General features: G+C 24.3%; 4 protein-coding genes across 9 annotated transcripts in view; 1 reads left to right on the top strand and 3 right to left on the bottom strand.

The window, feature by feature from the left end:
• Positions 1-586: 586 nt before the first annotated feature.
• Positions 587-6,895, bottom strand: LOC112598012 (stromal membrane-associated protein 1). The gene is made up of 9 exons (XM_025344311.1): positions 6,550-6,895; positions 6,263-6,396; positions 6,022-6,189; positions 4,663-4,867; positions 4,306-4,596; positions 4,141-4,244; positions 3,936-4,067; positions 902-964; positions 587-829 (listed from the first exon to the last, which is right to left on the bottom strand). The coding sequence occupies exons 1-9, from the start codon at positions 6,665-6,667 to the stop codon at positions 659-661; spliced, it is 1,386 nt and encodes a 461-aa protein (XP_025200096.1). The 5' UTR covers positions 6,668-6,895; the 3' UTR covers positions 587-658.
• A 513-nt stretch (positions 6,896-7,408) lies between these two features.
• LOC112597960 (GDP-fucose protein O-fucosyltransferase 1) lies at positions 7,409-8,655 on the top strand. Its single transcript, XM_025344227.1, has one exon. The coding sequence runs from the start codon at positions 7,429-7,431 to the stop codon at positions 8,566-8,568; it is 1,140 nt and encodes a 379-aa protein (XP_025200012.1). The 5' UTR covers positions 7,409-7,428; the 3' UTR covers positions 8,569-8,655.
• A 1,528-nt stretch (positions 8,656-10,183) lies between these two features.
• LOC112597937 (protein unc-13 homolog 4B) lies at positions 10,184-41,946 on the bottom strand. Of its 3 annotated transcripts, none has more exons than XM_025344190.1 (18): positions 41,690-41,946; positions 19,385-19,583; positions 14,932-15,093; positions 14,659-14,837; positions 14,382-14,586; positions 14,121-14,300; positions 13,840-14,064; positions 13,654-13,775; positions 13,445-13,591; positions 13,240-13,377; positions 12,958-13,168; positions 12,498-12,884; positions 11,642-11,857; positions 11,346-11,555; positions 10,969-11,275; positions 10,765-10,888; positions 10,492-10,691; positions 10,184-10,421 (listed from the first exon to the last, which is right to left on the bottom strand). In XM_025344190.1, exons 1-18 carry the CDS (start codon positions 41,851-41,853, stop codon positions 10,309-10,311), a joined length of 3,489 nt encoding a protein of 1,162 aa, XP_025199975.1. In that variant the 5' UTR covers positions 41,854-41,946; the 3' UTR covers positions 10,184-10,308. The 3 variants fall into 3 exon arrangements, with proteins under 3 accessions (XP_025199975.1, XP_025199976.1, XP_025199977.1); XM_025344191.1 differs by lacking the exon at positions 41,690-41,946 and adding an exon at positions 28,310-28,578; XM_025344192.1 differs by lacking the exons at positions 19,385-19,583; positions 41,690-41,946 and adding an exon at positions 15,176-15,204.
• A 15,469-nt stretch (positions 41,947-57,415) lies between these two features.
• The window catches only part of LOC112597995 (ribonuclease H2 subunit A), a 4,155-nt gene continuing 622 nt past the window's right edge, over positions 57,416-60,948 (bottom strand). For all 4 annotated transcript variants that reach the window (XM_025344284.1, XM_025344286.1, XM_025344283.1 and 1 more), the window contains 6 exons: positions 60,758-60,929; positions 59,213-59,411; positions 58,832-58,958; positions 57,931-58,120; positions 57,709-57,832; positions 57,416-57,557 (listed from right to left, as the gene is read on the bottom strand). In XM_025344284.1, coding sequence (XP_025200069.1) covers positions 57,425-57,557; positions 57,709-57,832; positions 57,931-58,120; positions 58,832-58,958; positions 59,213-59,411; positions 60,758-60,923 — 939 coding nt within the window. In that variant the 5' untranslated portion in view covers positions 60,924-60,929 and the 3' untranslated portion in view covers positions 57,416-57,424. The remainder of the gene's footprint in view (positions 57,558-57,708; positions 57,833-57,930; positions 58,121-58,831; positions 58,959-59,212; positions 59,412-60,757; positions 60,930-60,948) is intronic.

Genomic DNA, 60,948 nt, shown 5'->3' with positions numbered 1-60,948 from the left:
TTACCAATTTGAATTTCAATAAATCCACTAAATAATAAATACACTTAAAAAAAAAAAAATTATTTTACCAGAGCTATTTTATTTATGTTATTAATTTTTTTATTTGAATATTTTTTGCTTTGATTAATTTTTAAATAATAAAATATTAACTAACATAGTAATTATATAGGTATTTTAATTTATTAAAAATGTGTACATAAATTATAAATATTTTGCATGTTTTTTTATTATCACACAGCATATTAAAAAGAGGTTCATGAATCATAATAGTTTAATAATTTTATGAGTGTACAATTATAGTGCAATTCATTGAAATACAATTTCATTATTATATGTAAACCAATAAATTATCATTAGAGTAATCGTAATATTTTTCGTTTCGAATATAGCAGTAGATCATTTCAGATATTTAAGCATGGTTTACTAAACGTTTATTATTTACATACCAAGTTCCATTTATTGGACGGTTCTGTGAGTATATACTATATAGGTAAAGCAGAGCGTTATAAAGACGCGTAATATATAAATAAATCATCTCGTAGTTTACAAATTACAATTATAAATTAATTTTTTCAATAAAAAGATATCTCAATTTAACTTGTATTAAATTTAAAATGATAATGTAACAAAATTATTATGAACAATCAATCAACTGTAACTACTGCCATAAATTAGGTGAAAGCGTTTGGCCAGTCTGTGATGGTTTGGCTAGGTCTGTAAAGCCATTAGAAAGGTCTGTAAATTCATTAGAAAAGTCTGTAAAACCATTAACAGTTGACGTAACTGTTTTTGGATGTCCCAAATTCAGCATTGTCATTTGTTGCGGCAACTAGAAAAATAGAATTTTGAAGAAAAGAAAAATTAAATAATTAAGACATTATTTAAAAGTAAATTTACTTACATGAACTACATCATTTGAAGAATCAAATGCTGAAAATTGATTATTTTTCACTACAGGTTCCTCCTAAAAGTATATTTACAAGTAAAAATTATATGGGTATTAACTATTAATTACAAATTAATAAACATAGTTAATGGTTATAGCATATAAACTAATAAGTATGCACAATTCAAAATAAATAGTTAAACTGCTTTACAGAATATATTTGTTTAAATAATTTATTGTAACTTCATAATTGGTTAAACAAATTATTATGGTCAGGGGCAGAATAGGAAAAAAATTTGGACTAGGAAAATAAATTTCCTCCAGGCTATTCAATATTTTCATCTATTGAATAAAATAAAAATTTTTTTTTTCTATCTATACTCTTCAGGCCAACGGGCCATTTAGCTTCCAGGCCACCAAGATTTTTCTCGGTATCCCAGTGGGACACTCTACCCCTGATTATGGTTATAATAATTTAATAGGACTCAAATTCATAAGGAGGTACATGGAGTTTATGATATAAATTCAAATGAGCTAAGACACACCACTTCCCTATGCATAAAAAGTAATAGCAATTGTATCTACTATCAGCTGGAAAATTATTAAGTTACAGTTAGAACTCAGAAGCAAATGTAAACAAATTTGAAAATTGATTGTTGACTATTAGGTTTTAAGTTCATAGCGGTTAAGCAAAAAATAATTTAAATAGATAATTTGTCAAGTCTAGACAAAAATTAAAAATATTATTTATAAAAAGACCAACTTCTTAATGACTAAAAAAAAAAAAAACTCGTTAAATGAATAATTCTGTAGTTTTAGTCTCACCATTAAACATATATTCACTGAATGCTACCAATACCAAACAGACTGACTAAACCTCAATATCTTTAAAAACCTTTGATACACACATTGAATCAACCCTAGACCTAATGAATAACTAATTTATTTAATGTATATATAAACAGTAGAAGCCGCTTATAGGAACACAGATAATTGATACAATCACAATATTAAAACATCACATTGGTAATTTGAAACAGTTAGGCAAAGGTCAGTTGGCATATATACCAGTTATTTGGTGATAACCAATGTACTTTAATCTTATCTTTGCTGTTGTGACATTTATTTTTACTGTACTTTATCGTAAGTACAGTATCTATACAAGAATATTCTTTCTTACATGTATTTGTTTTTTGTTAGAGACACCCCCACCAAGTAAAAAAATTGTAGAACCTATAAGTGTCCCCAGGAGAGCAGTCCAACACTGTGCAGATAAAAAAGGCTTTAAGCAGCATTACTCATATGAAAGTATAGACGCAAAAATCAAAATTAAAAAATTAATAAATATAAATTTAAAAATGTATAAGAATTATATACATACATAGTAAATAATATATTGTATATTTTTTTAAACACATATGTATTAAATATTTATTTTTCATTTTTTTTCATAGTAAACATCAAACAATTAGTTAATTGACATGTTTCACCTTAGTTCTAAAATGTTCCTAATAAATGGCTTTTACTGTATATAAATTAAATTTAATAATTTAATATATACCTACTAAATGATTTATTTAAACCTCTACACTAGTGGTTTTCAACCTTTTTGGGTCCACGACTCCTTTAAATTTAAAAATAAAACATATGTCTCCCATACGAACATTAAAAAAAAAACAAATTACATTATTTAATGATGAAATATTTATTTTTTTTGAGATTTATTTTTTTACAACTAAAAAATTAATAAAATAATAATAATTTTAATATTTAATGTATTACAATTTTATTTTTAGTTTCTACAGCGACTTCCTTCGACGCTCCTAGGAGTCGCGACGCACAAGTTGAAAACTACTGCTCTACAATCATTATATTAACATTTAACTTGTTTGAAAATAATTTTTTTTTATTATTATTATTGTAATCATTTTTAAATTTTTACTTTTTTAAATGACACTATACTTTTTAATTTCATATTTTGAAACAGAATATTATTTGAAGTATTATATTCTATAAAAATCTAATCTTGAAATAATTTATAAGCTATAACTTATAGTATTTAAAATTTAAACAAATGAAGTAGTAGACCAACATTTTGAAGAGTACCTCTGGACCATTACTCTGTTTACCTAAACTTTAAATACATATAAACTAATTAACTCATTTCAAAATCAATTTGTATATATTGAAATACTCTAAAGACTAATTTGCTGCAAAATATGAAATCAAAAATGTAAATATTAATAACAAAAATTAAATATTTAAAAAATAATAATGATAATAAATTATTCTTCAAAAATATTGTTGTGATATGAAATAAAATGATAAAAAAGTTATTTCAAAATAATGAATGTACACTAAATTTAGTTAATTAGTATTAAATTTAAAAAATATAATGATAAATGTTACCAAAGTTTTTTTTATAAATCAATAATATACATTAATAATAACTTAGATTTAATTTAAAATTATAAAATATTTAAGTACAAATTTATAAATATTTACTCAAAATAAAGGAAAATAAAAAATTATAAAGCCCAATTAAAATTTGTTTTTTTTTTTTTATCTTTTAATAAATATATGTAAATAAATGAATTTATTATCCCAAGTTACTAAGAATTTAAAAAAATAGTATTATTTATATATTTAATATGTTAGCTGTGAATCAAGTATAGAAATAAAACAAAATAATTTAGAAAATAAATGTGGAATTTATAGGTACTATAAATTATTTTGTATTCAAAATGAAAAGAATTACATTTATTTTAATTGTAAAATAAATATTTAAATATTAGTTATTTTAATAGGATGTCAATAATAATTTTAATGTATTTTGTTATTATTTATTGTATATACAATAAAATAAAATTATACATTTTTCATTTCAAATAATTTAATAACTAAGAAAATAAGTAACACATTACTTAAAAACAATGTGCATTGAAAAAAATAAAACTAAATTCTAACTTATTTTTACTTTAAACGATTTAAATCTTAAGAATTCAATAACTACAAAATTACTAAATAATAAATATTAATAATTACTTACATGATTAAATTGAGTTGATCCATTTTTTGCAGCCATATTATAAAATGGATTTGATGTAAAATTAGAATTTGTTGATGACTGGAATTTGTTAAAATCAATAGAACTATTGGATAACAAATTGATAGAATTCCCCTAAATTAATAAACAAAGAGTTTGATTGTTAGTCATAATTAAAATAAAGTAAATTATTTATACTTAATCGTACATGATTATTGATGGATTGCATCTGTTGCATAGTTTGGAAACCATTATTATTGAAAGCGTTAAAAAATGGCTGCTGTGGCTGAGGAACAAAACCGTTATTTTGACCTAAAACACAAATAAAAATGTTTTTAATATTAATACAATATTATATGTAAAATGTATATACTTGTATATTGGCTTGTGGTCTTATTATTTGGAGATGATGTTTTTTCATATAGTGCCAAGATAGAATCAGTAGTAAGTTTATTTTTTGTAGCTGCTGTTGGTTGATTGAAAAAATTTTCCTCTTCAGTGGATCGACCTAACATAGGGTCAATAGTTTGTTGAATTTGAGGAGAAGTTGTAGTAGAAGAAACAGATGCACTTAAAAAACTGCTAAATGGATCAGTTGAATCTGAGCTGGAAGATGTGAAGGACGTATCTATCAATGTAGGGTTTGAATCTTTTGTAGGAGTATCTGTATAGAAATAATTTATTTATTTAAACAATTTTAAATAATTTTAGACTAAATTTTATTATTTACCTAAACCAAGAAGATCAGTGGAATGATTTGAATCAGTTAAAATTGGTTTCTTGTTTGATGATAACTTTGGGCTTAAGGAAATAGGTTTAGGTAATGGATTTGGTACAATTGAAGGCACACTACGCATAATTGACCCAGGTTTTGGTTCTCGCTTTTTTTTCTTCTGTTTTTCAGCTTCTTCTTCTAAATCTTTATCCCAATTGACCTAAAAATATAACATAAAAATTCAAGTAAAAAAATTAATTTCAATTCTTAAAATAATTTTTATTGAAATAAAAATATATTATGTATCTATATAATACTTTTTCATGTATAAGATTGTATTTTATATGGTTTATATATTCAAATTAAAAATAATTATGGTTTATGATAATACATATACAGATATTCGACATTATTTTAATCATTAGATTATAATAATTTCTTAAAAATCAATCTTAAGTATTGACAAAATTTTGCTGAATATTAATAAAATTGTTTAAAATACAATATATCAGTCACAAACGTTAGGTTATAAAAATTATAATATTAATTATTGGACCAATTATTAGTTTTTGTTGATTTTATTTAAATATAAGTACCATTAAATTATTATTTAAAAATATATATTTTAATTTTAAATGTATGCAGAAATTATTAAATGTCAAGTATAAAATTTGACACAAAAACTTTTACTCTAAGACTTACTCGGTACTCCTAACTCCTAGCCCCAATATCACCTTATACGGAAGCCCAATTATCTATTCTCTAGTAGTCAAGTATCTTAATCACACCTTAAATCTAATACACTTGGGCCTCTCACATTCAATCTAAAAGGTTGACTTTAAATAATGAACTACAAATGTTGAAAATTCTGTTAAGTAATAATACTCTTATTGAAATTTGAATGTTAAACTTCTCGTGTATAAATCCCTTCTTAAACTCGTCTATATCTATGTAATACAATTATGGAGAAATGCAAAAAAGTCAAACTTAAACAAAATTTAAACTTTTCAAAAAATTTCCCTAAGAAAACTATCAAATGCACTTCTTTATGTATCAAATCATATTTTCCACAAAGAAATAAATCTAAAGATACTAAATAAAGAAGCCAAGCTCTACTATCAAAAGTTTCAAGACAGGTTAACTACTCACACTAAAAATCTAGGGTCAGCAACTTTGTATCAATATAGAATGTATAAAACATATTTAAATAAAAAAAAAAAATTATAAAATTTTTCTGATATTCATCACTATAAATTAATTGAATTATAAGGACATAAAAATAAATGATTTTAATAATGAACTACTTATTAATTTTATTTCAATAGTTTAATGCAGCAAAAATAATAATATTAATGAAATTATTGACATTTTTACTTTAGGTAATGGTGGTTGAACCCATTCTTTGGCAATGTATTTTTTGTGTTCATACTTTGAACGAATGAATGCCTCTAATGCAGAATCAGTTTGTGGGCGTCTAAAATTATCTGGTAGATTTGCTTCGTATACAGCTCTGGCTCGACTATTTCCCATTTGTTGCAAATTCTGTGATTATAAAATTTTTTATTTTATAAAAACAATATAATTAATTCACTTAAGATAAATAATGTGTACATACCACCACTTGTTCGGGAGTCCAAGAATCCAAATTCACAGATTTTACTTTGCTAATGTGTACCCCAAGATTACGATGAATACCTGCACATCTTATGCACAGAAATATTCCTAAATTCCAAGAAGCCCATCTAGGTCCTAAATTAGATAATATTTCATAAATAGTAATATTAATTTAATTATTTTATTTTGTGTACATTTATGAGAAAGTCATTTGCACAAAATATAAAATATACACAAATTACAACACTTAATTATAGATGTAAAAGTGTATGCTTATTTAGTATTTACCTTTGGAATCGCAGTCCACACAATACTTATTATCATCATCTTTTAACATTTGATTCAGCAACGATAAACATCTATCTTGTATTTGTTTCTGTTTGTCTTTTTCAGCTTTTGAAGACATTTTTACACTACGCGATTGCACAAAACCGTTTTTAATTAAAAAATGTATCAATTTAAAATAAATGATATTACTGTATGTATTATGTTAATAATTTGGCAGTTTTTGATTTTATTATTTTAATAAGTTTAATTGCCAAATTGTTGGCATATTAATAATTTTACCACTACTCACTAGGCACTAACTAGATAGTCAGTGGACAGTTCGACAACACAACGAATCAACTTTTTTTACACGTTTATCATGCTATTTAGTATTTAGTACCTTTTTCATCCGTCGGCCATCACCGTGCCATTGAACTATACAGTATGACCAGCAAAATCACCTAAAACATTTTACAGTCTTTGTTCTATATTCTGTTCTGTTCCTACCACTATATTAAATTTTAAATCTTTAAATGCTATCTCTGTTTTATCGTTATCAAAAAACTAAATTTGTTTTCAAAATATCCATACCGAGATCTTTATAACGGGCAAAAAGTAAAAACTAAATAGTAAATACCTTTGTCATTTATATTTTATAAATTTAGGTACACAGTTAATAATAATTTATATATATTTATAATTTATAGTTATTACTTATTAATTTGTAATAAATTTTAAATCATTATACAGTTATTTATTACTACATTTTAATATTTGTTTTGTACATTTTCAATGTAAGCTTAGAAAATTTATACTTGTATTCTTTATTAATGTAATGTAGTATATTTATTTAATCTAGTTGTCTATTTTAGTTATCTTTATTCATAATTTTAATCAAACATGGGTACTTGTCTATTGTTTCTATTTTTTGGTATGTATTTTTTAAATTTTGCATTTACTCAAGATCCTTCTGGTTACATAGCCTACTGCCCATGCATGGGTCGTTTTGGAAATCAAGCTGACCACTTCCTGGGTGCCATTGGTTTTGCTAAAGCTTTAAATCGCACACTCTTATTGCCTCATTGGATTGAATACCGCTATGGCCAACAGAAGTCTGTACAAATTTCATTTGATACTTACTTCAAAGTAGATCCACTTTTAGAATATCACAGAGTTCAGTTAATGAATGACTTTATGACTAAATATTCAAATGATATTTGGCCTCCAGCAAGTCGAACATCATTTTGTTATATGCAAAGAGGTGAATTAGAAGGATGTAATGCCAAAACAGGGAATCCTTTTGAATCATTTTGGGATACATATGGCATTGATTTTTCATCATCTGAATTTTATGCCCCTCTAAACTATGATGTATACCATCATGATATGATATCTAAATGGCACGAAAAGTATCCATCATCTGAATGGCCAGTATTGGCATTTGTTGGTGCTCCAGCAAGTTTTCCAATACAAAAAGAAAATGTCGAGATTCATAAGTACTTAAAATGGAATGATAGAATTAGTAACTTAGTTAATTCTTTTATAAATAATAGAATTAAGCCTGGAAAATTTATTGGTATTCATTTGCGCAATGGTATTGATTGGGTCAGGGCTTGTGAACATATCTCTAAGAACTCTTTATTGTTCTCAGCTCCACAATGCTTAGGTTATAGAAATGAATATGGAAAAGCCACAGAAGAACTATGCTATCCAACATTTGAAACAGTTGTAAAACAGCTTAAAAGACTTATTCGAAAATATGGCAATGACATAAGCACAGTTTTTGTAGCATCTGATAATAATCATCTAATCCCTGAACTATCACATGCATTATCAAGTTTTAATTTGAAAACTGTAAAATACGATAAAGATAATCCGCATGTAGATCTTGCAATATTAGGCAAAGCAGATTATTTTATTGGCAATTGTATATCTTCATTCAGTGCTTTTGTTAAACGTGAAAGAGATTCAAATAGTCTACCTAGTGAATTTTGGGCATTTCCTGTTTATCAAAAAAATAATCAAAAGGATGAATTGTGACTTGTGAGCAAAAGGGATTTTATTTACAAAATAATTTAAGATTAAAATACATTTATAAAATATAAATTTATGTATTCTGTCTGTACTATAAGTATCTTAATTTTATATTCTAATATTTTTTTTAATGAAGTATGAAATAATAAGAGATTTTATTGTTTACACTATTTTAAATAGTTGAAATATGGAGTTAATACTTACTACTTATAATATTTAAAATGTTTAAAATTTGTAACTTGGTTTTTTTATTATAACTTACAAGTTAGTTATTAAGTACATCAGTCATAAACTAAAGTAATATGGGTACTATTCTCTAAGTATAACTTCTTACGTCTACTCACATTTGTATTGTTAATAGAATTTCTAAATAGCTTATTATAATAAAAATTAATTTAATTACTTTATTTTTTAATATATTATTATTGAAAATAATTTATGTATATATATTTTTTGAACTCTGATTAAATATTTTTATTTTATATATCTACCTGATTACTTATTTATTATTTTTTCGTATCTACCCACTACAATTAAAAATATTTGTATTGTAAATATATTTTATTTACTAACATTGTATTATTTATGTAAACAAGAAGAGAATGACAAGTTCAAGAAGTCTAAATTTAATTTAATTAAAATCAAAACACATTTATAAATTCCATGCCATTATTTAGTATTAATCAATAGGTTCTTCTGCCCCTGCAAAACAATACTATTTAATTTAACAATTTGAATTTTCGTCCTACTTTGACAGTTGTATTCATTTTCAATTTAAACAAAAATAACTGAATAGGTATTATCATTCAGAGATTTGCACTGGCTTTTAATTATAAAATACATTTATTAGAAAGTGCTCAAATTTATTAAATTGTATCATCTAATTTTCTTTAATTTTGCATTTAAAGAATGCCATACCCACATTTGTTGTATCTGTCTTATTAAAAGACCATACTAAAATATTGGTACATTCCAAGTAAATTCAACAATTCCAATTTTGTGTGCCTAAGGTTAAATAATAGAATTAAATGACTTATTATCAAATTTAAAGATTTAAACATTATCTGTATTCCCTTGATGGTTTTTATAATATTTTAGTAAAATATTAATATTTAAAAATGTTTATAATTCACTTAAAAACTAATGAACATAAAAATACAGATAATTTTTTAGCTTTAAATTTAATAATAGGTTATTTCACTCTAATATTTAAGCTAAACACACAAAACTGGAATTGCTAAACATATATTTTGACAATGTAAGATGGAGACAATACATGCGGATACAATATCCTTTTAAAATAAAACAATTTTAATATTAAAAATGTATATTTGTTCAATTTATTAATATAAAATTTGTATACTTATATATTTACTTAATATTACCCCAATTATTTGTTATAATTTAATACAATATCTATATCAAACACAAAAAAATAATTAAAAAAATATATAAAATTATTTATAGAAATAAAAATGAATTAAAATATATTAACATATTAAATATTTTATACTTAGTCTTAAAAATTATTATTTTTTTATATTTATTTATATTGAAACACAGCCATGCACTGTATTTAAATTTAAAATATGTAAAAAAAATGTCATCCCTAATTCAGTCTTACATTATAATTATTTTGATAAATTTTAAATACTAATATGTTTATACAGCAAATCAATATGAGTTTTTAAGTTTTCGTATCAATGTAGACGTATTATGCTTAATTCGCCCTGTAATAGAGTGTAGTCATTTTTTCGGCGTTGAATTTGCTGCTGCAATTTTTATTTTTTCTCGCTTAAGAAAATCTTTTGCCAATTTGTCTGTTGATCTAGTATCAAGAGCTTTGAGAATTTTTGAATCTATGTTTAAATAATAAATATTTATATCCATTCAGTAATAAAATATAAGAATTAATTTATTAATAATTACCTAGAGATTTTGGAGACGTTAGCTTTAATTTAATTTGTGGTATGCTTCCTAAGTCATTTTCTAACTGTGTAAATGGAATATCTTTAAAATGTATAAATGCTTCAGATACAAACTCATTTGTCATTCCCATAAAATCTTGATCTTTTACTATAAACATAACTAAACCATTTTCTTCAGTACGTTGTTCAGGAGTTAGAGAACTGTAAGCAAATTAACGATTAAATTGTTACTTAGTTAAATTAAAAATTCTTTTGTAAGCTATACAATACAAACATTTTAAAACATTCATCAAATAAAGGGTACAAAGTTTTTTTCTGTACTGCTGTTGTTGGTTTAGTGGTATGTTGAAATTTGTCTTTGGGCAGCAAACGTACTTTAATAAATGGATCGCTAAAACCTTTAAAACAATATTTTGTGAAACTTCTGATTTACATGTCAATAAATACATGTTTATCTAAAATATTTATACTTAAATACCATTAGAGTCCATTGCTTTTATTCCATTTGCATTTAGTACATCTACTTTGAGAACATTGTTAATAAATATCAATTTAACAGTTAATATTCCTTCATTAGCCTCTTGGATTTCCTTTTGTTTTTGAAGTCTTTCTAAATAATATTCATGTATAAGGTTTACAGTATCTAACGTATGTAAGTGCAATAATGCTTCAAGCTTTTGAATTGTTTCACTCTTATATTCAGTATTATTATCTTTTCTCAAAAATCCAAACAACATATGAAAACTGTCTCTTAGATTCCTAAAATATGTAGGTGGTTTTTTTTTTTATCAAAATGTGTAAACAAAAAAATAATTAATATCATTTGAATAAATAAATACTATATAAATTTCTTACTTCTAAATTATTTTGTATAAGATTATACATTATTGTTGCTATTTGATCAACTATAATATCAAGTATACGTTGAAAATTTTCTTCGTTAAGTTCCTTACTTAAAGTGCAAAGATTTTCATCCAAATATAGCATTAAATTGTCCAAATGATTATTGTTTGTATTAACAACTTCTGCACCTTCAATCAAAAATTTACTTATTTCAGGAGACATCTAAAAAAAAAAAAAAAAACAATAACTAAAACAGAACTATTAAAAAAGTTAATTTTCTCTTTCTTAAATGTTCAGTTTACTCATACTTTGTTCACTACTGTCTGTAAAAGATCTATAATTTTGTTGTTTACTGTATCAATTGCATTATCAACGACTAAATCCAGTGTTTTTTTACAATGATCTGCTGAAATTTCACTCTTATAGTTTGCTAAACTGTCCATCAACTGTGTTATACCCAAATCATTTACAAATGGCCGGATATATTGTTTTACATAGTCTATATTGTTTACAGCTAAGCACCACTAAAAATTATAAAATGTTTAAAAAAGATAATATTTATTATTAATTTAAGGTAAAGGATAAGGCACGATAAAAATTAAACCATCGTACGATTCTAAAAAATGGGCAAATTAATAAAAAAAAATAACCATGTTAATGATAATTCATAAGTTAATTATTTACTAATATTATGTTTAACTCAAAAAATTTTAATCGAATATAGGGGAAAATGTTAACTTAATTGCGTTAAATACCTATACATTTTTTTAAATAATGATTAAACATTTTATTAAAAATACATCCTACTACCAATTCTTCCTTTTTGTTCACAAGCTGTTATGATTTATGCAGTTATAATTTTATGTCAACAAAATTATTGAATCAAAGAATATATATTTATTTACTTAAATTTATAATAATTGTAAAAAAGTGATAAAAAAAAAAAAAATATGAAGAGTTTAAATTAAACTAAGTATAGTAATAAAAATAAATATAATTTTTATTTTATTAGAAAAGTCCAAATTATCATAATGGATATTTTAAACTAATAAATTATTAGATTTATTAGAAAATAAGCTATTTAGTTAAGTTAAATAAACTTTTTTTATTAGTCAAATTTTTTTTTTTTTAATTTGCCCATATATTTTTAAATTTATTTATTACTTCTTTAGTGACTTCGAATCTTTTGTTTTCAATCACAGTACTATTAACTTTATAAGCTGTTTTGTCCGAAAAGTATACAGAACACCTGCAAATGTCATCAATTATCTTTGCCACGAATGAATAAGAACCTTCGGCATCAGGCCATGCTAGTTGTTGCCAAAACACTTTTATTTGGTAGAATATTGCTAATGTGTCGACTGCTGATGAACTACATTCCACTGATGTGTCCACTTTGACTAATTTGTCCAAGTCTACAGCTCTTTCAATGCGTTGCATGGCTTTGTACGCAGCAATATCCAACCACCTAGCAACACCTTGTTGGAACCATAAGTGATACTTGACTAAATGACTATTCGTCTCAAAGTCTACATTGCAGTTATTTTTTCCCTAACCTAAAAATATTTTTAAAACCATGTTATTTTTGTTATTTTTGTAAATTACGCAAAGTACAGTAAAAAAATAACTCGACAAATTTCTGAATCCCCATATAAAGTTCAAAAAGTGACGTTCCCATTGCAAGCGGATCGTTGTCAACTTGAAACCGCCCGTTTTCTTCAAAATTAATTGGCTTCATATTCATACAAATGCGAGTGATAAATGGCTCACACATTTCAGATATTTTACATTCGTATATTGAAAATAGTGTACTGGCATACGGAAATTGCATTTTCCTTTAAATTAATAAATTATATTGATTTAAAATGTATTTTTTAATACTTTATGAGTATAAGATTAATCTTACTTGATAAATATCTTGTTATGAAACTCTATGGCTTTCTGCAAATCTAGTTTAAGAAGTTGAATTATTTTAAGCTGAAGTTTCATCTGTCCTTCATCCGTAAAGTCGTCGGGTTTGTTGTTTTCTAATATGTGAACGTGCCTGTATATAAACAAATAAAACCCAATAGAAAAATAACCAATGATTCGATGTAAAAATAAATTCTAACCAATCCACAGCACCATGGACGACAGCATCGTGCAATGTACTCTTTATGTCTCTGACGTGTTCGCATGGTAACAACCAACCATAAACATCAGATGGAAAGAGGTCTAAGTCACTTGGTAACTCCAACAATGATAGACTTTGTAATATACTAAAAATTTCAAAATTGCATTTAATAACAACGTCTTCCTAAAATAATATCATTAAATTTACTTTAAAACGTATTCTATTTGATTCAATAACTGTTCGTCATCTGCAGATTTTTTACGTATTGTTCGAATAGCATTAAAGCAAAATGGTAATATTTTTTTAGACGATTGCCAGAACATTTTTAACTGAACATCATAATATAAATATTTATTAAAAATTTACATTAAAACGTCAGTAATAATTATTTACCTCTTCATTGGATAAATGTCCAGTAGTTATGGATTTAACTAAAATGTCTAGTATGTCCGAAAATACTTTAAAATTTACCACAGGACTCAACACATGAGCGTTAATGTATTCTATCCATTGGCTCAAACACTCGTCAACAGTGCTGATATTACTTTGTGCAACATGCTGTTGAATTATTAAGCTAGACTCAGGTAAAAAATCACCCTTCCACGAATTCATTTCAGGCTAAAATTAAATATTAGATTTAGTTTTAATTTAATTTATCTTAAATGAAAATTCACCTTTTGTACATTCATTTGGTATGCTAACAATACTCGTAGTAGGTGTCTATGTTCTTGAGCAGCAACTTGTTTATTTTTTTCACTGCCAAACGACAATTTTAATAACAAATTCCCCTGCGGCTTGCCCTTGCCTTTTTTCTCCAAACTGTACCAAGCTATTTGACCTCGAGAAGGTATTGTCTGTATATAATAACAAACAAAAAAATATGTTTAACTGTCAGTCGCTAAGAAAAAGTGAAAAAATAAATATATAATAATTACCTTAAGTGGTATTAGCGTACCGCCAATAATTTCATTATCGTGTTTACCGTTCGTAGCAGTCACCGCGATTTCTTTCATAAACCTTCTCATTCCTTTAAATCCTTTAATGTCGCCGACTTTTGTAACTTTTTCTTTTACTGTTTCCGCCGGATCAAAGTCCCAAACTTCCACACATAAAATATCATCAGCAGGAGTCTCGACTGGCCTAAATTAAATACCTAGTTTTCATTTTTTTTTTCTAATATTATATGTAATAAATGTTTTTGGAAATTCTTACAGTGAAAAGTGTTCTTCCCAGACTGGCCGCAGAGTTTGACTTTTCACCGACGTGTTATATCTATGTTGTTGGGTAGAAGACAAAAATAAGGTACAAAATGGATCACTGAAACCATTTGCATCTTTTGGTTTTATATCTTTCGCTTCGATGATTTCAATGTTTAACATTATGTTTGGAGCCTTTTAAACAGATATTAAACATTAATAATTTAGTTATTACTTATCGCTGGATTTATAATAATTATTAATTAGGATAAAATTGATAGAAGTTTACTTCTTTTTCTATAACAGCTTTATAAATAGCTTCGTGAGTATCTTGTTCAATTTTAAATGCTTTTCGGGCAAATTCGATTATATTTTCTTGATTTAAACAACTTTTTTCCTTCCCAATACAATGTAATATTTCGTGCAATACTTCTTCGTATAATTCGTTTATCTGTAATAGAAAAATATATTTATACCATTAAACTTTTGACGTCTTTGTAGTATATTTATTATAAAATATCAACTAGACAAACAGTCATAAACTCTATTTTATTTTCATTTCTTCTTTGCATTTCTTCTTTTTTAACACCCCTAAAGTTAAAATGTTTTGCTTTAAAATTAGACTTCATTTTATACAAAATTTCGGAGAATGATTGAGTTATTCGAGAGTGAAAAAACTGTGTTGAATACTCAAATGAAATAGCACTTCTAAAGATAAATCGTACGCGTGTGCTGCTCAAGCCAAATGTGCTATTTCTGTGGTAATCTGCTATAGTGCCAAACAGTGACCTAAACCAAACTCCGCCCCCGTATATTTTATATTGAAATTTTTTTAATACGAATCTCGATAAACGTCAAAATAACGAGTATATACAAATGTTTATAATCCATTTATGATTGTTTATTGTTTTATTTTTATAAAACTATAAATTATATAATAACTAATATAATTTTAAAATCAGATAATATTTATTGAGACAGTTCATTAACACGATTAAATATTAATACTTAGCAGATACAAATTCACTATTAAATAATGTTTAGATAAAAATATTGTTAAATTAATGTGACGATAAATTATTATTTTTTAAATTGTATTTTGTATGTTAGGTATGTCATTTTTATTGGGCTAAAAAATCTATTATGTTAGTGAAAGTATAAATAAAAAATATTTTAAACGTCCATTTATTTTTAATAATAACTGTTTATCTATATTATAAACATTAAAAGTTGAAACTAAATATTAATATTTATATTACTTAAGCTATGGGTATTTTACCAATATTATCTACCTATCGATATGTATGTATTATCGATTGATAGTTTCTAAATATATATTTTTTTGATAAGTGTTTTATATTAATATATTTTACATTATTTTGTTAATATTTACATAGTCAGGTTTTTGATTCATGATTTTCTAGTTATGTATATTGAAATTAGTTAAAAATATAGCAAAACTTTGTTAAAGATTAAATTATTTATAAATGCTATGTGTACAACCTAACTCGACAATAATGAGAATTATACTTTGTTATAATGTATCTATAACTATATTTGGTTATTTTAATTTAGCTATTTTTGTGTACATAAATTATGTATTTTAACTTAACTGTCATTAGTCGTTTACTATTTCTGAAAAAATGTTTAATTAAATTTATTTATTCGTGTAATATTTTCACTTAATTTGACAAAATGATGTTTTAAATACTGTAATTTTGTTTATATATGGAACCTATGAAGTATAGAACATTGTTATTTTTATTTGACATGACATTCTTAGTGTTTTATAATCTTAAATCACACGTGTCTAATTAAAAACCAATCAGTGATGTCTTACTTAACATGGATGGGTGATTTATATGCGAAAACACCACACATGTTTACCATTAGATTTCGTATTTTCTTATTTGTTATTTGGATTTATATTTGTTAATGATTGACTTCTAAATTGTTTAACCATTAAAATTCCATTGATGGTTTTTATATTTATAATAAGCAATAATACATTATGTAACAACAATAAAAATATTAAGTACTTTTACCTACATAATATTTGTCAAAATATGTAAAACAATACACAACTCTATACTCTCTATCTCTAATAAATTGTAATTTTAAAATGCCTAATGTCTATTCCAATTTATTATAAAATGTTTTATGTAGATAATTTATAAAAAAGATCTATACCAACAACATAGGTACATAAAGGTTTAACTATGTTACATGATTATTTACCGAGAAATTTTACTCAAAATATATATTTATTATCAATATATATATATTAATATTAAGTATATATTGTATTGGGAAATAATAAATTATTTATATAGCTGTATTTTTACTTAAATAAATTAATAAGTATAATTTTATATTTATTTTCAAATTTCAATTCATCATTAAACACAGTTCCCAAGCATTCTGTTAATTATTAATTAAAATACCATGTTATTAATATTAATTACATAGGTTGTAGAAAATAATTAAAGAATTTCAAACCGGAAGGTGAGTAAATACAACATGTAATTATAATGTTTTATATTGAAAACGTCTTTTTAATAAAATACATAATTTAACATAAAACATTGTATAACAAAAAATTCACTAAAATGACTAAACATTTTTATGTTAAATGTATAAAAAATCAATAAAGAACTAAAATTTAATAGTTGAAAATCATAATAATTTATATGTGATTATTGTGCATATGTATTTATACTATATAGTTAAGAATTAAGCAACCATATCAGTTTGTTACTAAACAGGACGATTCTTTTAACAGTAAACACGGATTATCTCGAAAAAATAAAAGTTTTTTTTATAATATTATATTTTAAATAATTTGAAATTATTACAAAACAAATATTTTTATTATTTTCATTTTATTTTTTTGGAAGACAATATACATTTTTGATTTTATACCCTATGCAGGATTTTTTTCTTGATTATTTTGATATTTAATTGTTTACAATATTTCGATACATAAAAATCAAATTTTTAATTAGCTGTTAGTTAGTTGAGAATTATAAATATTTCAGTTTTTATTGTTTTTAATGAGTGGAGTAGTTTGGCACTTATAATAATAGATAATTAATAAAATATTGATCTGCTCCACTTATTTAAACTTTAAATACATAATAATAGTTATATTATATCTAATAGTAAAATAATAACAAATTAACATTATTTACTCATTAAAAATTATCAAAAATAATAATATTCTGCTTTAGTAATATTTTTTATTTTAAAATTTGTTACAATTTAATGAACAAATAAAATAGCTGCATTTTACACTCACTATTTTTATTTATTATATTGCAAAAAATTTTGAATAAAAAAGTGTAAGTATATACTAAAAGCAATTTGTTATTGATTATCAAAATATAAAAAAAAACATATTAATTTTAAATATACATTATATATTAATAAATAATAAGTACGTATGGAAAAAATGAAAGGAACTTCGACATGAGTAAAACAATGTGTTAATTAAAAATTATTGAGTAATAAAATAAATTACCTATTAGAATTGCTATATTCATACAACTACAGTAAAACCGGTTTTATGTGGAATTGCACGGGACCAATAAAAGTTTTTGTTTTAGGCAGGTTTTCATCTAACTGAATAAAAAGGAAAATTCCGTACTAAAGAATTACAATATTCCGTATGATTAAGATTTAAAGTTGTAACATTTTCTGGTCAATAATAAAAATTAAAATAATTGTTTAATAACAAAACAAATAAGGGTTTCAAAAATATTTTTGTTCATTTTATGATATATTTTTCATTTGTTAAAGATGTATATGATTTACGGGACCAAAAAATAGCTTTCCGTTTTATCAAGGATTTAACCCTATATTAAATTATAAAAATCTGTCGGGACCATAATAAATTTCCACATACAACAGGATTCCGTCTTATCAAGGGTCCGAATAAGACTGGTTTTACTTAGTACATCATTATAATTTATAAGTAACTATTATAAATTAGCAGATTACAGCATCACCATCTCTTTAAGCTATTTTGGGAATTACCAGGTTATATTAGTTGATGCAAGTCTTTTTAATTAGTAAATTTATGTGATTTTGGATATTTGTTAAATCGTTTATGATTTATTTTATTTATGCGTTTTATTACGTCATTGGTTAGATTCCAAGGTCATTGAGTAGGTACTAATTATGGAGTGATTTGATACATAGCATGGTGCATCTGTTATAGCTAAAATGTTTAAAATTTTACATTAAAAAATTGAATAAGACTGGTATTTAAAAGTTTTACTGATCATCAGACTATCAGAGCAGACAGAGCCCCTTAAAGAAATTGACTCCATATATTCAAGTTGGTTTGATGAAAAGTTAATGTAAATATTCATTAGTTTAGCAGCTAATTTAGCGTGATTATAAATTACAAATTGCGTAACCGGAGGGGACGAAAACGATCATTTGAGGATAAAAGTTTGTTGCGTAGATCTTATCGAAGACTAGGTAAGAGTGTAAAATATTCGTATATAGTAATATTACTAATATATAAATAGGGATCTAAATAATAGATACTTAGTGCAATTTTTAAATTAATTTATTAATCATAGGAGGTGAACAATTATTCTAACGAAGAGTAAATAAGTTTAAAGTATGAATTTTTTAGGTAAACAATATATTTTTAAATATACGAGAAAATCAAAAAAATTAGGTTAGTTTTTTCTAGCCTCTAGGTAAATACAAAAAAAAAAAAAAATACTTGCATTTAATTCTAATAATGACGATAATAACTCTTTGTAAGATAGTTGAGTCTTCTCGGCAATATCATTGTCTACTTTCGAAATTTCCCTTTCATTTAGAGTAGCGAATTTATCCTTATCAGCAATAATGGTGTCCTCTTCAAAATTATTCTTGAATCCAGATCCATAACGTTCAAAAAATCCGCCGTCTATTTGCTCAACTCTGTAAAAATAACATTTAAAAATAATTGAATTACATTTTTAATAAAATAAATAAAATTCTTAAAATAAAGCAAACATTTAGGTATTTAGTATTGATTATTTTAATCAATATTTCATAATTAATATACACCAATTATTTACAATGTTTCAATTTAATAAACAACACTTTTATCTAAAAATGTTGATAATGTATTTAAGTGGAAGATTATGGAGAAATAAAAGGCAATTAACAACACAATAAGCTTCTAACTTAGTGAATAGCTACGGACGCTACGGTGTATGTAAGATATTACAATTTTAAAATGCTCATAACTCAATTTAAAATTATTATATTGATAAAATCCTATGAGATGTCCTAAATAGAATTCTTACCTTTAAATTTTATAATTTTATAAATTCTGTCAAAAAATAAATACATATATTATATATTTATATAATATAGTAACACTGAAATAAATTAATTTAACTTGTAAATTGTAGGAATCAATAAATAATATAAATTAATTATGATAACATAAAAATAAAATTAAATAATTTTGATTCAAGAATATTTTTGAAAGATATGAATGATATGATATTATTAAATACTAAAAAGTCAATATCAACATAATTTTGATAACGAATTGTACTCGTATGACTATTGACAATTAAATTATACAATTAAATTCGTGATAAAGAAAATTATATACGCAAGTTTAGATGAAATGCATTAAATGGTTAACTAATAATGACATAATATGTAGATCACGATTGTCGATATTGAAGATACATTGCATTACATAATACATGTATTAATGGCGTTTATGATTTAAGGATATACAGTATACACGTACATAAACTTAAAATGTATGTAAAAAGATACGAGTATAGGTATTTTGATTTTCCTAGTGAAAAAATTTCTTAAAAATATAAAATAATAAAATAATTTTTTTTAATAATATCTTTCAATAATAATTGTTGTGTTATTATTAGGTAAGGAATAATATGTCATTTAACTACAGTCTACAATAATACGTGCTTATTGTGTCTATTCGTTGCGAATTTCATTAGACATTGTAATTACTAATTACTATGTTCGTATATTACTTAATAATTATAAGTAAAGACAGAGAAGTTAAAGAAATTGCATATTTTTTTTTCCATTTGTTATAGGACTATTATTTGATGTTTTCATATTATCGAGTATAATGCAATTATTTTTTCTTTCATAACTGTCAAAAATAAAATTTGATTCAATTCACTATCGTTCGTCGTTTATGTTCTCGTTATTATTCGTATGTTCGTTGTTTTGTTAAATATTTAATTTATTTAAAATTCCGAAAGTGCTTAATGTAAATAAATACATTACAAAATTTGGTGAAAATATTTAAAAGGTAGATTTATTATAAATGTTTTTGTCGGCACAGTATTGGTTGATGGGCCAGGTGAAATATTTTTATGAACATCTAAAGTTCTAAAAAAAGGCTAACTTTTCAACAATAGCAAAACTTTTTGATAAATCTACATTTCTTTTGTGATCTGGCAGTATAATTTAATAAATAATAGTTAGTAATTTAGTAAGAATAGTAAATACTTAATAATATATTAATATAAAATAATTTTTGTGCGTATTTTCGTTTTTTTGTGCATATTTCTATGTATATTTGACCAATTTTATCTCCTATAACTTCTCATTCCTAGTATAATAACATTAATTACAATGTTAATTTTACAAAATTATATTTTGATTTAGTTTTCTTCATATTATTGTTTTAAGCATAAATGTAAAAAAAATCACTTTGACAATTGAATGTTGTGAAATTTAAAATTAAATCCTTTGAAAAATTCTACTAAATATCCCAATTTGTTAGGAACTTTCATGGCTGCATGCTGTCAACTTCAAAGGATTTCTGATCCGATCTATAAATCTCTACTTAGTAAGAGAGGGAATAATGCAAACAAAATACTCGTCTAACATTTGACCTCTGACCTCTCTATTCCTAGAACGAAAATCTCTACACGTTCTTTAAGTACCCACGCACTCATCCTACGTTTTCTTCACCTACAACCTTTCTATTCAAGTTCTATTCAATTGTCTTACACAACTATTCTGTCTTTATTTCATTTTATTCTATATACTCCGTAATTTTTCGTCTTTTAATTTTTACTGATTATTAATTCCCGACTGTCTTTTTAGAACATAATTTATAATAATTTGTTGATAGAAAAAAACATTAATATTTTAGACAAACAATATATTTCCATATGTAATCTAAATTTACTAATAAATTATAATCGTTTTATATTTGTACTTTTAATACAGTTTTATTTCTTATGAGTTATGATATTTAATAACTTAACGATCGTTTTCCACGCTGGAAGAAGACCTTGAAGTTTTGTTGAGTGATTATTAGGTAAATAATAGAAGTAGGTTTTACAGACTTACGAGTATATTGTATAAATATTAAAAAATATGTGCTAACATTGTATAATGTAGCACAATAGCATATAGTGCATTTTCAACAAATGTGTCATGTGTTTGAGTGAAAATACCTGCACCTAACTAATAATTATCTTATTGTATTTACTATTTGGTCACATGACTCGGAGATAATAGTTTTGGTTAGCTAATGATTTCATTTAGATATACTTAAGTAATATATAAATATATTATGTTTATTTTCCGTAACCTTTAACCTATCTTACAGAATAAATCATATATTATTTAGGCATGATTTTGATACTACAAATAAATTATAAAATGTATTCATTATAAATGAAGTAGATAGTACCTAGTAACTGATTATATACGATGAATACAAATAATGCTAGTTTAACAAATATGTAATATTGAAATTGGCGAATAGTCAAATAAGAAGAAAACTATAATACTATGCAGACGATTTACTTTTACTAACACTGCGAATTAAGATATATAACGTATACCTATGTATATCTTAATGACTCACACACCACACACCCACTCAAAATATCTAAGATTAAAGTATATATAGCAGAATTTCAGTATACGTATAAGGTATTCTCAGACACTTAAATTGGGTGAAACAGGTTAGTTTTTAATTTTCCAAATGAAAAATCATAGATAAATAGAAACAAAATGAATGCACAATACTTTGTATATTTGTTAAATCGTTTGATGCTCTGTAGGTATGTGGTATAATTCAAAGAGATAAATAAATAGTCATATAGCTAATAACAGTAATAACCAACAAATAACGAATACCTAAGGTCATCGAGTGGTTTTTGATATGAAGTTAGCCTAAACTTAACCCTTCCCCTATTATCATTCTTAAAATACTTTTTCAAATCATTTAAGACACATGTTATGTGTTTTAACAAAATTATTATTCGAATAATAATACGGATGAACCGTAGGGTATTGAAACATTTCAAATTTTAAAATAATTACTTATAATCTCAAGGTGATTAGAGAAAAACCTATACTAGTACTTATACTTAAAATATTAAATAAAAAAAAACTCCCAAATAACGTTTATCTACCAATTTAATTTGAATACATGTTGTTGCTTAGATAAAAAAAAATAATAGTTTATTATACGCATAATTGTATCTATTAATACTCTAATCTGTTTATGCTATACGAACAATGTTTACATATATTATTATTATCCATTTAGTAAGTAACAATTATTATTATTTCAAAAATTTTTTTCTAAACACAAACTCCATATTTATGAGTTATTATGATATAATACAAATATACAATGCTATTAAATTTAAAAAAATAATGATTCTGAAATACCAAGGTTTTGTAAATTTATCAAACTATTATGTACATTCCAAGCTAATTATGACTTACGAATCGCAATAAATTAATGTTTTAATGTTTAATTAAAGATTAATAACATTTTTTAATTAATAGATTCTTAAGACTTGAAAATTTAATATAATATGAATATAAATACTTTTCATAGCAACCAGACGTGCACGGTGTGCCCAGGCACACCCAATGAATCTCATGGGCCGGAATGCCCAATTTCTCAATCAAATTTCTCATATATTATTAATAATTATAATAAATATACCTTGTTCACTAAAATCAATTTTAGATTATAGTTTTATAGTAAAAATGAAAACATGATAATTTACTGTGGTACACTTTATTATTGAAAGTGTGTATGTAGTTTAACGTGTAGACGTGTAGTGACTAGTATCATATATTAACAATTATTATGAACTAACTGGAATTGTATACTAAGAAACCAATAGTTCAATTTACAAAATAAAACTTGTGATCATCTATTATCGATAATATAATTATTCATTTATTTTTCCTTTTTGATTGTATTTTAACTTAATTGTTAACCCGCCAGACTACTTTCTCATTAATGATGTACGGTAGGTGCAACTTGTATCATTCTATTATAATATGTATATTAAAAGCACATTAAACTTAAAAAAAAGAGTCTAATATTGTAAATATATATGGCCGATTATAATATATAGGCACTACCTACTTTTAAAATCTGCGCACGCCTGTGATAGCAACCAATATCATACATAAATATCAGAATTTTCTTTATAAACATTTAAAGTTCAAATAATTTGAACACGCAAGTAGTCTTAACTACTAATGAACGATTTCAGTTATTTTATTGATAGGAACTTGAAACTTTTCGTCATATATTCATAACGTACTATTCGTTTATCCATTGTACATTTGTACCACAGAACAATACAGAAACTAGAAACGACACTCAATCAGCTGGGCGGTCTACTGCATGGCTAAATAGGTATGTCAGCAACTCTGTGATACGCATGTCATGACGTCAGCCGGTAGGAACTTTTATCACTTTTGTCACAGTTATAACCACAGATATATACTAATACTAGATAGCCGTCTTCGTATACACCGCCGCAAAATAATTGAAAACGACGCCATATGCAAAGAATACAACTCGGTAAACAAACGTTATCAATATTAGACTTTTATCAGTATAATACATATTATTATATATTATAGACATTTATTATTTATATCATTGTATTACTTAGTACTTACCTATATTTTATTATTTCTCACTTTTTCAGTTCTCTGTTTTATAGTATTAGACAAAACTGTTAATTAACCTATACAGTATGTATTTATACTAATCTACGTAAATTTGGGATTTAACTAAATTGTAATGTTTTATGAATTATGAAATATGAAATAAGGAAACATTGTCAAAAATACTAGGATATAAATTACAGGTACTACCTTATTATAATTACTTATATTATTAACAAAAATAACAATTATTAAACAGTAGGTAATACAAATATAAGTAGGTAGGCACTACTATTTACCAACGATAAGTAATTTATTATTCAACTAGAATACTGAACGACTGAACAGAATATCATAATATTATTGTTGTTGTTTACTAAGTGATAACGTTTGTTTACCGAGAGTATTCTTTGCATATGGCGGCGTGTTTCACTGATAACAAGAAGACGGCTATCTAGTATTAGTATATATCTGTGGTTATAACTAGTTTCAAGTTTGGCCGATAAAAATCCTTGTCGGCTGACATCATATTACCATATAATAAATTAAGATTTGTTTATTATTCCATGAATGCGCTTATTAGAACGGATTTTAGTATTATTGCTGATAATATATACCTGAGTATTTAACCTTGGTCTACTGTATCCCTACGGTATGAAGTATTGGATTCTAAAAGTTAAAACCGTATCCGTAATCTGACTAGATGTTGATAATGTGTATCCCTATTTGTTATAATATTATAAAAACGGAAGCCAACGTGATTTTCGTGGGTCTTATGTAAACAAACATTGCTATAGAAAAAAAAATAGTAACGAGCCTACTTGGAATTGCAATAGTTGCATTTTTTTATTACTTAAATATATATATTTTCTGTCACATACGCACCTTTTTTACCACGTAGGAACTTACATATGTATTTTTTTATTAGCTAGATCTCGTATAGGAACATTCGCCCCTTTAATATAGATTCCTATCTGCATTGTAAATAAATATTGATTTTGAAATTTAATCTATACCGTATTAATATTATATTCCATTTTTTTTTTTTTTACGTCAACCTCCATCAAGTATGATCTTGCTTATACTTATTGCTACGTTACTAAAAATGATTTTTATTAGTATATTGTCTATTAGTTGAAATTAAACCATAAAATCAGTTTTTAAATAAAAAAAAAACCATAAAAAATTAACTCTGCCAAAATATCAAATATTTCTCCTTCTTTCTTTCCCAGTACTTAATAAAGCCTCCGTATAATTGATAATATTTAAATTCAATATTTATTGATTTTTATTATTATTTTTAAATGTTTTCTGTTATCATAAATTTATAAGCAATAATTCAAAATAAAACTATTACTATTCTACATCCATTAATATTATGTTGACTATAAATACTACATGTCTACTGTGTTCCATTTCTTAACACATTTTTCACAATAATGATTTCAAAAACCAATTAAAAATAAATAATCTATGAACAATTATTATATATTACAACATACATTTTTGTACATAAGAATTCTTATACTTAGGTATAATTTACTATTATATATTTATTTCATTATGATTTATTTTGTCACTTTTCATTTTTATGCATAATACGCAAAGGTATTTTTATATAATATACAATATAATAGGTAGGTTAATAAACAAAATAATGTATAAATGTACACATTTATTTTGGATATTTTAAATATGACTAATGTTGTTTACATTCACCAATTAACAATAATGTGTACAAAAAGTATTGTTAAGCACTTTCTGAGTAACAGAAAAACCATTTACTTAACATATTTTGTAAAATTCAGAATTCTCCAATTTACGACGCATGAAGCTTTTTGAACTGTCTCGGTAGACTAACTGATATTATGATCTTAAACTTTAAGATCCTAACTAAAAAATATCCGAGTTATTATTGTGATAAAAGTAATAATTCAATACAAATTAAATTAAAAAATGATTTTATTTTTTTTTCAAATAAAACTAAGATGGAATAAAATAATAATAAAATAATTAATTTATCTTTTAAACTTAATTACGTCGCTACTTACTACTCCTCCTCAAACAATTTTGGCTTGTAAGGTTGAAATGCATCATAGATTCAGCTCAATTAAAAAAAAATATAAGATATCCCTGAATATTAAATCATTCAGCTCTAGCAATAAACTCGAATTAACATAATACCAAATTACATAGGACCAGCTGTTAATAATAATACATGGATAAATCATAAATGTATTAATAATTATTATTTACAAATTCCTATCGATAATACTATTAATCAGTTTCTAAATTATTTTAAATAAATTAATATTTATGTAGCTAATTTTTTAATAAACTACATATTTTACTTGTTTTGATGTATTTAAATGGCAATTAAGTTGCTTACGCAATTGAGCGTTTAATAAAAAATTACTAAAAACAATTTAGGTACACATAAAAGAAATATGATACTTAGGTAGATGATAAGTATACTACTATCACCTATCATTGATACATTTTATAATATTTTTTAATGTACGATAAAAAATTTTAAAAAAATGTCTCATGCAAACTATAATTAGATTTTATATGCCTAAATTAAGTATCAAAATAATTTAAATATTATATATCACTAGCGTAACTAATAAATTTTCAAAGGAAGAAGGCTAAACATAGTTAATAAAAATTATAGGAAAGTACTATAATAATTATTTTTTTATTATAAATTACTAAATGGTAATATATTATTTAATTGTTTACTTAATACAACATATTACATGTAAATAATTTAAGCATGTGATTCATTCAATTATATTATTAATTTTTATTTGTAAATAACTACAATATTATTTTATTTTTTGGTCTAATCATCTAATATATGATTTTGAGTGAATTGTTGTATAATAATTTAGCTATAATAAAACAATATAATATATAGAACATTTTGTTACGAAAGACACTAATATTTCGAAAAATATTAAAATATATATATATATTTATATATTATTTTTTTTTTTTTTTTAAAAAAAAAAAATGTTACCAATTCAATTTGTTGTTTGATATAGTACATAGCAAAACAGAGAATAAATTCATGATAAAAATTAAAAATATTTATATGTATAGGTACCTACTATATTGTATAGTTCGACAACACATATTTTTTAGAGTAGGAGGGTAGTAATGGCGACGATTGCCTTCCCTAATTCGTTGTACATGACATTCGCCCATGTAAAAAATATTTATTAATTGTAAGTATAGGTTATTGTTATGTAATAGACTGTCTAACTGTAAAGCTAGGGAATTATAGTTTATAGACACCCGCAATTTTTAATGATTTCTTTTAAATTAAAAATTTTCTAAAACTATGGAACGTAACTACTATAATATGATAATATTTTATGTATTTATATTAAAACATACCAAGTTTAAATTAATAACATAAATCACATAATTTCAATATTGAATTATAATATTTTAGTAATATAGTAACGAGGCTGACCTTAAGGCAAATGAGATATCTAAAAATAAATAAGTAAAAATTAATTACACACTTCATGACTAGATAGTAGGCAGTTATCCTTTGCACTAGCCACGGCCACAGATCTCAGTAACTAATACGTAATAATAATTATATATATATATATTTGTCTTATTATAATAATAAGACAAATCATTAAACTATTATTTATGCATAATTAAAATTAATTTACAGATATTTAAATATAATATATTACTGTATGTCCGGCGAAATACTCTGGGCGCTAAATTTCCGCTGTACCCGATTGTAAAATACTTTCCACATGGAATCTTCGTCCTCCATTTTTGATTTTAGTATTATTATTGCTTTCAACTGTGACCGTGACACTAGTACAGACGAAATTTTTGCACGAAACAGAATTAGATGAATATTATACTACTGCACACATAACACCTAAGCACTACTTAGCAGCGACTGAACGATATGTCGCTGTAACCAGTTGCCAATGAACCTAGTCTCAGTATGAGAATTATCGTGATATGATGATAATAGTAATAATAATAATAATAATAATAATAACAATAAATACTATTTTAGAGGGATCGACCTTCGACAAATGAATGCTGTGACGGCGGTTCAACGAAATAATATTAGAATACGCCAAGCAGTGGAGGGGAGGTGTGACTGAAGAAGGGGATAGGTTTTTGTTTAAATTTGTTGTGGATTAGATTGGTAGAGGAACTCTATGTACCTATATACTATACACACACGCTACGCTATGTGCTAATTTAAGTTTGGAACGTGGGTTACTGATGAACGTAGGCACATTTCATTCTCATGCAATGTGTATAATTTATATTATTACGTGTACATTATTTCAAACAATATTGTAGATAAATCTTATAAGTGTTGAATTAAATTAATCTCTAAAATACACAACTATATTTGTTTACTCAAAATACTCCTAAAACTGCTCCTATTATTTTCATTTTGTATGTGGTCACTGGTCAGTTATTTTTATTATTAATACATTTTCTTATGTTTGTAAAACGAATTTTAAAAGTGATTAAAATTAAATCGATTTGTTTTATTGTTAATTATTTTTTTTATTACATAAGTAGGTATCTATAATGTGACTTACATTACTCATTAGTCATTTATGTACTTTTGTTAATCATTATATTATTATTAATCATTACATGTAATTGCAGTACATATTATACATGAATCCACTGCAGCCCATCTTTGTCTTTCAATAATAATATATTTCCATCGCTAAAAAGGGAAACTTAATTTTATATTGTGTATACATATAATATTTTTATCAGGTGTGCATATTTATATGCTATAGCCTATAAGGAATTACAATCTAACATTATGACATCTCTAAGTTTTTAAACCATCTTGATTGTTTAAAATAAACTTTTCACTCGACGATTGATAATGATAAACAAATTTGCAGAACGAGTAGAACAACTGATACAATATGTTGTGCTTGAATGTACCTAATATTTTGATATAATTTGTTTGTAAAATATATTTTTTAATAACTGAAACGCGCTATATAACACATAAAAATACACAAAAAACAGTATGTATACTAATAATTAATAAATAATAATAATAATATACTACTAAATCACTGAAAAATAAATTAGGTATATTGTCGCGATATTATTTTTATTTGATAGGATGTACAATTGCTTTTAAAATATAATATTAAATTAATTATATTGAATATCTTTTTTGTTATTACTTATTATTATTACGTATGATAATGAAAGACAATTATCTAATTTAAAGATGCATACAGTATGTTGAGAAAGTTTAGAAACAATATAAACTCTAAAATTGAAGTGTTAAACGTCTTACAGAGAAGATTACAGTATGTGTATGTTCATAAACCAAAATTACCACAACATTTGAGGAAAATAACCTTCAATTGAACAAATTACCTATGTTAAAAATATGATACTCATCATAACTGTAGGCAAATATTGGCAAAATATTTAAAACACTAAGACAATAAATTAACAAATATACTAAATCATTAATTGATTATACAATTTGAAGACTATAAAAATCATAAAAATTTTGGTTATCTGATACGGTAAAAACTTTTAATCATATTTTAAAAATATCAATGAAAGCAAAAAAAAAAAATATTGACACAAACTACAGGCAAATATGGTGAAATACTCTGTTTACATAGGTGTTAAAAGTATTATGAGTGTTATGACTATCAGATTAGTTGTCAATTTATTTTTATCCTTGTACATTATACCTATGCAGAGGCGTGTCATACATGTGTGCGATGAATGAAAATACCACGGGCCCAGGGCTTGGGAGGATCCATTATTGATCAACATTCCACAAAAAAAAAAAAATTAATAAATAGTAAATACAGTTATGTACGATAAAGTAAAAAATTGTTTTCAATTTTAAATGGTTCTCATTTTCTCAATCTGATATCAGTAATCAGATATGGTATATCATTGTTATAAAATATAAATAGATATTGTATTTCTGTGATGTACTATACATTTGTGACGGTAGCTAATCTATTATTAATTGTATCACAAAAAATAATTTAAATTTGTCAAAACTTCATGGTAAAGGGTTTGATGAGGCTGCCAACATGAGTGGTGTATATTCAGGTGTTTATGCTAGGTTAAAATCTAAACGGAAATTGGCAACATATATCCATTGAGTTTACATAATTTGAACTTAGTTTTAAACAATGCAATGCATTCATCAACGAAAGTAAAAACTTTCTTTGGACTCGTGGAAAAAATGTATACATTTTTTTCAAATTAAACGCTGGAAATTAATTTTATCTTTAAATTCATTAGATATTTCAATTACATTATAAAGATTATGTACCACTACTATCACTCATTGTCCGTTGGTCATCAAGGTATGATTCTTTATCAGCTATTTGACAACGTTACGTTGATATATTAAAATATTTATCGCAAATAATTCTTAGAAGCAAAAATAAAGACGAAATATTTAAAGCAAATTATTTAAAAGTTCATATGGAAGATTTTCAATTTATATTTAGTGTAATTTTCATTGGCAAAATTCTGGAAACTATAAATTTTGTTATCAAAAGTTTTTCAGTCTTCTAAACGAGAATTGAGCACAGCAGTTTCTACTTTCTTTGCTTAATTCTGTGTCGATAAATCTTCAAAAATATAGGTCACAATACAGTGATTTTTTTGAAATAGCAGTAGAAATTGCAAAAAAATAAGGCGTACCACAAAAATTTCAAGAAAAAGGAAGCTGAAGAGTAAAATGATTTTATGACGAAATCCTCCAAGATTATTGCTTTACTTCAGCAGAAGAAGTTTTCAATAGTTTCAAAAAAAAAAAAAAAAACACTTAACTACTGTATTTAACAGAAATGACTTGTAACATATCACTTTTAACACGCTCAAAATTCACACATTATCGAAGTATTATTTATAAATTTGGCAACATACGTCTACAGTCGTGTCATTTTTGGAGGTCCGTTGTTATTTGTTAAGCTATAATCATCCACAATCATGTTATTTAAAAGGTCGCCCTGATAAGAACCACCCGCGATAGAATTTACCATTTTATTTTCTAAGCACATGTCATATATAATAAATAATTAAATAAACATAATATATAACTACGGCTAAATTTTACATTGATAATTGTATACTTGTATTATTTGTAGTCTTAATTAAAAATATTATTAAGATTATATAAGTTTAAATATCCAATAATAATTGGTCGTTAAACAGTATTATTTATGGTAGTACCTATACTAGTTTGAAATATTATACTTATTATTTTACATAATAATAAAAACATAATGGCTATATATAACAATAGTACTATGTAGGTTTACATAATTGAACCTTGTGGATATTGTATCTTGTATTATATTATCTTGTGATTATTTTTTTATTAATTTTCATTTTTTCTGTATACGATATATTTTAGGAATATAATATACCTATAGACTTTCTAGTCGTAAAAGAAAAAAAATACTGAAACAATTTTTATACTAATTAACGATTTATTTATTTAATTGCACATTCTATTATATATCATTTAATTTTCAAAACAAAAAAAACTTAAATATTACTAAATTCAAGAATGGGTGTAATTACATCAAAAAATTTTAATGCTGAGCAAACACGAAAATAAAAAGGTTAAGTATTAAAATTTGCATCTATTTGAATAAATTTAATTTCAAGTCTATTATGTAGTTCAAAAAATTCTACTAAAGGTCATATTATTTTTCTCGAAATATTTAATGTTACCTTTTGGTGATTACACAAACATTTTTTTATACAAATTTTTATTCTTAATTTTTTTCAATGTTAGGTACCTTATGGTATAAATACATTTCTTTATTTTTAACTATCGTCACTTTTCTTAAAATAAAACCTTAGAGAAAATATTAGATTGGACAACAGTATTTTGACGGAAACGAATAACTCCCATTGGATTATAAGTTTGATAACTGAGATATCAGAACATGGGTCGTGCCTAATAAGATCTTGTAAATATTCAGCGGTATATACTATATTGGTTTTTGTGACAACCAATTGTTTACCTATGTAATAGGACAAAAGATAACGCACTATCTAAGCTTAGTTCAAAGCTGCGAAATTCTGGTCGATGTGTTATTATTTTTATTTCCGGTACCCATAACTATAACAGTTATTTGGACTGCATTAACATTAGGCATAGCAATGTTGGCGTTGGTATTATGATTAGACGATTGGACCATATTTTTGGTCTTAAAAGTATGCATGAAACTGCATTTCTGTAATTATCTATAATTGAGGGCTACTATACGGACGCGCCGGTGTATAATTTTTATAGCATGCGGGTGTCATACAGATCTACTAGTATACTATTGTATTAAAATGTTTATCCTGAAACGGAGATATAGACAGTGAAATTGTACAAAATTGGATGTACACATCTAGTCCTGGAAAATGTACAATATAATACTTCACGGGCCACGGCCACAGAGCTTCAGTGGCTGCACCGAGCACCATTGTATCGTTTTGAATGAGCATGAGCTGCAAAAGTTCATTACCATTTTAGGATAGATAATTTATATTAAACACCCTCTTGCTCTTCAATGAATGCCAATGTTACAACATTTTTTCATACTCTTTATTGTTGAAATATTATTTTTTTTATAAATAATATCGTGTAATAGAAATTCACAATTTTAAAATACTCTTAACTTATTTTAAAATAAAAATATCAAAAATTACTTAAATGTTCTATTTGATATTATGAAGACAAAATAAATAATACCAATATGATTAGATTTATCTTAAATTATGTTTTTTTAATATTGTTTGTTAAGTATGGTTATAACTTATAAACTCATAACAAATAATTAAATAAAAGTTCAGACGAACAAATTGTACATAATCCCTTACATTTTGTTATAACTATCGTTTACTGTAAACCTAAGAATTATTTAAATTGTATTGTGTATAAAATATGATAATTATTGAAGTAAAAGAAGTATGTTTCAAGTTTCTACAGTAAATTGTTTTTTAATTACAAATAATAACTAAAATTATAAGAAAAAACCATCATATTTCGTATAAAATTTGTATTCAATAAAATCAAAATTTTATATTAATCGTTATTTTTAATTTCAATAAGAAAAACTTAAAAAGTTTAAATTAAAATTTTAATCTTTTTGAATTTAAAAAAATGTTATTAACCTAATATAAAAAAAAAACTATACAAATTTAAAATTTCTAATAATAATTTTAAAATAGTCAAAATATTTTGACTATTATATCTAGAAAATGTTGATATTAATGTGTAATTAAAATTGAAAGTTTTTACGGATATTAGTTTTTGATTCATAACAAAAATATCAAATCGCTTTTTTAAAAATTGATGTAAGAAAATAATCCTATTTAACCGTATTTTTCAATTTGTATGAAAAGTTTTTATCATATTGACTTCAAATTCGGCATAATTTTCTATCAAAATCAACTTTTAAGTTAAAGATCGAAACATTTTTTCTACTAGAAAACATGAATACAGAAAAATAAAAAACACACACATATCGTTATAAATCCGAATCATCTAACGCTTAGAGCAGGAATGGCCAAACTGCAGCACGCGTGCCATTTGTAGCACATTTGTTGTTAATGAATAGTACACTAGTGTCAGATAAAATAGCATATAATTTTTAAATATTTCTAAAAAAAATATTATTAAATTAGATTATTATTATCGCAATAAAAATGAAATCATTAAAATTGAACTGTCATAAAAATAGTAAATGTAAATTTATATTATATGTATAGTATAAATATTTTATAAGGTCCATTTTCAATTTTGTATTTATTATTTGGCATAATATAAAAAAAATTGGCCGTCCCTGGGTTAGAGTCTAAAAGTACTTGACAACTAATAAAAATGTTTATTTTCTGGTATATAACAAATATATAAAAAAATTAACGTTTTTACTAAAGATTATTGAAATGTAAGAATATAACTAATATATTTTTATGTATTATACAATTATAGTGCTAAATTATATTATAAATGTAGTTAAATACACTATAATTTCTTATTAAACATGATTTGTTCATGTATTATTATAGCTAGACGTGTTAAAAAAAATTTCACTATAAATAATAATACAATACGACATATACATGATTAATTAGGTATTGTAATAATTTGCATATTTTTTTGTACTTAAGCATTTTGGTCCTTGAACCTAATACTTAAATTGATTTTCGTGTCATATAATTACGATATTGTAAAGCCATGACCCTAAGAAGAAAAAATTAACCATTAAAATACTGATATTTATAATATATAAACATATAGATTGAGTATATTGTATTACTGTGTAATTGAATAATTGTTGAGCTGTCATAGTCTCATAGTCACCAACTAAAAGCTAATAATAAAATATATACATATAAATATATTTTTATGGTAGTAAATATTGTTTGTTGATGTAATATAATTATAAGTTATTGCTGCATGAGTCATTAGACTTAAAAATCATAATTATAATTTGAACGGTAATACATATTTAAAAATATATAAATGAAGAATTCAAAAGGGAGGACACTATATATATTAACTTAAATATTTTATATTAAAATAATGTATAATAACCATATAGATATTATGTATTCAATTAAATAAAAATAATTTGACTACGTTAAACTATCGAAAACATATAATATGATTATAATCTGATCAAATATAATTTTGGTTAATTTTTCATTAATTTCAATTTACTATTGTTACTTGTTATTGTATAACATATTTTTATTATTTTTTTTCGGTGAAAATGAAATTAAGTGTTTGAAGGTTAATAGAAGATTATGAGAACAATCACATAACACTATAATGTATATGCCTGTAGGCTGTATTATATTTAAGCACGAATGTCGAATTGCATACTAGTTAATATAGAAAAACACGATACAATAATGGTTTTATTTTTAAATTTTACAATAGTTTATATTAGTTTATTATTTTTTAACAGTTTAGGCTGTTGTAGTGTTGGGAAATTTTTACTATGTAGTAATTTTCATTTTTCTTTCTCCACTATAATCAAATAAGAAGATATAAATCTAGTTGTGTATAAGTTGCAATTGAAATAAATTTAATGTAATACATTATATTATTTATATTTATTATAGTATTAATTATTATACATTATGATTAATTATGTATATAATTTATATCATACGGTTTATTGAAATTAATTATTATCACTATTAACAAACTTCTTCATTAATTTTAAATATCTCTTATGAATACGTAAAGCTTAAATGAGATTTTAAATATTTAAATTAAGTAATTTTTAAATTTTTTACAGTAAATTAAGCTGGTAAAAACAACTCAAATGAATATGCCAATAACCATAAATTGTAGTTAACACTCGCATATCTTACAAATGAATATATTACATAGGGACGATGCGTCAAATGTGTAAATAAAAGATAGTGTTATCAAAACCGATTTTATTGTCAATTGACTTTGTATTTAAAAATTAAATTAAATATAGTTATATAGTATATACTATTATAATACCATTATAATGCATTATGCTGATTGCCGACTACGATTTATTATCGAAATAATGAATGCAACCTAAGAAGCACGACATACCAATTCAAAATATACCCATATTGATATTAAGTGTACTTGAACGTCTTGAAAAAATAAAATGTACAATTTTATAAATGTTAATTAATAATTGCTGGCTATAATAGTTATTTATGTATCTACGAATTCTGTTGTTCCCCGTGATAAAATAGTTAAACACAATAGTGCAACACGTTAGTGTCGAATGAGTTGCCGCTTACTTCGTATACTGAGGCGCACGTAAACATCTAGTTCTAATAAACAATTTACACAATAATAATAATTGTAAAATAACAACACATTTGTTAGTAAATCACTCATTTTTCATTTCACTCAGCATCTAAAATTAATCAATTTTACCTTGAATAACAGACCATACTAAGTATTATCCATTTTACATTTTAGTCATTAATAAAGAGTAAAAAATGTTGGGGAAGTCGCTCTGCTATATAGTATTTTTTAAACTTTGAGTGTACCTACCTTATCATTAAGTGAGTTAGATGCATAGCCAGAAATTTCCAAGGGGGGAGATTATAATTACCTAACTTAATATATTTTTCATAATTTTATTATCTACCTGTAATATAAAACACGGTAAAAGTGATAAGGGGATGTTATTATATCTACATCATCCCTTCGATTAATATTACTATATACCATTTTTTTCTATTATACAGTAGGTTTAATAAATTTTTTCAAAACTATCACTTACCTATATTTTATAATTTTTTTTTTAATTTAATATTTCTGTAATTATAATGAGTTAATACCAACTACGCCTCTACGTTTTGAATAACTAACCAACCAGGTTCGTGGTATAATTCTGTAAATACTATAATATTAATCTAAATATTTTGAAAATTTTATTGTGTATAGAAAATTATAATATGTATATTGAAATTACAACAACAATAAAAAAACAATATCAGTTAAGTCAAAAACTGGTATTGTATAAAATAAATATTCAGGTTTTTCCATATTCAAACTAATAGATATTTGTACAAGATATTACCTCATTATGAGTAATTTCCTCTTTATGACTCTCACAATTATATATAATCATAATTACTTATTATACCTGTATACTAAGTTACTGTAAAAAACCTCCATACTCAAAATTAAAGATTAAAGAATTTTTACTAATTCTAAAAAACACAAAAACACATATAATAGTAAAACCAACATATTTGTAATTCTATTTAAAATCTCGAATACTAATAAAATTTATAATATGTATTCATATTTATATTAATTAAATGTTATTATGTACTACTTTGTTGACGGGAAGAAAACAAGCATCCAATAACTCTAATACTATGATTCAAACTAATGATTCAAAAAAAAATAAATATTATTTAAAACAAAAAGAAATTAACTCCATTATTAATTTTTAAATAATTAATTTAATACAGAAAATATCAAATTATTATACGTACTAATTAAAATTACAAATATTTATTATAAATTAATATAAAATCAATGTTTAATATCTTACCAATAGGTATAGTGCATTGTTGCATTAAACATTCAAATGCGGTTGCGTAGGATATTATTTTTAAGATTTTGATAATGACATATGATATTAATAATATAATAATGAAATAAAATTTAATAATTCCAAATAAGTTACAGCTATGAAAGTCGTAGTCGTAGGCATTTATATAACTATATGTTTATTGTTTATTTTATAACGTGTTTAATATTTCATTTAATAGATGTCATATTACTCATATCTACATGTAAATTTTATGTTTGTACACGACAAACTAATGAGGAAAAAGATATCCAATTATGTAAGTTTATAAAACAAAAATGTAAAATTATTACCTACCTATTTAAAATATAAAATGTATATTATACTATACATTATAATACACATGTGTTGTTTTATTATTTTACTATTCTATTTTTATAATATAATTATAAATTAATTAGTCAAACTAAGTACCAAATAACAATGCTATTAAAAACATTGTATTTTTAAATGATAATTATTTTCTTATACTTTAGTTACACTAAAAAGATAATATAAAATAATGCCATCTAACACACATAACCAATAACTATAAAAAAAAACATTTCTTTATAGGTTAAATTAAAATACAGCTAAATATTTGTATGTTAACTGTCGATTCTTAGTTTCTACAAAAAACATTTTATGCATTTTACCTTGATGAGCTAGTGTGCCGGCTTATTAACACGTAATTTTCGAAAAAAAGACACTAATTCCATGAGATAAAGATTTTTACAAGATTCGGTAGTTAGTTTGCTGAAATCGCTTTATGAACTATATAGCCAATGCCCAATAGTAAACGCATTTACTAACAACAAAGCAAAAATAATCCGATTGAAATTCGTAGTTACACTGCACATACTATACGCATTTGGATAATGAAACAAAAACGGTTTGATTAATTAAACCTATAAGGTTGACATGGATAAAACATCGAAAAGAATGGCAGTAAGTTTTTCCAAGACTATCTATTGGAAAACATCGTGGTTAAGTATTTTTTTTATTGATATGCGTTTTCTACTTTAAACTTGTCATACATTTTATTATAACCAACTAAAATGTTGACACATACATAACACTTATTACCAAAACGTTGCTACCTTCAAACTGAATACAAAAAACAAGTTCGTAATTGTCAATTACAACTGTCGTGTTATGTAAACTCAAAGTTTTAGCTTGGCCGAACCCTGGAAATTCCCCAGTAAATCGTGGTTAGTAAATGAAATTATGATTATAACGGCTAATCAAAGTATGATAAAAGGCACCCTATATGACAGATAACGTAGTTGTGAATTTAGTTTTATACCGAACATCATACCACGGCCATAGGAAGATTTTCTAATAGGCAGAGAAAGTAGCTGCTAAAAATGAAAAATTCTGTAATGCTTTATTAAATTACATCATTCGTATAAAAAAAAAAATCTTTATTATATGTTCACGAAAAATAATAGTATAATAATGTATATATCTATTTTGATTCATTATGATTTATAACCATAATAAAAATAAAATAGTTTATGCGTGCCGTTAAACCAAGATACTGGATGTTAGCCAAATTAGGTATAATCTTTAAAAATGAATTCATTCATTGAATTTTATTCGATAATCCTGGTAGTATTGTTGTTATCTTGAACTGTCTTAGTCAAAGTAAGGTGATTTTAACAATAAGGTCAAGTCTTCTTGTTTTGTTATCATATGAAGATACTATTAAATCATCGCTAATCAAAAAACAAGATGTCAATTTCTAGAATTAAAATGGTTAAGAATTGATATGTAAAAATATTTATTATAGCTGTTTTATATTTCTATTATTATATAAAATGATTTAATGTATTACTTAATTTTCCAAATAATGATTTTAATTTGTTTTATTAATGATGATTCACTAAGTAATCACTGTGGACTTTCATTAAAAATTTGGTGTTCATCCATTGACATCTTTCCTAATTAAACTAATTAACTAAAAGCGAAAAAAATAGTCTACAAATTCAAATAGATTTAAATACTATAAATTTAATATTTAAAATACTTCGGAGGGAATATTATAGCTTATTTACCTATAATAGGAACGACAAATTTTTAGTGTCTATAGCCATAAAAAAATTAAATCCGTCTCTGAACATGGCATAGTGAATATAATTGTGAGCACTCTATAGATTACTGATTATTATTCATAACTTATCCATTCGCAAGTTCTATGTACAAGTATTATGTCTATACAGTGTATATAATATGGACAGTAGTCAAAATTTGAAGTGATTGCTGTGATTTTGTCTATTATATTACCTATAAATGCACAGTAGTGTAACAATATTAATTATAAATGGTACCACTTGGAGATTATTACCGTAAATGTAACACCCACAATATGTTACCTAGATATTATGATTACCTATCAATGAATTGTTAAATTATTAATATTACGTTATCAAAGTGTTTGACTTATTGAAATTAAACTAATAGAAGTATTCTACTAGGTGTAGAAGAAATAAATACTATGAAATAATATTAAGCTAACTTGTTATAATTTATAATGTAACAGTGTGAGTAGGTACGCTACTTGTACATATTTTTTTTTTAATAAATAACAAAAATGTCTTAATTTAGCTACATATGCAGCAGCTGCATGTGTGCATTTAACATAATATAAATTATGTATAATGTAATATAATAATATATTTAGTCAATCCAATAATGTGCCAACCAATTCCCAGGTGCGTGTGTATGATAACGAATTTTAATTTCATGTTTAATTCATTCACGTTTATGTTTTACCGTGACAACTGAGCGCACATTGATAATAATAATACTTTATTAAACAAAATATTCAAATAAAATTAAAAATTTTATTAAAATATACACAATATGATAAGTTTAACGTAAAATGTTTAAATAAAAAAAACATACATAATTTCTACAAAATTCATAACAATATGTATATAGTTTATTTTTTAAAGCATATATTATTATGTATGATTTAAATGTATTTTTACAATACTAAAATTGAAATAATTTCAATTAAGTACAATTTTTTTTTTCGTTTTATTTACTTATTTTCAAAATCGAACATTATCCGTCGTATAATATTACTATATTATGTCAGAACATTTTACGTTTAATAACAATGTAAATTTTTGCAATGTTAAATACGGTATCCCACAAAACCGGTTTCAGATTTTCAGAGGGTGTCCTATAAAGGACACAGAGATTGTATTTATTTATTTTTTTTAATTTAAAAATAATTTAACCTACATGATGTGGGTGAATTAGTATATATTGTAAAATTATTTTAGAAAAAATATCGATTTAAGGTTTTATGTTTGATTCTGTTGCTAATGGTTACCACTAATACTATAATTTGTATTGTAGTAGTAGTTAGTACATAAATCAAGTTAGGTAGATATTATATATTATACATTATTACATATACATATAGTAAATAAATAATTATCAAATATATTATAATATACAACTATACAAGTTCAAATGTATAAAATCATTATGTTTATATTTTTATTATATAGTATAAATAATATATGATTTATTTATATAAGTTTATTGATACTTATGAAATTATTAAAACTATTCTAACATATATAGTTGTATCTATATAATAATGAACTGTAAATAAATTTATTTATACTTTTATATTATTTAAACATTAAATAATTAATTATATACCTTCCTTGCTGTTAAAAAATATTGAAAAAATAATTACTAGCGTGTTGTTTGCATAGACAATTTACATACAATTTTAAAAGAAAAAAAAGCTTTTTATTCTTCCGCAGTCCACACTCCTTAATACGATACAATTATTATAAATTATAATACATGTGATAATATCAAAATTATTATTTTTTATGAAGACGTTCGTCATAATGGTGGTTTCTTGCCGGTGTGCAAATTATAATTTTTAAACCATACTAAATATAAACATCAAAAATATTCTCAAAATATAATAAATAAATGACAATGACTTACGGTCTGATTTTACGTCCTTTTCTTCTGTGCCAACTATCTACAATGGCTTTGCTGATCACGGTCTTTTTTCCGACCAAAGTCTGTCCAAATTTAATCGCTTTCTGTCTAGCGGTTTGTACTGTTCTCTTACGATCATCTTTCGGTAATCGCAATACGTCAGCCATTTTTGTATGGATATACTTTATGAATACATAACGTTTTGCGCAAATCAAATTTATGTTGTAATGGACGATAATTATTTAATATAATAATATATAAACGTATAATATATTGTATACTAATCGATACAAGTTATAACAAACAAAACGATTAAAATCACAATACGCCTATATGTAATATTATATTTTATTAATTACGCACTACATACATTATAAATATATACCTGCGACTACAAATAAATGTTCGACAACGGACGGTAGACGACACAAAAGCAATCGAAACCCAAACGGCGCACAACGCCAACACACACGGCCCCTGTGGTATATCACCATTCCCAATCACTTCTGCAGCGAGCAGACAAACAAGTGCATTGTCAAGGCGTAGATCCTGACTGGAGTGCGTACAGCGTACATATATTGGAGGAGGGGGCTCGATTGTCCAGTATGATATTATATATTTATATAAAATATAACACGTGCTCCGGCAGCATGCGCGGTTAGATTATATTTGTATTAGGTACTATTATAATTTATAATATTATGTCCAATGATCAAACCTGAGCGTTCACTTATATAATAGCGTAGCTCTAAACTAGACTGAAGAAAAATAATTTTTATTCGATTTTGCTGTTGTAATAAGAAAGTTATCGAATTATGTAGGTACTGTTATTATAATTAATAAGTAATAATTATAACGACTAATATAATATATTATATATTATGTGTTTCTTATCAGCCGCTCCAATAACCGTAATATACATATTATAAAATATAATGATATAACATACACTTGCACTATTTTCTTTACGCTATTTTAATAACAATACGTCTTGTAGGTAATATACCTATGTTCACATTTTCTACGAATTTATGCAATATAATAGTTGCGTTACGAATATACGTTACAATACACAAGCCATTATAAAAAACAATACATTTCCAAAAAAAGCTTCTGTAAATAAAAGGCCAATGGAATTTCTTAAAACTTAAAAGTTATTAATTAATATTACATTTTATTAATCACGCAAATATATCTACTTACAGCAATAATTTCTTTATTGTGAGAATTACGAGTACATATTTATCTTTTATATATAAACGTTATACTTATACAGCATAATCAATGATAATAGTTTAATTTTATAAAATGTAAGATTATTAAGTAATGAAAAAATGCAAAATATATGTAGGTGCCTTCAAATGTATTACAATATGAAAATAAATGAAAGAAAAAAAATTAATAATCAAATATAGATTATACTAAGCAATTAGTAATTCTCTTTTAAAAAATGTATAAAATATAAATATATACCTATACAATGTGTCACGTGGAAAGCGACCAGTCGGTGTCATACTATGATAATAAACCTTAAGTTATGAAAAACCCTTAGGAAGGATGTAACTCTTTTATTTTTTAAGTTATAGTTAAAAAAAAAAATAGTCAAAAATTAGCATTTGGGGCAGCCAATCACGTATAACTCCAAATAACAACCCATTTACCAAATTTTTTATTATTTTTTTACTGTTTAATACCTAGGAATACCTAGGTACCTTAAAAATTTTGTTTCGTATCTTCTATAATTTCGTTTATCAGTTATTATATATAGTTAATGTATCAAACATTTTTCATAAATACTTTGATTAGTTGTGATGTATTAATAGCATAATACACTTATATATTGCTTTTATATTTATTAAAGTTTAACTATCCGTATTTAGACATCAAATGTGAGGTACGTTCAGATTTTTATAAAAAATAATTAAATTAGCCAATAATTTAAAAAATAAGAGTGAAATTTCTCCTTTAAAGACAAATTGATAATACTTTAAGGTTAATTATCATATGACACCAGTCGGTCGCCCAGTCACTTCTCCCAGAATACATTATATATAAATTAGGTATGTAATTTTTTCCATATTATATTATGGTCAATTATCATAAAAGCTAAATAATATAATATTTACAAAATATTCAGTAAAGAACAATAAATAATTATAAAAAAAGTAATAAATAATACACAAGTGAAACTTTTGATGAAAGAAGTCGCACCAATCAGTAACACTTCTTATAATAACTGTATTATTTACAAAAGTACATGAGGGCAGTTTTTAATACTTTTTAAGACATGAACCTAAAATTTATATGCTCGAAAAAAAATTGTATTATTTAGTAGTTTAAAAAATAAGTTTTATTAAAATTTGAACTTAAATAAACACACAGCGTTATAAATCAATACATTAATTGCTCCGGTTAGAATCTAAAAAAAGGCGGGGTAAGATTCAAAACAAAGTTATTTTGCTGCAAATGTGTGGAAAATAAAGTTAAAAATTAAAATTTTTTAAAAATAAGTATACTTATTTTTAAGTTCTTTGAACAATAAAAAAATCCGGATTAAATCTAAATCATTCATTTAAAATATTTCGTGTTATCTTTTCATTGCTGAACATATTTTATATACAACAATTAAAACTTTTGTTACATTAAAATATAAATATAAATCTTTATATCAGGTTTGGAATAAGTTTAAGTGATATTGGATGTGGTTTGAAGCTATTTCAGGTTTTGAGTTAAGCGCCAGAATAGCTTTGTCAACTGCGAAATCACCTGTAATTGTGTAGTTAGTTGTGGGTTGCAGGTCTGAGGTATATAAGTTGAATAAAAATCGAGTTACGACAGCACCTTGGGGAACCCCAGCAAAGATGGAATTTAATTCAGATAAGGCTCAGCTAGAACGTACAACAAAGTGTCTATCTTCGAGTTATTATTTAAATAATAAATAGTAATAGGGTGGGAATGGTAAGATGGATTTTAGTTTGAAAAGGAGGCCTTGATTATATATATATAAATACATTGTAAAAGTAATACCTACTTATACGTTAATATTACAATTTCAAATATTACAACCCATTCAGTATTCACCATGGCTCATAGTGTTCATACTCTATTGAATATCACTGACGTAGAACTCTCACGCATATAAAAAATATAATATACATCGTATATGTTACGGTTCAAATGTAAAAATGATCATTTTAAACACTGACATCAGACATGGCATTGTATTTATTATATTACCCAAGTTCCTCAAGCCATGTATATAAATTATACATATATAATAAACATTGTATTTGTTTATAATGGCTTGTATTGATAGTGCCAAGTAAACAAAATATATAATATGTTTAACGTTATGTTAAAGTTTATTAACCTTTTAATTATAATCTTATTTGGAGAATTAAAATTAAAATTAAAAAAAAAAAATTTATCGAATATTAAAAGTTTGATTTATGTTTAAACATATATTTAATTTTACGTTTTTTTCCCAGTTACCATTATGTAATTTAAAGCTAGATACATATTATAATTCCAATTTCCATCAGCTTTACATTTGCATCTCTTTTAGTTCTTTTATCGCAGTTTTGGACATCAAATGCAGCGATAAAAATCTAAGATTTTTAAATTTAAAAAAAAAGCCTATACCTATAGGTATATTTCTCGCAGTAATAACTGAATTTCAAGTATCTACATCATCAATACCTACTAACAAACTCACAAATTCCTACTTGAAAATTGTAAAATTATTTTTATATTTAATAATGTTGCAGTTAACTTTTCACTATGCCTAATTTCAAATTTTTAATTTTCATCTTCTACTGTTAACAAAGTAATAAAAATGTTAATAATGATAATTTTATTGTTTTTATAATATACAATACCAATATGACATAAATACTACCAAAATGTATTGTAATCAATCACTTCGAACATTATTACACTTGGTATCTTTATTCAAGTATAGTTCAATACTGTTTCTTCATAATATTTTCTTCTTTTTAAGTTTCCATTTTATAAATTTAAATTTCAAACAGATTCAGTCATTTTTGTATGTATAAAACTTGTTAAATATTTGACAGTAAAATCATACTCCAATGTTTAATTATTGATTGCCAAAACATAAATTAACAATTTATTATATAAATGTATAATATTCCTATAATACACATATGTTGACCCAGAACCGTGGAATTGAATTATTTGTTGCCTAAGTGCAAAAATTTGTAAGTGCCTTTCTACTACAATTCTATACCCATTCATATCAATGAAATTATGAGTGATAAGCCTCCCAAATATTAAAATATGACTCTTTATTTTATAGACATACAACATATATATATAATTATAAAAAAGTAGTTTCTAACAACTGGGTGTTAAACAGACATTTAATAGTAGTTATAGTATTTATAACCAATGATCAATAAATTATTATATTGTAAGAATAGATATCGAAAAACACGTGGAATCAGAGATAAAATGTTATATTTTCGTCGATCGGACGATTATATTACGACGCATATCGCATAACGAAGAGCCTTGAACATTGAGCAATTAGAACAAAACTCCATAAGTATATACCTAAACATTATAAACGGATAGATGGACCACGAATGAAAACAATAGATATTTTTCTTTATTCTACTTGGTTCTCCATAAAGTACGTATTAAACGAGTACCTATATCCAACTCCGTCGTACACACATATACAAACCACACATTCGCTATTAAAAACGTCACGCCTTGTGGATAAGCGGTTGAAGCATTAAGTGTGCGAATGCCGTCTAATAAATAATTTTAATAATAATATTTAGCATTTTGTGGGGCGTATCTAAGCTCATATAGCTATACATATAGTGGACACGGTCACTGAACGTCGAACGGTACCTACTACATAGAAAGCCGAAGGTTATAAAAGAACAGATCTTGTGTTTATTCCTGTGGCAAGACTTAAAATAATTTGAAGCGGTGGTAATGAGGCGAAGAATAGTACTTCAAAATACAGTGTATAATAAATCTATGTTTGAGTTGTTTTTTTTTTTTATTATTGAAAGAAAATTCTACAATCTGTATAGAACTGTTACAATATATTTAAGTCTTTATCGCTGAAAAAGTGATTAGAGTTTTAATGATTCACACTGTAAATAAATTATTTAACCAATTCACTTGATTTCCCAAATGGCCGTACATCATTTGCGCACCGTCTGTTTACCTGTGCCAAAATATCGTACATCATTTGCGCATCAGCGCTAATTATCGTTTGCGCATCGTCCGTTTTACCTATATCAAATTATCACACATCAATAATTGCACATCAACATACTGAATGATAGAATTGTATAAAAAATAATTTTCGATTGAAAATTAAATGATTTTCATAAATCATTTATAATAAATAGATCCAAATAATTAAAAATGAATTGAATTGTAGTCATAACTCATATAATCAATAATCATACAAACAATGATAAACAATGATAAACAATGCACAATTGAAATAAACACTTTTGTTGGCACATAATAATTATAGTTAAAATACAAATATACATTAGTTCGAATAAAAATGAATTGAAAATAATACAATTTTAGACACATAAATATGATCTCACAAGTTTTCAGTGTTTTTCTTTCCACGTAAAAATACTGTTGGAAAATTATTCCAGTTTTTCCACGGTTTGAATTAACAAATTTGAATTGAATCATTTTTACGTGTACTCAAAAGTTAAAATTACAGTATGAATAGTATGATAATATAATATTCATGTCTCGTATGTCTCGTAAAGCCGTAAGTCTCGATAATGACGATAATGTCTCACGCATTTTACTATCCACTAATCTACTATCTCGTTTGATAACTTATGCGATAAAAACCGATTAATCAACCGTACATCCATAGACCTTATACCTTATGAGTATAAGGTCTATGCGTACATCTTAGTTGTGTTATTGCTAACGATTACCTAGACAATATTATCACAATATCATTTATCATAATATTAATTATTATATATTTTAAAACTCTATTATCTGTACAATATTTGAAAATTGAATGTTACGAGAGTAAATTTGAATATGTATGAATTTTAAGATCAAAGTTTGAAAACAACTAGCACATTTGGGTATACACCTTTTTTTTAGTTCTATTGTTAAATAATATTAATGCGCAAATGATTTAAGACCTTTTAAACGAATGATACGCAAATTATGTATAACCCAAAAATTGAACGATGCACAGCTGTCTTACAAAAAAAGGTCAAAATTAACAATAGCAATACGCAAACGACAACCGGTGTTCCCAAGTATTAACGTGAACCATGTATAGATACAATACTCATCCATATTATTTTACGTACATTTTAATTTGAGAATCTTTATAACTATGACAATATACAGTGGTTATTAATTTAATTGATTTTTAGATTTCATAGACTTAAGAATAAAAACATTAAAAATCAATCACACACTACACACAGAAGGGTTTGAACGTACGTTCGGACATTTTTTAATTTCGGAAATTTTAAAACGCGAAGCAATTTAATCACATAACTACCATCGCAATCATCGTAAGTGTTCGTTTTAAAATCACTTGCTACAATATATACGAAATAAAGAATAAATGTTTTTTGTGTACATTAAAAATACATGATTTTACTTTAACGTTCAAACGCGATTCTTTGCATACGGATTTTAAACTGCTAATTCTCCATTTGAATATGACCGTATATATAATAAATAAATATTAAATATACATTTTTTTTTTTTATGTTTACAATATTTATTAATTTATTTAAAATCGTTAACTCGTGCGTTCATATTGTTCCGTATGTAACCAGCTATAAGAGACACTAAATAGAGGACACAATATTTAAAAAATGTATTTGATTTAAAAGGTCTTTAAGACATACTACAGTCTACAGTATTAGACTAATACAAAAACTTCTAATTTAAATAAAATTAAGAGGTTCCAAAATATTACAACGAAAAAAATTACCAATTCCCCACCATGCGTATCTTATTATATCCTATTAAGCCTATATGAAACAATACATGAAGAACAAAATGTTACCTACTATAAACGGTTCCACCTACACCTTATCACTCGTCCAATTTAATTATAACGTAGCTATAAAAGCTAAAATACAAAATATAATATAAAACAAATAAATAAAAGATGAAAAAGTAATCAATATGGATGGCTTTTTCAATCAAGTTCAAGTTTTTTCAGTATTATACGAGTATAACTCTTATGTGCCTACTGGTACATATTATATATTAATAATAAAAAAAAAAAAGGTCCTTAAAAGGTTGCATATGCCAGACTCTTACTAACGCATACCATATTAAAATATACGTTCAGCATTTTGAATTTTATATATCTTTAGATTAAATATTTCTCGGAAAATATACTTCACCCCTGTTTATTAGAATAATAGCAAATACAAATATACATATGTGTTATTAAAAATTCAAAAATTACTAAAATCTAATTTATTTTAATATTTGTATTATATAATTATACTTTTATACAGTTTATAGATATTAATTATTATCATTAATATATTATACTATTATACAGTATAGGTACTATAGATATTAGCTATAGTATTGTATCTTTAATAAACAGTATTTAAATATTTTTATAAAAACTTCAAATTAAATAAGTACATGTACATTCATACTTACTAGATGTTATATATAAAAAATAATGACCTTTAAGTATCTACATGTATTATGCATACCTATATAATATAAATATATATGTTAATAAGTAATATTATATATGTTAAATTTGTTATAACTTATAAGTACCTTAAGGTTAGGTACATTTTTTCCACGCTACAGAGATAAAAATGTATGTCTTACACGTTTTACTTCACTAGAGACTTCGAGAGACTGTTAGACGACTGGCGAGTAGGTAAGTCGTAGATAATAATATATACTCGTATATTATATATGTACAGAGTTGACCATCGTTTTAATATAAGGTTCGAGACTTGAGTCATTAGCATAACTCTGTCTTGCTTTAATATTTTAATAAACAATAAAGAATTTACGACATTAGTCATAGTTAGGCATACAAATGTCGTTTGTAGAATTCTCAGCGTGATTTAAATTTTACTTAATGCAACTGCAATTTAAAAAACTTGGTGTTCAGATGAAAAAGAAAAGAATGAGCAGATAAGGATCAAATACAGTCATTGCTAAGCATGCCTTTCAAAAAATCGAAATGACATTCCTGAATTATTGAAATAGTTTTAACTTAACATTATCTAGGAGTAAGTAATTATGATTTCAATTTTATTTTTATACCTATAACTTATACAGATTAGGTATATGTATACCACCTGTATAGATTAATCTTTGAATTAGGTAATCCAGTTTATATTGCCATATTACACTTCTTATAGTAGTAGCTAATACAATCTCAAGAATTTGAAAATATAGTCTTCTTAATACAGTATTCTTATTTCTTAAACATCCTAAAAAAACAGATTTTGAATAAATTCATTGTTAAATATAAAAAAATGGACGCGAGCAATGAAAATACTTGGTGAATCATTCTGTATATAATACTTATTTAACTATACTCGTAAAATTATCATATTGTGGGAAAAGTACAGCGAACACAATTTACACGTATTATCAAAACGGACGTTAGATAGGTATCCATTAAAACGGATAGTCGTACCTACTGTTGTATATTTTGCTGCTGGTAAAACGCGGGATGAGTCACACTTTGATTACAGCCCGTACATAATACAATAAAACAAGCATTCATCCAGGACACAAACATATATGTAAGTCCACCGTAGTTCCTGTCACTCCCGACACTGATTACCAAGTAGGTAACAATTGTATTTGTTGTATCTTTATAAACTACATTAAATAATTATGATTATATTGCTGCTGATGTTGCTAATAAGAACAATAATAATAAAAATGTATTACCTACAGAATTAAATACGGTAACTACCTATACATAACAATATTGTATCGACCTTTTGACTAGTTTACGTGAGCGTATAATAATATTTTGTTGACGATTGACCTGATTATTCAAAAATAAATTAAAATAATGACTAATAAATAATATAATAATGTACATAATATACATAATAATATAATATGCATACAAGAATAATTATTAAGTTATGTTTATGTCATACATAATTCATTATAAAAACTTAACAATATTATTATACTTAACAGCTTATTATTAATACAGGTACCTATACAGTTCTACACTTACATTAATAGGATTAGAAACTTTTCAAATTTTATTCACCAACCACAATGGTTTACTAAGGTACCTAGTAGCTGAAAAGTCTGAATATAGTTTAGTTAAAACTGTTCTTGCAAAAATTGCTTTAAATGTTTATGATGGCAATAGGTATTACTTCTAGCATATTTCATAAATAAAAATTTGATTTTTATGATTTTACATATTTGTTTCGAGGGTATGTAGTTAAGTGGGAATAAGATATATTTATGATTTATAATTCATAAAAAAAAAAAATGTATTTTGTAGAAAAAAGCATATTTTAGGGGTTTGAATATTCAATATTAGAAAATATTTTAGAATAAAAACCAAAATTTTTATTTTTGTAAGCATTTTTCCAAAGAAAATAAATAATTGCTATAATAAATATTATTTTTATGCATTAATTAATTGTTATTCTAAATAAAATAAAATAAAATATTTAAATTATTATTGTAAAACAAGTTAATTAAATAAATTTAAACTGAATATTTTTAAGAACTTTTTTTTGAAAACTGAAATAGTTGAACACGACTATATATTATAGACAAATTGCAAAATTTTAGTTTTTACACACTACATTTATACTACATCTATATTCTATACCTATCTAATATTTGAGATTTTTTTCTCATAATATATAAACGCCTGTAACTTTTTATGTAAATATGTAAAATCTAAAATTTGAAAATCCTTTTTATTTATTATTATTTAATATGTTAACTGTCGAGTTACATGAATGCTAGGACATAAGGCAAACCATTTATGTTATTTGAAATTGAAATAAGATACTTACCTACCTATTAAAATTGGATTAATGTTTGTGTTGTTACAAATAGGTAATTAATTAAAAAGTGTCAAAATAAAAAATAATTAAATACATTAAAGTAAAAAGTCCTCCAACAAGTCACTGGAGAGGCAGCTTCCCATTCCATCTCCCAATGTAGATACGCTTATGATCCACGGGTTTAATAAAATATCTAATACTTAAAATCAAAACCCATGCAGAAATATTGTGACTTTGTAGTCAATGATATGAATGAGCTGAACTTGTATAATAAAATTTGTTAAAGCACTATATGTGTTTTACCTATGAACAATGTCACATAATCCTAATAATAATTTATAGAACATTTAAGTATCTTTTAATTATTAAATGTATAAATGTGTACCTATATACCTAATATTTTAGCGATAAATATTAATTGAACAATATAATAATTACCATGCTTTTTTTTTACTTCAAATAATACTACCTTATACTTTCTCTCAACTAAGTAGGTACTTTAGGACCTTTAGGTACACTTTAGAACATTAGAATTTATTTCGATCCTATATCGATATGACGACATATATAATATACCTATTAATAAGCCTACCTAAATTTATAATAATAATAATAATACTCTTCTACAAAGATAATAATATGTGAAACTATTGATGCTTTATTCAATACCTAATTCACTATAAGTAAATAAATTCCCAAAATTGTTCACATTTCATAAAAAAAATTAATTACAAAATTAATCGTTCTTTACTTCTCTTAAAGTTTAAAATCAGTATTTAACTTTTATTTAATAATAAAATATAGTCTAACTAGAAGAAATATAATTTATATATTATTATATAAAACGTAATTAAAAAATGTATAAACAGTAGTGTTTTTTAAATATTATACATAAATCTCTAAGTCCGTTTTTTATTACCTAATACATAAAGAAATAAACTATAAAATATAAATAATACAACAAATGTTCATAATTCATGAATACTTAACGCAAAAAAAAATATAATAATAAGTCAAATGAATGACTTACGTGCTTAGGTACGTATTATAATAAAACAATACCTATAATATCAATAGATACAAAATATGTACAATATAAATAAATAGTTAACAACAAACTAATAAAAAAAAACTAAAAAATATTTTAATAAGTTAATAATTCTATATTTTAATTGTCACCCATAAAGAAAATATTGATAAGTGATGTTATACACTTATACGATTATTTATGTATAATATATCATAGGTACGAACTAGTTATTATAAATAACTAATATACTTAACCTACTTCAAGATCATAGGTATATCAGATACACAGGACCGTAAATTAAATAAACTAACAAAAACAATTGAGCAATAGAAATTAAATATTATATTGACCTACATCAATAAAATATAAATTATTTTTATATTATTTAAAAAAAAAAAATGCAGCACATATACAATCAAAAAATTATAGCCAATCATATCTTATAGGTCATTACGATATATTAATATTATGATTGTTTTTTTAAATCACTATATAAAAAAAATAACTATATTTAGCTGTATCTTATTAATTAATCTGATGTAGAGTAATATATTATGTTCTAAAAATTCTGTATTACCTGAGTATTTTCGTGCCAATTCAATAAATTTTTTAAAAGTGGTTTTAGACAGCAATTGGTAAAAAAGTTTCAATAAATGACATAAATTTCAATTTTTTTTCTTTAAGCATTTTTAAAAATTTAAAAAAAAAATGTAATTTAGTTTTTTAAATTTTAAAAAATCCCATTTTATTTGATTACAAAACAGTTAAAAAAAAATTAAAATTGAATAATGAAAATAGATATTATGTTAAAGTAAATTATATTGTTTTTTTCGTTAGGATACCTAATAGTTAGATATGTAAAAAAATACGAACCGCATACTACTTTAACCAATCTTGAATATAACGCTGAATTTTTTAAAAGTATCTATATTCGACAGTAACAATTGGTTTGTACCTTTTATCTATTGGTTCTTGGCGACTGACCTATTCTATGTAATATTTTATCATAAAACTGTTGTAAAAATTTGATTTTCTATTGTTATATTTTATTTTTTTGTAACGTTTAATGAAAGGACGATTTGCTTATTCCAATCTAGCTTTCATGCACCAGTAACCTAAATAAACCACTGTTAATAAAAAGTAATAATTAATAATACGATTGAATCCGAATAAACGATACCTACTCAGTCGATAGATTGCATGGTATTGTGTTCACGTATATTTGGTTTCCGCATCAATTCGTGAAAGAAAAAAAACAAACGAATACGCATTATAAAATAATATTATATTGTATTAAATATTTACAAATAATTTAGACAATTTAGTATACCTACTATGACACGAACAATAGAACAGTTCTATTGGCTGTCACGACGAAACAATAGGTATGTACGAAAAACAAAACAAATAAATAAATTATAATTATTTAAAATGTTACCTACCTATATTGGCATATTCTATGGAATTTTAAGTGAAATTTTTACTGAATTCAGTTGAATTTTGTTGAAGAATGATCTAGTAAATAGAAAAAAAAATTGACATAAATCGGTTAATCAATGGAGATGCATTGAATATAGTTTAAAAATTTCATATTTTAATAAAAATCATAAATAATAATTTTAAACCTAAAATATTATATAAAACAAGATAATATGACACTTAACCTAATCTAACTTGCACAATATACTCAATTTAGACTTATATCCAAGTCATAAATCTCTACTATATTTAACAATAATTTTTTTTTAAAAACAATATTGAGTTTTAATGAGTATAGCCTTACACCTAGGATCTTCACTCTTTTTTAATAATCAATAAATATATAATCAAAATAAAGCATCTTTAATATTAGATTTTATTAATCGTAACTACCTATAAGGATTTTAATAATCCACTAACGTTATAAAAATGGTAGATATTTTACTTATTCACTTCTTGTTAGAACGCTATACTTAATTGATTATTGCTCTATTATTTGGCCATCTCAATCATATCATACTATTGGTGTAATTAATTCTGTTGAGGCAATTAAAAATCGCTTTTTACATTTCGATACTTACCTTTCAAGTGTGATTAAATACGTTTCCCTTCATTCGTCATATTAGTCATTCCTTATAAGTTATAGACTATAGACTTGAATCATTAGCTAAACGCAGGGAGCGATTAGACTTGTGCTTTTTTTAAATTATAAAATTTAATATTAACGGTTCAGAATTACTTAACAAGTTAAACTTTCGTATTTCTTAAATAAGCATTAGGCAGACAATTAAGTTACTTTTTATGTGTCTCTCCAGTGCTCCCTTAAATCATTTAATGCAGTGGTTGCCAATCAGAGAGGGGAAATTTAGATATAAGGAATATAGTGATAATGAAATAACGAGAATTTTGTAGTTAAAAATAATTATATCGTTTTATAGTCAGTACCTAAAATTCAAAACAATAAATGACATAATAAAAATCTATTTGATGAAAAATTTGTAACGGAATTCTGACCATCATTGATCAACTCTTCTCCAAAAATGGCTGAAAAAGTTCTCTGTACATTAATTCTATTTGTATTAACTTATCTTTGTGAATCTAGTTTTCTAACACAATTGGATATGAAAAATGATATGCGTTGCGTGTTGTCAAAAATATAACCACGGATTATGAACTCGGCGAAAAAAAAAAACAATTTCAAACTTTTTATTAAATTTTTTTAATTTTAATACGTTCACGTATTTTGTTTGTAATATATAAATGTACTAAATTCTATTCAAAAATCTAGAAAATAATATTATCAAGTTAATTTATATTTTATACTTTGTCTTTAAAACAATGAAAAAAATATGTCATTATTTATACAATATTTAGTTATTTTGTATTTTTGTCTAACCAAAATTCAAAAGGTCTTTTTTATGGGGGAGGGAACATGAAATTTTTGAAAATTTATAAGGGTGACATAGAATAAAAAAAAGGCTGGGAGCCACTGGTTTAATGCAACTTGTCAACAATTTTAGTACTAATTTATTTGTTGATAACTCTTTTGAATCTTTTGTTACTTATTGAAATAATAGGATATCAAACATAAATGTATTGTCTATGGTTAGGTCTGTTTTACATACATACAACATAGTAAATTTATATTCAGCAGGATCAATATAATGTTGTTAGATTTAATATCGTAGTAAATGTACTAATTATCAAACTCAAAAGCAAGAATATTATTTAGAATATCTCATGAGCTTTTTATTGATATCATATAGTGAATTATAAAATTTATAACTATGTACAATATTAAAACTTTAAAATTCTCATAATTCACTTTGAAATTATAATCTTAATAAAAGCTTATGAAATGCCTTAAATAATATTCTTATATTTAAGATTTATAATAGGTAAATTTACTTTATTAACATAAAATAAATGACTGAGCACAAATTTTTTTTTGTTGTATGTATGTAAGTCAGAGATTACACACGTGAGCACCGGCAAACTTTTAATTAATTATTGCTTTATCTATTTAAATATAAAATTGAATAATTTTGTTTTATTACTACATTAACTATGATACTTTTATTTATTGTTATAATCTTGTATTATATATCTATAAACTTTAAATATTAAATATTAATCAAACTTATAATTGGACATTGCCTATGAAAATATAATAAATAATTAAATACTCAGTAATGTAGAACCATAAAAAAAAAAAAAACTATGAAACAAAATTTTATAATTACACTCATCATCTATCTACCAAAAATGAAAGTGAAACTAAATATCAATAGTGATTAGAGTCTAATTTTAAATTAACCACAAAACTCTAATAACAAGTATTCTAACAATACTTAACCACACAATTCCACATTACATACTACACACCATAGATATGATAGGTAGTATTTATCAACACTTCTACTATTAATTATAGAATACTAACCAAGGATTTTAATATTTTGGTATTTTGTTTATACATATTTTTCTTTAACTTTAAACTTCAAAGATCATAATTCATAATGGTTATTCAACTTACATTAATCAATGATGTTTCCATTAAATTTTCTAAAAAAAAACAATATTTTGTATTATTTAACACACAATTAAAAAAAAATTAGATGGATCTCACCAGTATAAAAATAACAGGTAGCAGTTTGCTTACATTTCAAAACTTTTATAGTTACCTATTTAATACTAGTTATTTTCTTAAAAAACATGATATTAAATTTAAAAAAAAAAAAAAAGTTTTTATCTTTATTAAATTAAAATTTTATAAATCTGGTACACATTATTATTTTAAGTTTTAAAAGTCTAGAACTATTTAAAAAAAAAAAAAAAAAAATAATAAATAAATAAATAATTATAAAATAAACCAATAATAAAACATTTAATAAAACACATAATAGGAAAGAACCCTGTATTTCAAGCATAAAATATATTATTACTGTATAATAATTACTGTGATTAATTAAAAAATTCTTTAGTAATATTTAAGGTTAGGTTAATTTTAATGTATTTATTAAACAGTATTAAATAATGTAAACTTAATTTTAGTTTACAAATAAAATATTATTGAATGATGAATTTAAAATATTGTAAACATTGTAGAAGCCGAAAAAAATACATGAATAAGTATTACAATATTGTTTTGATTAAAAAAACAATTATAAAACAATGATCTATCATTTATTAAAATTTAGTTGTAATAATTATACCCTTATCATCAAAAAAAGGTGTTTTCTGTTGAACTTGTTTACTATTTTGACCAAAAAATGATGTTATAGGTAATGATTTTTTATCTACATCCTCTTCTTCATCAGACCTAAAAAAAATATTAAATATTTTGCTTAATAATTGCAAAATGTATTTCACTTTTTAATTTTTTATTAAAAACTTAAATCAAACACCAATATAGTAAAATAATAAGTTATATTAAATACTTCATAATATTATGATACATAATATAAACTTACCAGTCTATTTGTGCTGCATTATTTTTTAATACTAATTCTGCTGTAGACCAAGAAAATCTAACAATACTTGGAAATCCAAATACTGGATCTATGTTTTTTTTTAAATATTCTTTTGTTACCGGATCTAAGTGATAAAAATTATTTTAAATGTAATACTTTATATTTAGATCCTGAACTAATATTCAAAAGAACCATTAATAATTATAATTATTTTGATTTTACCATTTGGATATCCGCTTCCCCAATTAGAATCAATATCTTCTCCAGGTTTTTCAATAAATTTCCAGTTTTTTAACGCCGCGTCACGAGTTACTTTGGCGCAAATACTAGCAGCACTTACAATTGGAAACAAAGAATCAGCCTTTTTAGAAACTGTTATTTTTAGTTGAGGGAATATTGATAATAATTTTTCCTAAAGATCAAATAACAAAATATAATAAATTACAAATGATGAATTTAAAATATAAACCTTAAAATACAGAAATATTAAAAGGAATAGTTTACACTTAATAGGTAGATTAAAATAACAATAAATCAGTTAATCAATAGTTAAATGGCATAATACTCATTATAAATATTTTCAAATAATTTAAGTCATAAATATTTTCAGTTATTAATAACAATAAAATAATATATAAATACATTCTACGTATTTATTTAAATAAATTGATAATATTTTATATTAATTTATTAAATAGAATTTACAAAGCATATGTTTACTTAAATAATATAAGTGTAAAATTATTATCTGATATCAACTTTTATTCAACAAATTTATTATAAATAGTAATTTAGTTATTAGCTGGGTCAAACTTTTAAGTGCCACCACAATAAACTTGGTGTTTTAGATAAAAAAAATTTAATTAATATTTAAAAAATATTATACATAATAAATGATAATAATATAATATCATTTAAATCATTATAATGTATTTATATATTATTATTTTTGTTCTTAATTCATAAAATGTAGGTTCTTTGAGGTTTTACTATCTGTAAGCATATAAACATAATAGTATAAATGTATTATAAACATTCTATACAAACAATAGAACAATTTTATATACTTAAGTTCCTTTAAGTATTCATGCATCTAAAAAATAAAAACTACTAATATTCTTACTTGGTACTTATCAGGAGGTCCAACAGTATCAACAAATACTTCACTAATATTTATTCCTCTGTCTAAAACTCGTTGTATTAAACCTATTGCAGCATTATGTGAAATTTCATTCAAAGAACACTTTTGCCTAAAAAATGTTTATAATTATGATATACTATGATGTAATTTTTTTTTTTTTTTTGGGGGGGGGGATTCTGATATGCATATACACAAATTATTTTGTTGTTAGTGGTTTACTTTGGCATTAATAATAAATTTTTAAAAGATTAAAATAATATAAATAAGTAGTGTTACTGGATTTCAGGTCTCTAAAATTTTGATGAAATCATTAGAACTATGGTCTACAAAAATAAAAATAAAAGTTTCATCATATTTAACTACCTTCTAAAGCTACAATTGCTTATTGTAGTTGGTGATATGATGTGTACAGCCCATCCAAGTAATTTAAATTGTTTGGTTATTCCATCAAAAATTTCATCTCGAGCTTGTTCAGACAAAACTTTAGAATCAGCACATCCTAATGATTTTAGTAAAGCTTGATTATCTACTGAACAATAAGATGTACCATATACCATTGGACCTAGTTATAAACAGAAATACATAATCTAAAAAAATTATCAAACGATTTTTTTATTTAACAGTAGAAATATAAATCTATTATAAATACTAGTTTAGATATTACAATAATATTTCTGTCAATAGTGTATCTATTACATATTGATCCGCAAAATGCCTGCCAACAATCATTTGATAATTTGTTGCAGTACGTCATAACCTATTTAAAGAGTAATTAATAAAATATTATTTTCAATATTTCTAGAACTATTCAACAGAAATTTACAATACCAATATACATATTATTAGATTTGTCTAGTCGATAATATTAAATCATTATTTTAAAGTGGTGGCCAATAATCACTTGGCGTCCTGTTGATGATATTTGTATTAATTATACACTAAGTAAATACTTTTAGTTTTTTATGACTAAAAATAATTATTTTAAAATTATAATGATGAGTTCTTGTCCAAAAAGGTCTAAATTAAATAACAATCATATAAATAAAATACTTGACATTGATAATTTTAGTAATTATAGTGAATTCAGAGATTTTGATGATACCGACAAAGATGATGCTTACATAATAAAATCTATTTTCTTCTGAGTCTAACTTGAAAGTAGTAAGAAAAAAAGCACTATTTTAGTGTAAAACAATACTTTTATGTAAGCATTTATTTATATACCTTAAAAATATCTAAGTAATTATTAAAATATCTTCTTTTCTATGCAATTTTAATATCAGCCTCATTACAACAAAGTCAAATTAAAAATACATGGAAATATGACAACCACATTTTTAGAGTAATTATTGCCAGTGACTACGTGGTAGTCAATGTGTTAAAAAATTATCAAATATATAAAGTTGATTATAATATATATATACATTAGTATTTAGTATTAACCAAATTCAACATATAAATAAAAATTTTTGATTTCAATATGAGTATAAGATATGTTAACAATAACAATAAACAAAAATATTGGAAAATAATGATAAAAAAAAATGTTTAAACATTTAGTATATGTGTTTATGACTATGAGTAAGGTATAAAATATTTTAATATATGTATGAAAATGTAGAAGTCAACACATAGGTATGAACTGGAGTGTGAGCAATTAGAAAGTTTATGTAGTATGACCAAGATATAATTATTTTTGGATAAGTAATCTAATTGAAAATTAGAAATATTTTTTCTTTTGAGAACATCATACTGTAGGTAGCATACATTATTTTTTCAAAATCTTAAATTTTATCACTATACCTATTATCAAAACATTAACTAATTAAAACGAATCACTTTATTTATTACCTAACTTACCTAGTTAGGATTGTTGAGAATATTTTTATTTTTATTTTTTATACATACCAAGGACAGGGCCACGACCAGCTTCATCAATTCCCAAAATATATTTCTCATTTTTTATTGTTTCAGGTAATTCAGATTCAATGCGAACATCAAATGAATTATTTTCAAAAGAAATCGCCGATTTCACATCAGAAATAGTATGGCAAACTTTATAGTCACTGTTCATTATAATCTAAAAGTTTAATCGATGT

The sequence above is a fragment of the Melanaphis sacchari genome, unplaced genomic scaffold (assembly GCF_002803265.2).
Source record: "Melanaphis sacchari strain LSU unplaced genomic scaffold, SCAv2.0 Contig44_pilon_pilon, whole genome shotgun sequence".
NCBI classification, from domain to species: domain Eukaryota; kingdom Metazoa; phylum Arthropoda; class Insecta; order Hemiptera; family Aphididae; genus Melanaphis; species Melanaphis sacchari.
This window is presented reverse-complemented; position numbering and strand designations above follow the sequence as displayed.

What these genes read in the sequence shown, in the direction of transcription:
- LOC112597960 (XM_025344227.1), top strand. Translation starts at nt 7,429, where the DNA reads ATGGGTACTTGTCTATTGTTTCTATTTTTTGGTATGTATTTTTTAAAT.
- LOC112597937 (XM_025344190.1), bottom strand. Translation starts at nt 41,853, where the DNA reads ATGGCTGACGTATTGCGATTACCGAAAGATGATCGTAAGAGAACAGTA. An exon ending in CAAATAGAATACGTTTTAAA is followed by an intron (nt 13,592 to 13,653) that starts GTAAATTTAATG and finishes TGAAATTTTTAG; the next exon opens with TATATTACAAAGTCTATCAT. An exon ending in AAAAGCAATGGACTCTAATG is followed by an intron (nt 10,889 to 10,968) that starts GTATTTAAGTAT and finishes ATTGTTTTAAAG; the next exon opens with GTTTTAGCGATCCATTTATT.
- LOC112598012 (XM_025344311.1), bottom strand. Translation starts at nt 6,667, where the DNA reads ATGTCTTCAAAAGCTGAAAAAGACAAACAGAAACAAATACAAGATAGA. An exon ending in GGACTCCCGAACAAGTGGTG is followed by an intron (nt 6,190 to 6,262) that starts GTATGTACACAT and finishes TTATAATCACAG; the next exon opens with AATTTGCAACAAATGGGAAA. An exon ending in GATCAACTCAATTTAATCAT is followed by an intron (nt 965 to 3,935) that starts GTAAGTAATTAT and finishes ATATACTTTTAG; the next exon opens with GAGGAACCTGTAGTGAAAAA.